This window comes from Cryptotermes secundus, unplaced genomic scaffold (genome assembly GCF_002891405.2).
Source record: "Cryptotermes secundus unplaced genomic scaffold, Csec_1.0 scaffold801, whole genome shotgun sequence".
NCBI classification, from domain to species: domain Eukaryota; kingdom Metazoa; phylum Arthropoda; class Insecta; order Blattodea; family Kalotermitidae; genus Cryptotermes; species Cryptotermes secundus.
Window position 1 is genome coordinate 99,692 of NW_019725851.1, and position 72,089 is coordinate 171,780.

At 37.7% G+C, this 72,089-nt stretch overlaps 3 protein-coding genes across 13 annotated transcripts in view; 2 read left to right on the forward strand and 1 right to left on the reverse strand.

Annotated features, from left to right (window-relative positions):
• Positions 1 to 3,631: 3,631 nt before the first annotated feature.
• LOC111863789 (actin-related protein 10) lies at positions 3,632 to 15,557 on the reverse strand. Of its 2 annotated transcripts, none has more exons than XM_033751214.1 (8): positions 15,030 to 15,557; positions 14,314 to 14,466; positions 14,119 to 14,227; positions 11,169 to 11,251; positions 8,788 to 8,864; positions 8,350 to 8,552; positions 6,320 to 6,521; positions 3,632 to 3,766 (listed from the first exon to the last, which is right to left on the reverse strand). In XM_033751214.1, the coding sequence occupies exons 1-8, from the start codon at positions 15,101 to 15,103 to the stop codon at positions 3,633 to 3,635; spliced, it is 1,035 nt and encodes a 344-aa protein (XP_033607105.1). In that variant the 5' UTR covers positions 15,104 to 15,557; the 3' UTR covers position 3,632. The 2 variants fall into 2 exon arrangements, with proteins under 2 accessions (XP_033607105.1, XP_023706248.1); XM_023850480.2 differs by having other exon boundaries at positions 11,076 to 11,251.
• A 2,971-nt stretch (positions 15,558 to 18,528) lies between these two features.
• LOC111863794 (protein Spindly) lies at positions 18,529 to 47,483 on the forward strand. 6 transcript variants are annotated; one of them, XM_023850494.1, is made up of 10 exons: positions 18,529 to 18,568; positions 24,970 to 25,056; positions 28,972 to 29,157; positions 31,384 to 31,530; positions 32,943 to 33,122; positions 34,304 to 34,513; positions 36,377 to 36,475; positions 38,683 to 38,795; positions 43,047 to 43,216; positions 46,819 to 47,483. In XM_023850494.1, the coding sequence occupies exons 2-10, from the start codon at positions 25,003 to 25,005 to the stop codon at positions 46,833 to 46,835; spliced, it is 1,176 nt and encodes a 391-aa protein (XP_023706262.1). In that variant the 5' UTR covers positions 18,529 to 18,568; positions 24,970 to 25,002; the 3' UTR covers positions 46,836 to 47,483. The 6 variants fall into 6 exon arrangements, with proteins under 6 accessions (XP_023706262.1, XP_023706263.1, XP_023706266.1 ...); XM_023850495.2 differs by lacking the exon at positions 18,529 to 18,568 and adding an exon at positions 19,587 to 19,696; XM_023850493.2 differs by lacking the exon at positions 18,529 to 18,568 and adding an exon at positions 19,588 to 19,723.
• A 6,233-nt stretch (positions 47,484 to 53,716) lies between these two features.
• Positions 53,717 to 72,089, forward strand: part of LOC111863790 (ectonucleoside triphosphate diphosphohydrolase 5) — a 34,834-nt gene continuing 16,461 nt past the window's right edge. The window contains exons 1-7 of one of the 5 annotated variants that reach the window (XM_023850484.2): positions 53,717 to 54,086; positions 55,883 to 55,986; positions 61,403 to 61,538; positions 65,796 to 65,963; positions 67,126 to 67,205; positions 70,985 to 71,128; positions 72,008 to 72,089. The exon at positions 72,008 to 72,089 is cut by the window's right edge and continues 30 nt beyond it. In XM_023850484.2, the coding sequence (XP_023706252.1) occupies positions 61,481 to 61,538; positions 65,796 to 65,963; positions 67,126 to 67,205; positions 70,985 to 71,128; positions 72,008 to 72,089 (532 nt within the window). In that variant the 5' untranslated portion in view covers positions 53,717 to 54,086; positions 55,883 to 55,986; positions 61,403 to 61,480. Of the gene's footprint in view, positions 54,087 to 54,179; positions 54,301 to 54,382; positions 54,652 to 55,882; positions 55,987 to 61,402; positions 61,539 to 65,795; positions 65,964 to 67,125; positions 67,206 to 70,984; positions 71,129 to 72,007 lie in introns of those variants that run through there. The other 4 variants (XM_023850485.2, XM_023850481.2, XM_023850482.2 and 1 more) reach the window with 4 other exon arrangements.

Sequence of the window (72,089 nt, forward strand, 5' to 3'; positions counted from 1 at the left end):
GAAAGAGACATACAGGGGTTGGACAAAATAATGGAAACACTATACGGATACTGTACACATTTCTTTATTAACATGGTGCTGGCCCACCTTTTGCCTTCAACATAGCCACAGTCCTTGGAATAGACTCATACCAGTTTTGAACAGTCTGAAGCAGAATTTTATACCTTTCTTGAAGAGCATCCTCAAGTTGCTATAGATATGTTGGCGGTGAGACTTCGTTCCTCACTCTAGTCTCCATAACTGACCAGATTGGTTGAATGATGTTCAAATCTGGTGATTGTGCTGGCCAGGGAAGATGCTGATGTTCACCTTCATGCTCTTCAAACCATGACAACAGCTCCAGCTGTGTGAAAAGGGACATCATTGTACAGAAGTAACATCTGGATCATGGGATGGATGCACCTGATTAGCCAACCTGTACATATATTCCCTTGCAGTAATTCAGCCATGAAGGGTAACAATGGGACCAACAGAATACTGTACTGCGATATTGCTGCCCAAACCATCGCAGAACCTCCCCCATGTTTCACCGCTGGAACCAGGCATTCTGGATTGTAGGCTCCCTTAGGTGTTCTCCACATGTAAACTATTCCTGATGTAGAGAACAGTGTGAAGGACGACTCCTGACAGTATCACACTCACGTTTCTAGTTGTCTGATGTCCGGGTTTTATGGTCTGACACCATAGTTTACGCACCTGAGCATTGCTTTCAGTAACAGAAGTTTAGCAGTTGCAGCCATGGATGTTGGATTGGTGAAGCTCACATCAGACAGTTTTTGTGGAAACAGGTTCTTCAAGACGAATATTCAGTTGTCACCTGTGCTACAGTAGTAATTTGATTTTTCGAAACGATCCTTCTCAATGTACGATGACCTCTTTCATCAATGTTGACTTTTGCCCACTGTTCCTCTTTGCTCCCATGAATTATGTATGCTGACATAACCTTAGAAACTGTCACTCTTGATTCACCTAATATTGTGGCAGTTTTTATCACAAATGCTCCAGCTAAACATACACCATTGTAATATTATCAACCCACCTACGTCAACAACACACAACCTATGCGTTTCAGAAACTGTGTTACATTAAGAGACAAGCGAGAAACTATTAACGTCATGGGGGGTGGGGAATGTGTTCCCTAGTAATGACCAGGGAACATGTTTACTGAGTCGTTGCCTAACCACAGTAACAGGATACAAAGACACATGGACAGAAGATGAACTCATATGCCTCCTTTTTAGCCTACTTTCCTTTCAGCTTGTCACTATAATGGCTGTGAGTCCCTGGTTCCAAAGGGGAATTACAAAAGGAACGAAATACTTATTAATTTAATTAAAGATCAGATAATTACAAAGCATAATTCTTTTACCCACTTGAACACAATGGATGATGATAATAAATTTCTAAATGGTATACAGGCAAATAGGAAGACTATTTAAGAGCAGGCTATGAAATTGAAACAGGTCAAATCCATGAAAGATAAGGAGGAATTAAGAATAAATTTTACCTCATAAGCAGACTCCCTATCTGAAATGTGTCAGGGAAACATAGGTCACTTCCCTACTAAAACAGAGCCACGCCATAGCTCAAGCGGCCCGGGTTCAATCCTGGGTCTGGTCAAATGGGATCTGTGGTGGACAAAGTGGCACTGGGGCAGGTTTTCTTCTAATACTTAGGTTTCCCCTGCCAATCTCCATTCCACCAAATTCTCCATCATAATCACCCAGGGCAGGCTACAATAGGCCAATCCGTAGCCGCCGTGCCGAGTGGACCCAGTTGGACTCCACCCCCCACTAACACCTTTCATTCTTGACTCCTATTGTAACGCACTCAACTGAAGGTTGTTTACAGGTCATTGCATAGAAACTGTGATTTTTCAATTGTTGCCTTGCGTGTATTTGGTCGTGAGGTGTTAACGGGTCCGTTACCTGGCAACACTCTGGCCATCCACATTACAATATTGATATTGTGATAGAACGCCTTACAGCCGAAATGTTGAAGCCAGAGGAGATGCCTATTGCTAGACAACAGCTCGGTAAACTCATTCCGGCGGCAACATACTCAAGCAACAATAAAGGAACTGTTACAGACACGAAGATTAACACCACATATACATGGTGCCAAATCCCAGAAGACTGCTTTCTTCATAGTCACCGCCGTGAAAGCCTCAAATGTTACAGACACTGTTCTCTATCCAGTCTGTGCTGATGTTATATAACGAGGACCAACGGAATTACATGGAGATTAGTAGAGTTGAGGTTCACCCGTTTGGAGGCAGGGTCGAATACCTCCACTGTGACCCAGCGAGACGTAGGAGGTGATGAAAAGGGAAGTCTGAAATCTGAGACAGTAAAATATGGTCACGAATCCCAAGGGACTCGAAACCGAAAAAGACTGCACTGGCAAGGGCCGGCAGCATATACAAAATACAGACCCATCCTCTCGTCAGAGAGGGTGCCCCATGAAAACAAGATTGTAACTGTGAAACAGCAATAAATATCATGGGGTTCAACATCAAGAATTACTGACTGACTGACCGTCAGTTGCAATGAGACTTTGACTCTGACTTTACATGGAGATTGCACATAGAAATGATCGAAGCCAAGGCCTTCAGAACATTCATTAGAGTATATTCCCCATTCAAAAGTAACCGATTGAGCGCTAACATTAAACTGACCCTCCACAAAGCTCATATTAGATCCGTAATGACTTATGCTAGTCCCGCCTGGGAATTCGCTGCAGACACTCATCTAGTGAAATTGCAGGAATATTTACATCTGAGTAACTCAGGCAGTAGAGTCCTTGAGTGGCCAACAGTCCAATTTCTGCTGCAGTATTGCAGCCAGGTTAAGTTGTTGCCATGGAACTATTCTGTAGTCATCAGTAAAAAGTAAAGCTATCCCTGTATCAGGCCGTGAAGGCCCATAGGGTTGTGAGATGTTGAGGGTCCCACACTATCTAGACAGTCAGCTCAAAGATGGCAGTAAGGTTGACAGCCTTACACGCTGGCCGTGCTTTACTCCCCAGGAAAATTATTTAATTAATTCCTGGTACTCTTTCTGTTAGAGGCTGAGTAAACCCCAGGGCCTAGTGCAGCTGGAAGGATTAGGTCAATTGAAAAAAATCCAATGACCTCATCGAGACTTGAACCTGCGACCTTCCGGCTTGTAGTAGTCAGTACTAAAATCTAAACTTCGGTATTCTAAGTACCACAACAATGGTGCCTATTTATGACCCACTTCAAATCTTCAGCTCCCATTTAAATATTCTGCTTCCTAACACGGTATACCTTCATGCCAAGGCTACAAAATCAGAGATATACTAAAGAGGTTATATTCAGTGACACACTTATTTACTCACACATTATATGAGAATAGCTTCTGTTGTATGTTACTTCTTTTATTTGTACTAATTTGAAATAGATTACAGAAATATAAGAACTCATGACATAAATAAATGTCACATTTAAATATAAGGAGCAGAACATCCACCATTCAAAGCTGCTACCAAGCAACATGACTAAGCATAGTCTGTGTGTGATAGTGGTTTGTGAAATGTAGTCATGAGATGTAAAAGTGTTGAATCAATCCAAAACCAATCTATCATCTATCATGTGACAATATTATGATTCTTCATAATGATATCTTGTCTTCTTCCCGGCAATTGTATGACAAGTCAGCCCAGTCTGGTAAACTACTGTGTTTCACATATGCTTCTTTGGTGAGAGAGCGTGTTGAGATCATATCTGTTCCTCCAAAGATAGCTCCTGTAATCAAAGAAATTAATTAATTACTGGTCTTAAATGTGGAGGGTGTCCGGAAATAGAGCAACCAGGAGCTTAATTATTAAGTACTCATCACCACTATTATTACAGGATTCAAATCAAGGATGATGTCTGGGGCATCACATGCAGCATGGGAAAGACATTACATTATGGTGTTCCTGTTGATGACACCACCTGCAAGGTCTTGGTGTAGATGGATGGATCATATGAAAATGAGCCCTGTTAAAATATGTTATGCTGAATTAATTTGGCTCAGGATAGAATCCACTGACAGACTCCTGTGAACATGAGAATGAACATTTTGAGTTTATGAAAGGCAGCAAATTTTTCTGACCACTTTGCCTGCAACAGATCTTAAGGAAGACTCAATTCCATGCTACAGTGTGAGCAGCTGATGTCCTCATGTCTTTTTCCTGTTTCCTGTTCAAGTGACATATGACAACATTTAGCAGGTAACATAACCTAGCATTAGAGGTGCACTGCTGTTTCTGTTGATCTCCATCCCTAAATCACACTCCCGTCCCACTTTCCAAGCTGTGATATAAGCAAACATAACACTGCTCTTCCTTTTGAATACTTTCACTAAGGGGCCAGAGCAACTGCTTTAACTTTAGCTGTTTACTGCAGTAAGTACTATAGAGAATGGAAATAAATATATCCTTTGTATTTACAGCACAGAAATACATAATATTAAATTGCAGCATCATGTTGCATTGTGTAGAGCTACTTTGTGTTCTGGTCTTTTGTCATATGTGTTCAATGTCGGTTAATATTTTCTCCTCTTATATTTATTGGTACTACATATTTCAGCATCACTTGTAGTGTCAATATAGAGAAGATGACAGGAGAATATTGACCAATGTTGCACAGACAGCAAAAAAGTGGAACACAAAGTCTGATCATGGAAATATATATATTACTGTATTCATGTCACCTTTAATAAGATACAATTTATATAATGGCAAGAGCTTTCACATGACTGAAATAATGTCCAAGGCAACTCTGGGGTCTGTCCAGTATCCTATTTAATGTTACAACAACCCTTTCTATAGGTCTGAAAATATGCAGAGCTTAACCTCATAAAAAAGGAATCTCTCATGTGCAAATGAGTGTCACTAATTTATGTGGTGTACATGTGTAACTACATTAACCTGCTTCAGCAGGTCTGGCGTCACACTGTTTACAGTATAAATCCCTTTATCACCAAGTTTAAACAAGAAGAGTGCTATCTTCTGGGGATATAATGCTGGTTTCTTTGCTCAGCTTATGCCTCAACCCTAAAAATGAAGGTGATATGTTCCTCTGAATTTTAATGGACTACATTGTGTTATATCTCAGAAGATAGTGCTCCTCATAACCCCCACTGTGAGAACCTCAAATCCCATAAGTTTATGCATATCTATTACAGATGATTTCCTCCAAATCTACGCATTCTCTTGCCTGTGAATGGCATCATATTCTTCTGAAAGTGAGAGAAATGGGAAGCCAGTATGGACGTTCTTTCATACACTATGCCTGTTTTCAGTTCTGTTGATCTACATGGGTTTTGACTTCGGTTAGTACAAGAATTCATCAACTTTCTCAATAGTCACTGAAGGAAGCAGTATCTATGGTAGTCTTCACATATAACTACATCTGGCTACGTATGGAAGACATGGACTGTGATATGTTCTGGCATGTGGAGTTAGTGTACAGATGGTTAAATTCCATCTGGTTTGACAAAGGTGGTATTTTCAGGACTGGATGCACCAGGATATCACATTTTGAAGAATGAATAAGCAATAAGTTTTAAATATAACTGGGCAAAACTTTCTTATAAACTTTCTGATTAAGACCCTCACTGGAAGTCGCTCTCTTAATCCTAAGAGCAGACCTTATGCAGACTGCTCAAAAAGGAAGTTATGCTAGAGGTGTTCTTTAACACCCAACCAGGGTGTTGTTTGCCAGAAGTGCAATCCAGAAAAATGTGTCAACAATATCATGTACAGGCAGTTATTTTCCATAAATAGGGCTAGACTGAAGGTGGCATGGAATAGAACCCACCATGACAAAGGTAAGCTCACAATGACTTGATTCTACCACATAAATTTGAGACGGGGTTTAAGTTGAGAATTTGGTGGACCAAGTGGTATTAAGAGGGACAAAATCTGAGCAGTAATATGTCACAGAAGAAAAAGGGTGATTTTTGGTTTTGTTATAATGAGAGATGACAGCCAAGCTGTTCTCCAAATGAAGAACATGAGTTTTCACTCTGGATAAAGACTATAAAAATATTAATAATGATTCTTGACAAAAGGATATCTCAGAGATTTCCAGTAAGCACTGCAGCCTACAGTTGGTACAGTTTTCAGCACAGAAAGTTAACCATCATGACATAAAGGAACAGGCATCTGGATTTGAACATATCATTAAGCTCATATGTTGGATCACAAACAGGGGATCCAGGGGTGAACTCACATAAGCGACCCAGAAAACTGTATTAAATAAGAAACTTAATTAAATGTGAATATGTAGCCTTGTGTTTAGAGTCCTTACCTCCAAGCCAGGCAACATAGTTCTCTTTGGCTGGTGGCTTGTGAAATTTGAAGGTTTTAAGTGCTAGTCTGGATGCATATTTCGGTTGCTGCAAGAGGTGCTTCAGTTCATCCAGAAGTCTTGCCTTAAATCCAGGGGCCATTGCTGTGCCTCCTATCACCAGGATGTTCTCTGCAAGGGGCTTTCTCATATCTATTGGACACTGAGAAGTTTTGAAACCAACATTACAAATCAGGTACCAATTTACATGAAATGACTAGTGTAATGCCTGTTGAAAATCCAACAGAAAGTCTCCTCGCTTGTTATATAGGCATATTACTGTTTACAAATTCAGTGCAGTTTAAATGTAACATTAAACTTCGAACAGCAATACAGAGGACAGACTGCATTATTGTACAGTGCACAGGTGAGGCTCCTGGGCAAACATACTGGCTCTTATATGTGTTGATATACAGCAGCAGAACTAGTGATCTAGATGAAAAGCAAAACAATAATATGTAGAATATGGCTCTTAACCTGTTCCAGTCTAAACATTCACATATTAAAATAGCCTTGATTAATTCTGCAAAACTTTCTTTTGTGGGAAAATTCTGATCTATATCCTTTTTCTTTTTAAGAAATTTCTGTTATCGACACAGTTTGACTATTTCCACTGACAAATGTGGAAAAGAAGACTGTATGACAGCCAGCAGATGGTAGCAATCCACATGACAGCAACAGTCATAGCAAACTGAATGGGTCAGTGTTCCCCCTACTACTCATTGCTTTGTGTATTGTCCGCACCATACCATCTCTTTTGCTGCTTGATTGCTTTGTACTCAATGACTCACCTTCCTCTATTTTCTCACCGTTAATTGTCATTATCATTGCTGCCTCCTGCAGCAGGTACTTATGAGGAATGGGAGCAGTTTGGGAGCCAGCAACTTAGGTTACATGGTAGATACTAAGGAAAGGTGTTGCGTTAATATGCCAGTCAGTCAAGTAGAACATAAGATCTCCTTTCAGGGCTTTATAGAACACCCTGTTTCAACAAGACAGGAAAGACACTAATTATGAATCACGCACCATTTCAAGACTAAAACTTTAACTTTATTCACTACTTATTCACTATGCGCAATATTTACATGGTATTGTAGGCAGTATCAGTCCCTTTGGGGCTGAAAATGGTTGAAACATGTTGTGATTTTAAAAAAACCAACTGAATGTTATATATTCTCTGTGTTGCATTAGATGGAACATCATAATTGATTAGTTTCTTTGTCTACCAATACAGGAAGAGCTAAACTTACATACATGCAGTCAGTCCTGAGGTTAGAGCAGGTTTTTTATTTTTTGAAATGCTACATTGTGCGATGTAAGAATCATGCCATCATGTAATTACCAGCTTTCTCTAGTTCTGGTTGGCTATAAATCCTTGGTGGATCCCCAGGATAAAAACTATAGTCAATCAAACAACTATTATCACTGCATTACAACACCAGAACCTTCTGAAACATACAAGGTGTGGCAATAAAGAACCCGGATTACTTTTATGACTCATTTCCGGCCACGTCATTGACGAAGAGGAGGGTAGGGCATTGACCCTTGGACTTCCCTCTACCGTCACACAAAGTTTCATTCACGTGCATCGGTTAGTCTGGCTGCGACCATTGTTAGAAGCGGATCGTGTTTCTGAGCTCCGTCGGAATAATGCTGAGTGCTAATGCAGAACAACNTGTGATTTTCTGTGTTGGTGTACAGGTAGAGGCCTTGCGACGAGCTGATCACCCGCCCAAGGAGTCCTACTGAATGTGTAAGATCTAGAAAAACCGAAGTGAACAGAGAAGTTCATGGAGGTAGGCCTAGGCCCACTGGGGCTGTAGTGCCAAGGGGAAAAATATATATATGTTTGTGTATACCGGGCAGTTGGAGGGGACAATCAGTTATACCTCAACACTGAGCCACTCAGCTGGTAAATTGTCTGTTTCTCTCCACTCTGCTAACTTTATGTGATATGTAGTTATATCTGAAGATAAGATAAAGTATATTGCCTTAATAATTGCATCAAGGATCATTGTAGAAACAGACATCTGGTCATTATCCTGTTCGAACAATACTTCATATACAGTCTCTCTCACTTTCCCGGGGATATGGACTATCTCACTGCCACCCTCTCGGTACACAACATCCGGAGGTTGGTCGACTGCTTCTAGTTGTGTAGCTCGGGTCAAGCTGGTTACAAAGCATGTTCGCACTGAAACAAAAATGGAATAGTAAATGTTGCCATTGATTACTGGGCAACAGTGGGCATATGTACTTGTAATAATGAAACTCACAAATTTTGTACTTTATAAAATTCTGTTAACTATTTTTTAAAGTCAAAAGTCAATGTGAATGATACAGTTCATTACACATTGAACAGAACAGCCACTTTTCATGCAACTGATCTCTTTTTATTTGCTGTAAAATAAGATTTTTAATACACCAACCTTTTATATCCTCTATTGTAGATTCAGGAAAGTCCTCTTTCTCGCTGTTAATATTCAGCAAAGAAGCCTTCAGTGAACTTGAACAAAGAGCAAGAAACATAAAAAAAAAACTGCAACTGTCACATAAGCCACGCATCTCATATCAACCTTGGTATGAAATTCTGTTCACGTGTCATTATTCTAAATCTCCTTTGGTATAATGCTAAATAGCTTACTGTCATTGACATTTGTTATGTATAATTTTTGTTCCTCAGATTTGTAAGGATACATAAGCTTGTGAAGCTGTTTAAGATGTTTTACTTTGTGATTAAATTTCTTGTATTATATGTCCACTACAAATGACTGCATCTTTTATAACGTCATGAAGATGAGACATGTTAGAAACCCCTACAGTAGCAGTTTACCTCGATTTCCAAAAGGTCAGCCACAGCACGCTGATCCACTTGTAACAAGCCATTATAAAAAAAAAAAAGTAGTAATAACCAAAATATTTTACTTTAAACATAATCTACCTTGTATTTTGGCAAAGACTATATATTAGGCTTGGCAGTAGGATACTGAACTGCTTACAAGTAGGGAATGGATTTCTACATCAAAAAAAAAAAAATGTTTTGCAGCTGTTTAAGCTCTCAAAAATCAATAGAACATTCAAGTTATGTGTGATTAGTGCTTCTGTATAGAGAGTTTTGTGTCACCTAAACACATGCATCTCCACATTTCGTACATATAAATATATATTTTGGGATACGTAAATAATATTGCATAACATACATCACAGAGAATGGATAAATGAATATTGCACACATCTGCACAGTCTGTTATCAGAATATCAAGACAAGTAACACATCATCTGGTAAGTAATCTTCTCTATTTTGACGTGGGAATCCCCCATTCAGGGTTCCAACAATTCATGTATAAGAAGAGCATAAGTGACACTTGTTGACAGATGAGGAATCAGCCATTTGTTTGTTGTCTAGTCAGTACTGAAATTGGAATGAAATCTAAACCACCGCTGTTTGGTGCTTGATGTTGGCTGCTACAGATATTTATGAAGACTGTTCATAATACTCCAGCCTTCTAATTTAACTGTGGTGAAACAGATGAATGAGTAGCAAGCTCATCAAATATAGCAAATGTAATATAAGACTGCCTTTACATGTTTCAGCCACTACTGGCCATCATTGAAAGGCACAGCCAACACTACAAAGGGATACTTTATACATATGATAAACATGGATATTCATAAAGGGGTCTCTGTCATTAGAAATCAAAGGAAAAAAAAAAAGTAAAATTGTCCCTGCACTTAACTAATTAAGCACTATGCTGTGGAGTTGTTTGGGGCCAGGGGGATAGGTGTATAGATCCATGTATTCTTGACCTCAGCCCTAGCTGGAGATGAGTGGTCAGCTTCATGCCCCAGCAGCTTTACCCAGGGAAAGGAGCTCCTGGTACCTATGGGGTGGGCCCAATAACTGGTCTAGAGCAGGCTAATATAAGTTGTTTTGTTAAAAATAATCTGACAGTATCAGTTAAAAAGGTATATAAACATAATGGAAGCCCTATTTTTCTACTGCTGGTATGGAAAATATCTTGTGTAGTTGGCTGTGCATCCATCTCTCTCTCTCTCCCTCTGTGTGTGTTTTTTTTCAATGAAGGGCCACGGTGGTATGTAGGACGTGCTGTGGTGAACTGATATTGTGTGATGCTGACAATATATTTTACAACTTTATCAGTTCAAGTGAGTTGAAATTTAAGAGAAATGAAACAAAATCAACAGCTAAGAAGCTGTGCAGTAAAACAAAAATTCTTCTCGTTTCAATAAGAATAAATAATTTAAAGTCACGTGCTATGTTTCATGTGCATTAGAGGGACAGCCCTGAAAGACTTGAGTGTTAGTAACATTGTATGTTATAAGAATGCAAGACAGGTATCACGTGATGTAGAATATATATCTTTGCAATACAAATCACTCTTCTGTTATAAGCGACACAGATTTACGATACACAACTTAAGGATCACTTTTGTGATTCACTGTAACAGTACTTCACTTTCTGTTTGAGTTAATGATGATTTTTGGTGATTACTTTAGGTAAAGATGGTACTTGAAAATATTCTCGACTCTTTTTAAAGCATATTTTGTTTTGTTTTTGTGACAGATAAAAATGAATCTACTTTTTACAACATAAAACTATTACCTACTTACAAGCATGGTAATTGTGTGATGTAAATTTAACTGGATTACTATCTTTTGATCAAAGAAATTTACACATAGATATATTATAAGTCACCTCTGAACAGCCTCTGCAGCCCGAGGCTGTGCCTGCCATGCATGCAGCACAGGTACACCTTCAAACACAGGTATCAAAATTGCCTCCACATACCCCACATCAAGGACGAGGGCAGTGTTGACACCAAGAGTGCAGAGTGACACCAAATGTGACGGAACAAACAATATTGATGAAACCTGTAAGTACACAAGGTCCACAACCTAAATAATTATCAAGACAATAGAAATTTTGGGTTTTGTGATTCTTCTGTTCACACTCAGGATGATTCTGATGCTTACCAAGCCTGCCATTCAGTGGGTACCTTTGACTCAGCCTTCAGTACATGTAACTGACCACTCATCTCTAGAATGTGTCTAAGACAAAAATGATTGGCATTCACATGACCCCTGTATGCTTTCAAAGTGTGGACAAGGATAAAGCTAGCTTCTTACCTTTGAGAAAAATAAGTCAGATACCCATTACTTTCACATCAAAATATTTATAATACAAATAAATTTTAGGGAGGAGGCATATTTTGAATCATAATTACTGGAATATTTAATCAAAATAATGGTTTGAAAGTTGTCAATGTCCATTTCAGATTCTGTTTGGTATTTGTAATAACCAGAGACAAAACAAAAGTGATTCAATCCTTGGTTTTCTTCCATGAGGCAAAAATATTATCAGTTTCTAGGTCTAATGTTAATATGTAGGTCATACCAAAAGTAATGAGCAACTTTTTTTGCACGCAACCTGGGAACAGCAGACAAAAGAGAGTATGGTGGTGGGTGGAGCCAGCTGTTGTGTTAACCTTGAGTGTCTTGTGACATCAATAGCTTGTATCACGTGACCAGCATCAGTCCTAACAAAATGGCCGACAACCATATGTCGTTTCACCAGCGTGCTGTCATCGAATTTCTTGTGAAAGAGGAAATCCCTGCTACAGAAATTCACCAGAGACTTCAGCGTGCTTATGGGAGTGTGTACATGGGTGCGAGCGGTGTTCGAAGATGGGTGAAACATATTAAAGATGGGAACACCAGAATCGAAGATGAGCCTCGGAGCGGTCGTCCTCGAACAGCCTCAACTGAATGCAACAAGAAAAGAGTGGATGAGATCATTCAAGATGACAGGCATGTGACTGTGGGCACAATAGCCCAAAAACTTGGAATAGGGCACAGTGCAGTACAGGAGATGATTGAAAGCTTGGGCTATAGGAAAGTTTGTGCTCGTTGGGTCCCGCGGTTATTGACCGAAGACCACAAAGGTCAGCAAAATGCCATCACCTCAGAACTGCTGCTGAGATATTGACACGAAGGCAATGATTTTTTACTCTGTATTGTGACAGGTGACGAAAGCTGGTTTCACCATTTCGAGCCTGAATTGAAACAGCAGAGTATGGAATGGCACCATTTGCATTCTCCATTAAAAAAGAAGGCAAAGACAGTGCCATCAGCTGCGAAGGTGATGGGCACAGTCTTCAGGGATGCAGAGGGGTTTATTCTGGCCGAATTCCTGGAACCTGGGCAAACCATCAATGCTGCTCGTTATGTCCAGACGCTGCACAAGCTCCGTTTTGCATTGTGCGATAAACGTCCGGGACAAAACATAATCATCCTGTATGATAACACTCGCCCCCCCCCACGCCGTTCGCCTCACATTGGAAACAATTGCAAAGATGGGGTGGGAAGTTCTTCCACACCCCTCCTATAACCCTGATCTGGCACCCTCAGTCTACCATCTTTTTGGATTTGTGAAGGATCAGCTGTGTGGACAACGTTTTGAGACAAGGGAAGCAATTCCAAAAGCAGTGCATCAGTGTCTTCGGATGGCTGGAACAGAATTTTACAGAAGGGGAATTTTCAAACTCCCAGAACGCTGGGAGAAATGTGTACAAAGAAGTGGCGATTATGTGGAAAAATAAAGAAAGGTCTGTAGATTGAGGTGGTGTATTTGGTTTGTCAATAATAAAACATGTTACTTTACAACAAATTGTTGCTCATGACTTTCAGTACGACCCTCATAACTAACAAATCTTGAACTTTGGTAACAATTTCCATGTCTCTTGGGGGGCTCAGAGAATTAATACTTCTGATCAAAGACACACTGAATGTAATGTTGTGAACATCCATTTCAAGTAACTGGATATTAGAACATGGGTGCCACCACAATTTCTTCCAAAGGGGCTGGTCAGGAAATGTATTTACAAACTTAAATTTAACCTTTTTAAAACTAACTGTGCTGACTGTCCAAGGGTATTGAGGATAAAATGTTTCTTTTAAATTCTAACTGTTGGTATTAGTATTTTGTAGATCATCTTTTTAATTTTGGCTTTTTATAAGATAGGGGATGGCAGATGCCTAGCTCGAGAGCAAATCTGGTCATGGTGACATAAAAAGGTAAAGTTGTAAAGTTGTGCCTGTGCTTAACTAATTAAGCACTATGCCATGAAGGCATATGGGGAGTGGATGGATAGATCCACATTTTCTTGACCTCAGCACTAGTTGGACGTGAGTGGTCAGCTTCACGCCCTGCCCGCCTTATACCCAGGGAAAGAGCACCTGGTACCCATTAAGTTGGGTAGACCCCAGAGCAAGTCTGGACATTGTGAAGTGAAAATTCTTACACCCACCAAGACTTGAACTCTGACCCCTCGGCTATCCAGCTCATAGCCAGTCGCTATACCGACGCTATCCTGGCTCCTAAATCTGGTCATGGTGGCAAACAGAAAAACAAAAATCTGCTTCCACCAGCATATCACTGATAATGAGTACACATTGAAGGTAACAAGGAAATGAATGGTGTGAATCAATCCAAAGTAAATCCAAAATGTACAATTTGCCACTCAGCCCAACTTGATGGGAAGCAGTGAATATCTTCCAAATGTGATGTGTTTTCAGGGAACAAGACTGCCCACATAACACATTTGGCTTCCTGTATCAGCAGGGTTATATGGATATATACATATGTGGTGAAAGGACAAGGAAAGATGTGTCTGCAATCTGCTTTTAAAGTATTATGTCTTAATTTGCATTATCTCATGAGTGTAAATAGTATAACCTACCTCAAAATGCCGAAAAAGCACTTTGGCTAAAGTCTCTCTGAATGCTGTTGGGCAAAGCAATGACTCAACAATGACTACTCTTCGATCTTTTGGACTAACAAGAAGATGCCTGAAATAAATGTATGCAACACCTTTAAAGTTGCTTAAAAATAAGATAAAAGAACACTACATTAACATCTCACACAATTTATATACCTAAAATATAAGACATGGATGAATTCAACAAGGAGGTCATATAATTCTTCTTCACTTGAATAATTCAATACTTTCTTCACTTGCTTTGTTTCTGGACACTTAATTTCTGTCCGAACAATACACCTTGGTCCTGATTCTCCAGCAAATCCAAACCTAGAAGAATTAAAGTTATTAATGTTCTGAAGGAGTGTCACAGTAATCTGTGTAAATGAGAGACACATGCATCCAAACGCAAGATGGAAAAGCAGTGTGTATACACACAGATGGTCATTTGCTACTTCAAACTTTATTTAACAGTAGCAGTGGTTATACAGCGTCAGTGGAGTTGATTGAAAAACTATGTAAGGTTCTGTGGAATGGGCAGGTGAAAAAGTTACTTTGGCATATTTTGTTAGTAACGTGGCGTTCAACTGAAGGAACTGAGGAAACTGACGAAACCTTCTATTGACCAGAGACATGGCCAAGAACTGAAAAATGCACCTCGTGAATCGCCAAAATAGTAACCATCGATAGTCACCACTCAGACAAACGATACTGGGGTTTATTTTTATTGCAAAGGATCTAACAATCTTCACCAGTTTAACTGGTGCAGCATTTCGCACTGCCACCTCCCCTACACGTCTGATCATATTGTTATTAACAGTCACAAAGTTAACTACACAAGAACATGCGACATAACCCTCCACAACATAAACCTTCAACCTCAAGTTACTTACTTTGTGTATGCTGCACCAATATCAATGACAACAGCCTGCTTTTCTGTTAAACCTATGCCTTCGTACAACGGCATCCTGAAAACGACTGCAGCAATAGCAGTCAATAGCAAAGTCACGCAGTGTCCAACCTCTAAGCAAATTTCTACGAGATTTGGTCAACTTCAATAACTGCAGGGGGGAAAATAAAGACCCAGAACAACGAAATATTATTTTCAGTATACTCTCAAAATATCTGCGTTAAACTGTACATACATTACAAGCACGTCTCAATGGTCTTAATACATTTAGCTCTAATGGCTCTAATAGCCCTAAACGGAGCATACACGGCGTACGCGGGCTACACAGCATACACGCTACGCCTACTCCTAAAACAGTTGCCAACCGCTTAACAATATAGTAGGCCAATCGGCGATTGTTGTCACATTAACGGAAACCGGTTAAATTAACGAACGAATTTTCGGTCGCATAATTTGTGTCTAACAATCTATGATTTTTGTGAATCGACTTATTGTGTGATGTTTAGCGCGGATCACTTGAATTTACTAATCCGTGACGATGCATCCACAGACGTGCTCATTGCCGTATAGCGTAGCGGTCTAAGGCATCTAAGGGGTCTAACGCACAGAAGTCTAATGCGTCTAATGGGTCTAAGGTGTGTAATGGATCTAAGGCACACACATAGATAGCACATCTAATTGTGTGTAACTCCCATGCTCTTGGCCGGCTGTGGAGCGTCATGCGTATTGTCCTGCCACCTAGGAACAGTTACTAATAAACACGACGACGACGTGCGCACACCGCCCAATTATTGAGCATTTATAGTACCAAAAACGTGATGAATTCAATTTTCTGAGATATAACGCCAAGCAAGAAACCAGCATGAAGCAGGTAGCAAGCAAAGATGGACGCGAATTTTTCCTCCCGAAACGTCGGTTGACTTACAACGGACTACACGGCGTTATGTCACACAAGATGAAACTCTTCATAACCACTGCTGTGAGAATATCAGATCACATAAACGACATAACTACAGAATCGATGGTTATACGGAGTTCTGTCTTCTGGAGGGCAAATGGAAGGACGTAGATCTAATACTGTAATAGTTCTCCTCCTACATCCCTTATACCTTTTGTGCGCCTTTATTGTAGCTGCCTCTTTCGCTGTACTAATAATTATCTCAGGTTGTTTTTATTATATAAGGAAGTGAGGTTTATTGTATTCGGTAGAGCTTTTCTCTTTTTCTCAAAGCCTTTAACGAGCCTCAACTCTGAGAAGGCAGGAAATAAATTCAAAGCTACACAAGCACATATCAAGTTTAACTGGTTTATTATTGTTATTAAACATTTATGTTGCCCCACTTTTTAATACAAACTCCGAAATCAGTAAATTTAGCTCATTAGTCGGCACACGCACATATCAAGTTTAACCGGTTTACTATTATTAAACATTTATGCCCTTTGTTACTCAATCTACTTTTTCTTGTAACTTGCTTAATTTTGTATTTATATTTCTTTGAAAAACAACACTTTTTGCTTGTAGTCTTACTATTTATAACTTTCAACTGACTGACACAAGTTTTGCTTCTGTATTCAAAGAGAACTGGTGTGGCTGGTGTGTGACTGACTTCGACAACTGACTTCTTTCCAAACCGTGACGTCTTTGGTCCTTCAGCTTCTTGGCTCTGTCACACCCTTAAATTCTAGTGATTGCTCACTTTTGGAAAATAGGAGTACCTTAATTAAATATTTCCTTAATCCGTTTAAGGATTACAGGGAATTTAGGCTTCAAAGACTTAACGTACATTCTGCCAGTAGCTTGATAAATGCTACGCTGGCTTAGGTCTCAGGACACTCCCATCTTTAAGTTACGATCTGCAGAAGCTGTCAAGTTTCGAATTCTCAGACTGCCGCAGTTACACTTTCGAGCTAAAATTCTCAGAAATATCCACAGGGTTTCTTTCTTGTTCTACTGCAAGTGTGAGAATACGCTAATTCTTACATGCAAGAATAGGCCTATGTCTCACTGACTTGTTCATTACATCCCACTGTGAAACAATTAAATTTCTAACTAATAAACTTAATTAAATTCAAATTGGTGCATGGCAGTGGTGCGGTTACAACACATGCATGAATCTTGTCCATTACTTGAACAACGCTGACTAGCGTTAGTGTCTTATGGGGAGAAAAATCTGTAGAATACAAAAAATTAAAATGCATATGAGATGTGGTTGTGTATGAGACCGTGTGAGACTATTGGGGACCATAGACTGTCCATCTTAGCGTACGTCTGTGGGGCCCTTAAGGAATCGGTGTCCAACCCAGCTATCCGGCGTTGCCTAATGTAGAATACGGGCACTTCAGCTGCAATTGAACGAATACCATTAAAGCTTACGCTCACAGAATATACGCATGACAAAGAAACCGGAATTGAGTCAAGAAAATATAGCTTACTTTTCTGATGATGTTAATCAAAGCTTCGTATTCTGTATTTCAGAATCCTGTTGCAATTGTTCACATTAGCGTTCATTTGTCTATAATCCGTCTAAATTGCAACACTTTTTATTTTGCACTTCAATACACTCTCTAACACTACATATTTTGGCCTCAAACGGCCATCTTCAGGTTTTTTTTTTACATATATTCAATTAAGATTGTGTCGAAACTGCTACACTGTTTCACTGTTCCAATTCCTTTAAAAAACCACACGATGTAGTCCTCTTTTTAATTAAAATGAGATAAAATTCTTTTATAATTTATTACTTATTGTTTTGCTTCACTCAGGGTTGAGGAGGAAACACAAACCAGGAGAAAATAACTAATGTGAGGCACAAGCTGCCAAGGAAAACTTCTTATATTTTATGGAAGGACGACACCCTGAGTAAAGAAAAACAATAAGTAACAAATTATACAAAGAATATTATCTCATTTTAATTAAAAAGAGGACTACATCCAGGGGCGTAGGGTACATGGATGTGGTGGAAGCATTGCTTCCCTATAGAAAAGCAACCAAGAACATTTCTGGCAATTTTTCAATTTCAAAAAAATATTTCATACTTCAAAATATTAATTAATCTGAGAACATATATTACATATAATGAGAATATTGCAAGTTTTAATGTGTTACATAGACAATTTATCAGGATAGATCAGTTATTTTCTTCCAAAATGCAGGGAAATTTAAACTGCAACACCCGCGGAAGCAGCAGGTCTTTCGCTTCCACCCTCCCCTGGGTTAACTGGCTGACTCAATGTCAGTGTTGTGTGTAAGTGAGCTATGCGCTATGGTATGCTACCAGCTTCGTGCTTCCAGCAATGTTGTCAGATGTAAGGCACAGTTTGCAGTAGAATAATCTGTGACCTTGCAGTTAAGCGTGCTTACTAGAAATTCGCAGAACCAGGATAGGTTGTCATCACTGGCTTTGATGAACATTGAAAAGTCCTTCCTAAACAAACTGCAGTCCAAACCCATTTTTCTAGATGAGGTTATTGATCTGTTTGCCAAGAAAAACAGAAGAATCGAGCTGAATTATAAACAATAAAGTAAGCATTAATTATATTCCAGGTTCACAGCCCTCTCATTTGATGGCTATAAAATTGTGTTGATAATTATGTGTTATTTTAATATATTACCTTAAATTTAGAATACATATTAAACTATTAGCTGTTTTCTTTTAAATAGAAGATAGAAACTATAGGATATGTAGAAAAAATTTATATACACGTATATAAAGTTGCTTCCCTGCTTTCGGTAGTCATGCTACGCCACTGTACATCGTGTGGTTTTTAAAACGAATTGGAACAGTGAAACAGTGTAGCAGTTTTGACACAATCTTAATTGAATATCTGTAAAAAAAAACCTGAAGATGGCCGTTTGAGGCCGAAACATGTAATATTAGAGAGTGTATTGAAGTGCAAAATAAAAAGAGTAGACGGATTATAGACAAATGGACGCCAAGCTTCGTATTTTATGCCATTTCTATGCCGAATTGTATTCAATCGTCCATTGCCTTTTCATAAACAAACAAAATTCTTCTTTGTGTTAAAGATCAGCCACTTTAATTCCTGTCAGTTGCAGAAGGGGAACTTCGATCTAGTTGTAATTTAAATAAATTAAGGCCAACACCACGTAACCAATGTTCGTGAGGGCATAAGGATAGGCTGAAGATGAATGTTGGAAAATACGCCGCTGATGGAAATGAGGAAGCGCATGCGATGTAATGGAAATTTATTCCGCTGCCTCAATATATCCATGTCTATTCCAAATTATTAGAACAAAGCAGAAATGGCCAATGCAAACTCAAACATTGATTTGTATGAGTCAGGCATTTAGAAGGGAACAAACAAAATATGCGGGAATATGAAAATACAAGCCTGAGAAAGGGTACAACATAAATTCCATTCATATTATTATAATATGAAATTGAAATAAAAATCTATTAGGTGAAACTAACATGTACAGGAGATATAACGCTTTCGATAAAATTTCGACAAGATTCTAGAGATCGTAAAGAAATTCTGGGATATCGCGGCAATGATAGGGATGTAAGTATTGTTTATTGCGTTGTTGGTCAAACTGAATCTACTTGAATGCGCTCGTGTTTTTAAACGCTTTGGAAGGTTTGGAACGTTTGGAAGTACATATAGGGGATTCTTTTACGGGATTGGTGTGTAGGTACTTTTCAAGCTGTGAAATCAGTAAGTGAAATAAAATAACATGGTACCTGCTGACTTTTAAGATTGTTCTTGAACGTTACATGAAACTTGTTAGTTTATATCTTTAATATTTCTTCACTTATACGGCATTGAAATAGCATGTGTGGAAAGATGGTTTGTTTCTGAACACATCACATCGAATGAATGTGGTATAGATAGGTTATGAATAAAATTATGATTATGTAAATGTAGTAATAACCTGTTTTGTCGTCTTCTGGGCTGTGGCACCGTGTAGTCTTGTAACCGGATACCGACGTTCCAGAGGAACGTGCTGCTGCCGTCTTCAGGGCCACAGTGAACCTTGAAGATGGAGATAGACTGTTCCTCTGAAACATTGGTTTCTGCTGACAAGACTACATGGTTTCACAACGCAGAAGACAACAATCTTATCAGTCACCACTGAAAATTTCAACTTCTTTTTGATTATCACCATTGTTCTAAGATTACTATCCTGGCATTTACCTGGAGGGACAGAAGAAGCCCATGAAAATTTTCAGTCAGGGCAGCTGTCTCCATGCTGAGACTTGAATTTGGAGGCCTCCCAGATACAAAGCTGTGCTAACCACTCAACCATGACATGAAGTTATGCATTCTTTGACAGACTGTAGTTGCAGCACTGAAGTTGAAACGGATATACCTTATTACTTTGAATATAAGATGTCCTCAAATTTAAGATACATCCAATTTTTGAATATGGGTTTTAGGAGAAAATTAGAAAGGTGCACATTCCTTGAATTTAAGACACATCTCAGTGGGAAATAATATCTAAAATGTGCGTCTTATATTCTAAGTAATACGGTTTTTGTTCATGTGCTCCATAAACATGGTTATGCACTTCTAATGAAATGCAAATTTGGTGGTAAGTTAGGTAATATCAAATTACAGTTGTGTTGGATCACTTGAATTGCTTGGCTCAGGTTCTCGTTGTAGCTCTAGTAGCAATTCTAGATGCCCTTTCCTCTTCTCCTTTCATTCCTCCTGCCATTTGTCTTCCTTCCCCTCTGGACCAGCTTGCTGCGTGATGTCTTCTTCATGCTGCTTTCTTGCTTGGTTTACCCTTTGACTGTGAAGATGGAGGTGACATGTTCTTTCAAAACACTGGTTGACTTGCAACAGCTTATTAGCCTTGCTTCTAATTATGTATTGTATTGTTAAGGGCCTAAACAACTGTATTTTGATCATGCAAATAAAGAGGGATTATTATTTTTTTTATTGCTAGTGGGGTGGGACTAAGTCCCTTGTACTACAGCCACTTCTGGCCTATTGTACTAGCCCCAGATGATAGGTGAGGCTGATTGTGGAGCAATTGGTGGAATGAAGATTGGCAGGGGAAACTGAAGTACTCAGAGAAAACCTGCCCCAGCGCCACTTTGTCCACCACAAATCCAACTTGACCAGACCCGGGATTGAACCCGGTCCACCGCAGTGGGAAGCCAGCAACTAACAGCTTGAGCTATGGCGCGGCCCTCTTAGGAAAGAGGGATTATGTATGAAGAAAGCAGTCTTCTGGGATTTGGCACCGTGTACTGCTTTCTTCATAGTCACTGCCGTGAAAGCCTCAAATCTTACAGGGATTATGTATGGTTACAAATATGTTTATTCTCTAATACAACCACTGGTTTTTGCTGTAAATATGGCAAAAGAGCAAGAGTAGGGGAGAGGAGTGAGTCTGTCAGGGGGATGTGGCACAGACTTTGTTGTCTGTATGTAGGTGCCCTGTAAGGAGGCACAGGCACAAATATGTTGTCACCAGTCTGTAAAATTGTTCCCACATTGCTCCGAACAATGGAACAACATGAGTGATCAAAGAAAACTGGAAACTGTTACCGTCAGGAGGAACATTGGTCCCTAAAAGATAATAGGTAGAAATGGGTGAAAGTAGTGTCAGCCAATGGAAATGATACGAGTTTCATGTACCTTATATTCATTTTTATCATGTCTAACCCTTGATGTTTGTCTGTTAAATAATAAAGTATTATAATGTACATGTGCATACTCTATTATATTCTAGTATGAGAATTATAAAGAACCTAGGAGGAGTAAAACTTCCAAAGGGAACCTCCACTAGGCAACAATGGAAAATGAAGACCAGACTATTCCAACTGTTGTGAATGGTGTAATTTGTGTAAATAACAAGCAAATGCCTGATGTGAAGTATAATTACTTTTTTGAGAATAGCATAAATACTCTTAAGTCTGTCCACTTATATAAGAAACAGTGATAACTATGCCCTAGCAAGTAAACATAGAGTAATTTTTATTGGTGACAGTCACTTTAGAGGTTATGGATGCAATTTGACTCCCCTACTTAGTAAAAATTATGAGACATACAGTGTAGTTAAACCTGGATCTAGTTCTTGTAAACTGAAGAACTCAGCCAAAGAGGAGATTAGTAAATTATCTAATGAAGACTTAATAGTAATTTGTAGTGGGACAAACGACTATGAATTGAATAAGTTCTCATTAGTTTCGAGAAATATCTCTAATTTCATACAATCTAATAAACACACAAATATAGCTGTGATGAACGTGCAATTTAGATATGATCTGCCTAATACAGCTTTTGTGAATAGCAGCATATCTATTTGAAACAAGAAAATTAAGAAACTAATAAAAGCTTTTCCCCACGCTAACGTGATAGAAATTGACAATAATAGAAAATTATTTACTAATCATAGGCTGCATTAAAATAAATTAGGGAAAACGCTGGCTACTTATTTGATAGCCTCCTTTATACAATCTTTTTTTGAACAGAAAGTTCAGGTTCCAATAAGTCTCGGTTGGCATAAAGAATTGCAAGATAAGGATACCCCATTATGTGAAGAAAACCTAGTTAAAGCTCCTATTAGGACCTCCAATCGCAACAAAAAAATTCCAGTAACAAAGTCCCAAGATTCTTTATGGGTAACTTTAGTGCTAATCAATTGGCTATGATGAACTCTACCAAAAAGAATAATGTCAGGCAATTCGACGGCATTGTCCATAGTAAGAATAATTACCCCTCCAATAAAATAGTGCATGATAATAAAAATCCAAATTAACAATTCTCCATCAAAATATATGAGGAATTATTAAGAAAGTTGATGAATTTTTAATTTCTTTATCTGCTAATGCGCCACAAATCATCTGCTTATCTGAACATCACCTGAGAATTGATGAAATAGGTATTCAGTATTCAGTATTGAGGGGGTGGGCTTCCCCATGCACTTAGACCAGTTATTGGTCCATTGTGCATCCCCCTTTTAATTTCTACTGTCTCCATACCCTACCGGTACTGGTGCTTACTATCAGCCCCTTTCTGCCAGCGAGGTTCCAACCTTCTACTGGCAGTGGTATCTAATAGTTAGTCCCTTTCTGTCAGAGAGGTCCCCCCTCCTCTGGCAGTGGTACCTAATACTTCCCCCATCTATCAGAGGCATTGGAAACTACTTTGGGCGGGAAACTTTTTGGCCAAATTTAGCTCAGAGGTCTCCTAGAGACATGAGGTTCTTATACGTGCCATAAATCTACGACACGGGACCTGAAGAAGAATCCTGAAGAATTTAAAAATAATATCGAATTAGTTCTTAACAAAATAATTATGTGGTTTAATAGTAACTTTCTAACATTAAATTGTGATAAATCACACCTTATACAATTCCTTATAAAAAGCACTGGGAAATAGAATTGCAAATAATATCTAATAATTCAATTATTACAAATATCAATTCTACTAAATTCTTAGGAATAAATGTTGATAGTACCTTATCTTGGAAGAACCATATTATGGATTTATCATCAATGTTAAATAAGGCTTGTTATGCAATAAGGACAATAAAGCTGTTTATGTCACTTGAATCAATGAGGATGATCTATTATTCCTATGTTCATTCTTTATTTTCATATGGTATTGTCACGTGTTGGGTGTATAACGTGACAAATAACTTCACGCCGTATTTGATTTAGCGAATTTTATTTCACATTCGCTCTTACAATCACACAATTTACAAGCTCAACATTACTGCCATTGGCAGTATCACAAATACTGTACTGCAATTAACTGGCGACTGACTCGTAACTAGATAACTCAAGAACTTGAGAACTAACTATGAATAGTCTTTGCTGCTCCTTATTTAGCCTCATTCCGGACAACACAGAAAACAGCCATGTAATAGGCACCACTGTTGTCTGGCGCCGTGTTGCTAGCAACGCTGTCGGGAGTTGTTTACTGCTGCCTAGCAACCGCGTCACCCCTTGGCCACGTCACCGCTGGTGGGGGGAGGGGTGTCCTGCATAGCGCAACACGTCACAGTATTATCTTTTTGGGGTAATGCCCCTCATAATGAGAGTGTCTTAAAAATTCAAAAAAGAATAATAAGAGTTATATCTGGTTCGGGTAGACTGGATTCATGCCGCAGATTGTTTAAAAAATTACAAATATTGCCACTTCAGTCTCAGTACATTTTCTCCTTACTTCTTTTTGTCGTTAAGAACAGAAATTATTTTATAGCTAATACCGATATTCATGATATCAACACACATTATAATCACAATTTATATTTACCTTCGACAAATCTATCAATAGTTCAAGAAGAAGTGCTTTTCTCCGGTAGCTAGATTTATAACCACTTACCCTCAAACATTAAATTGCTATCCAAAGATATTATAGAGTTCAAATTTTTATTAAAAAGCTATCTCACTGAACATGCTTTTTATAGTACTGATGAATATTATAAATCAACTTCTCAATGAACACTTTGTCTTGATTGTCTCTCCTATGGATAATATAATTACACAGCTTATGTATCCACTACAACTGTATCAGTGTTTGTATTATTGTATATGACTGCACTAATTTATAGTGGTCTTAGTGTTTTCATTTATCCTTGTATGGGTTAGGAATGTATATTTTATTATTTTATGTTCAAACATGGATATGGATGTATATTTTATTATTTTATGTTTAAACATGACAGATTCTATATCCAACAGGTTGGTTTGACCTTATATGGATTGACAGAATGCAGTAAGTAAATGAAAAAATGAAATGAAATATATATTTTCATTCATATCAATGTATACAAGTAACATTTAGTGGTGAATTTCACATCTAAACCAGATTTATCAACCCATGACTGAAAGAAAAGTTTCTGCACAGTAATTAACAAAGTTGTGGGAACAAAATGTGACAATCTGAGAACTATCCAAATTGGTATCACATTTTAATTAAGTTTCTATTGATTGTAACAGCTTGCATCTGCACTGGATTGTGTTTTGCCTGCAATGGAGAGCCATAATGGTTTACTGGAGGTGAATGAAATGCAACAGATAGTTGAGGTATTTATTCCAGTGTTGTCATCACTTACAAGAAGCTGGTATGAACATTACCATCTGTGTGAATTAGTTTGCTGATGTTGAAAATCTCTGATACTGAAAATCTCCCTATATTTTTGTCTTTATGGAAACCCATAGTGTTTATGTGTGTTTTTTATTTTGTTACAAAAATGACATTATTTTATGTCTGTGATATCTCCTATTGTATTTGTGTGAAGTGGATAACTCAAATGGGATCAGATTCCTGTGAAACTGGAGATAATGAAACTGTTTTATGGTTTCACATAATTCCAACATTTTGATGCTGTACTATGAGGTTTCCCTTTCATGTAAACGAAATATAATATGTTCTCCCCCAAAATCACATATTACTTCATGAAATGTGAAGGATTCTTGGCACTTTTCTTTATGAGGATTTGTAAAATTGATTGTATTTTACATAATGGGTTGTAGTGTGTTTAATCTTTTGGTGTGTCTTGTCATTTAGATGTAATATACTCAGGCTGTGATATTCCAATTGGCATGTAAAAGTAAAGATATCCATGTAACAGGCCATGGAGGCCCATAGGTTTGTGAGATGTTGAGGTTCCCACATTTTCTAGGCAGTCGGCTCATAGATGGTGGCAAGGTTGTCAGCCCTACGCCCCGGCCGCCCTTTACCCCCAAGAATATTCCCGGCACTCATTTCTGTTAGAGGCTGAGTCGACCCCATGGCCATAGTGCGGCTGGAAATGGCATAACTAATTTGCAAGATTCATTGTGTGCACCAGTAAACCCATATCATACCACATAAACACATGTACAATGACTGCAGAATAGTTTATACGTCTTATTGTAAAACTGGTTGCCACAGTGCACACAATAATTTCAGTCTTAGAGGGCCTTTGCTATTTTTGTTTATCTGCTTATATCTATTGGTTTCTTCATGAATGATTCTGAAGAACCTAGTATCAGGAAATATTTGAAGTGCATCTGTGGATGTGCCAGCTGTAGTAATTTCAGAACTTAACAAATTCAGTCATTCCTGTAAATTAATGTTCTTGCATTTATTCGGTTTTTTCTTCTGACTCTACTGTCAGCTGGAATATGTTGCCTAGAAATGCCCTCGCATGTTCTTGTATATTCTGTGATTTGTTCTGTTTAACAGTTTCTTTTTCATGTTGACTCACTGAAATTGTGTCATTTTCAATGAACTTGTGCTGTAGAAACTTATTTCCACTTGTTCCTACTTGTGGGGTATGTCCATGTTACTTGACTATTCTAATGTTTTCAGCCTGTGTGTGTGTATTTATTTTTATACACAACAGTCTACTTTTAGAACATCTTTATCAGTTCTTGGCACATGGTCTTGGTTGCATCAGAGTTTGAAACAGTAATTAAGTATTGTGGATAAGCATCCTGATATAAGAGGTCATGATATGATGAATGCAGTTCTTGTTCTTTCATGGAATACCTTTGTAATAATAATTTTTAATTATCACTCCTTTTTTCACTAAAATTACAGGGATAGACGATTGATCTGTCAAGAACTTGATGCTAATAGTGCAAGGGGTTTACTATATGCAGAATCTGAAATACTGTATTTACGCACGTATAGGCCGCACATTTTTTGCCAAAAATTCAAGAGGAAAACTGGGGTGCGGCTTATATTCAAAATATNTACCTTTGTAATAATAATTTTTAATTATCACTCCTTTTTTCACTAAAATTACAGGGATAGACGATTGATCTGTCAAGAACTTGATGCTAATAGTGCAAGGGGTTTACTATATGCAGAATCTTAAATATCACTATGGTAACATTACCACAGCTTTAATACAACCTTGTGGGAAGGTTGCTAAAGCTGGATTTGTACTGCTAACAGGAACCATGAACCCTGAATTTCCAAAAGGCTTTGGTCTTGCCAACTCCTATGGTTGCTGAGGGTTTGCTGTACCCAGAAAACTAGTTCAGTTGAATCTAAAGTAAACATGAAGAGTGAGATCTTCTGGGTTTTACATTGTATGGTATGGATGGATCCCAAAGTTCTGGAGAAACACATCACCTTCATCTTCAGAGCCATAGATTAAATGAAGGAGGAAACCAGCAGAAGTTGATGGTGAGCTGAGACTTTGAAGATGGAGGCTGTACAGTCTTCTGAAGTGTTAGGTTCTCTTGGAATTACATGGTGTTACAGCTCAGAAGATTGTACTGTACAGAGTACAATAATCCCTTAATGTTGCTCTGTAAGTCATTACAGCTCTTGTGATTACATGCAACAAGTGCACAGATACTTCAGATGAATGTGGAGAAAGTAAAGTATTGAGTGAGAAAGTTTTCCCTTGTATTTTCAATCCAGATCACCAGCATGCATTTGGAAGATATACATCTTAAATGCCATTGACAACTCTGTGCAATCATAGCAGATGGAACATCAGTATGTATGAATGCTGTGTGGAGGACTCTGTTGAACTCAAATGGTGCAGAGTGCACCTGAGGAAGAGAAGATGCCTATTTGAGAGCTTTTGTCTGAATTCTTCCAGAGACTAGAAGTGGGAATGATGCATGAAACATACCCACACAGAGGACAGCTCTCCAGTCTCTAGGGCAATCAACAGTGCCATAGCCAGCTATGGGGAGTTATATGTTGAAAAGGAGAAACAGACTCGACAGTCATCTTCAGACAGATTTCTAGAACAAGTAGTTAAGGAAATGAAGAAAGCCATAATATAAAATGAGAACACTGAAGAGGCAAAAACTGTAAAATGAATATGTACATTAATTATGTTATTAGAAAGTGTATCTGCATTTACTTTCCTTTATTATTTCCTTCATTAAATTGTATTTGATTTTTAATTTGTTAACGGTTTGTATATGGAGTCTTGGAGTGGCAGCTGTTTTAGTTAATATTATGGAAATATTAGGGGCATACAGTAGTGTAGTTGGTTGAGGCACTATGTTACAAGTTGGAAGGTTGCAGGTTCAATTCCCGATGTGTTGGATTTTTTCAGTTAACCTAATCCCTCCAGCTGCACCATGGCCCTGGGGTTGACTCAGCCTCTAACAGAAATGAGTACCAGGGATCTTCCTGGGGGGTAAAGGGCGGCCAGTGTATAAGGCTGACAACCTTACCGCCATCAGTAAGGCGATTGTCTAGAGAAAATATGGAAGCCTTGTCATCTCAAAACCTTATGGGCCTTCATGGCCTGTTACAGGGATAACTTTACCTTTTCTTTAATGGAAATATCAAATCAGTTTACTTCATGTCACTTAACAGCGTGTTACCCAGGAATTCATTCCTGACATTAAGTGATCATTGTCTGTAGACTAAAATAATGGATGCTTATTGCTTTTTGCTTCTGCTGAAAAGTGTACCATTATGAAAGTCTGATAGAAGCAGTAGAGTTTGGAATTGATTTAAGTACATGCTAATGCTGATGGCATTGACTTCTTGAATGGAAACATAAATACCAAGAAGTACGTGTAAGGTTTCTTAAAGTGCATGAAATACTTAGATTATAAATACATATAGATAAAAGGAACGATGGCCGCACCACAGCTCAAGTGGTTAGTCGCTGGCTTCCCACCGCAGTGGCCTAAGTTCGATCCCAGGTCTGGTCAAGTGGGATTTGTGGTGGACAAAGTGGCGCTGGGGCAGGCTTTCTCCGAGTACTCGGGTTTCCCCTGCCAATCTTCATTCCACAAAATTCTCCGTCATCATAATCACCCGGGGCAGGCTACAATAGGCCAATCATTGGCAGCCGTGCCGAGTGGACCCAGCTGGACTCCACCCCCCACTAAGCGAATAAAAAAAATGATATATTAAAATCTTGTGATTAAGATGTAGGGAAAATCATTATACTATTCTGTCCTTTGAAAATGTGACAAAGTTCAAGTTCATCATTTCAACAAGATGTCTGAAAGAGTTTATGTTTACAGATGTACAAACAGAAACTCCATGAGATTCAGTCTGAACTTGCTATAGCACTTATGATGCAAAAGGAACATTCTGCTGATGTAGAAGCTATACAGAAGAAATATGACATAGATCAAGCAGCTGCAGTGCTCCGAGAGAAAGATTTGGAAGGAAAGTTTTCACTTACTGTGAAAGAGCTGTCAGAGAAGGCAAGTAATAACAATAATATTACTTTGCTAGCTGCATTGTGAATCGTGAAAATATATTTTACTTTAACAAGCTTCTATCTACATGGAGAGGATAGTATGAGTTATGAATGAATGGTTATGCAACTAGTAATGTATTCATCTTCATAATTTTGACTGGTATAGGTTCCAGATACTTGAAAGTAGTCATAATTTACACCATTGCCATGTCTGTAATTTTTTACATACAAAATATATGTTTCATATATATCTCGGTATAAAATGTTATTCTGCCACAGTCAATAAGTTCGTGGAATGGCCGCGAAGCGTCGTACGGGAATTTACTGCCAATATGTTTCAGCAATGTTTTTGACAGCTATATCAACATTGGCAGACTTCCATAGCAGCCAACGGCAACTATTTTGAGGGCCGATGTGGATCTGCATAAGTGTATGTGAATACCTTGTAAGATGATGCGATAAAACCACATTCCACGAACTTGATGGCCGTACCATGTATGACTGTCTGCAGTGGTTATCAGTAAACTAACCGAAGCAGATGCCATCTTCAGAAGCTGATAGTTCCTGAAATGGTCAAGAAATTCCCAATCTTTTATGGAACCCTAAGATTCGTTACTAAATTCATAAGATCTTGACAATGGACCTCATCCTCAGCCAGTTAGAATCCATTTAATACCCTGTTTATTTTATCCACTTTAATGTTTTCTTCACATCTATACTGATATCTCTCAAGTGGTTTCTTTTATTCAGGTTCTCTGACTAAAATTTTGGGCCAGTCCATCCCTGTAATAATATTTGATGTTGAGTAAACATTTTGAAGTTTCTTACACAGGGTCATCGAAAAAGAATGCTGGGATTATAAAAACCTATCATTTAAAAACTGTTGAACATATCAAAATGATTCAGGTTTTAAAATATGGTGAAATAACATTATTTTTGGATATGCTCAGTCGATGGTGGGTAGCAAGCAACGTTGAGATGTTTTTGCTGGTTGACCAGTTGATATAACTTGTGCGGAAGGCCTAGACTGGAAGAGGCAGACCAATCTTCTGGCCCCCCAGAAGCCCAGATTTTACCCTGATGGACTTTTTTTGTGGGAATAAGTCTCTTGTACTGCGGCCACTTCTGGCCTATTGTACCAGCCCCAGATGATACGTGAGGGTGATTGTGGAGCAATTGGTGGAATGGAGATTGGCAGGGGAAACCGAAGTACTCAGAGAAAACCTGCCCCAGCACCACTTTGTCCATCACAAATCCCACTGGACCAGACCCCGGGATTGAACCCGGGCCGCCACGATGGGAAGCCGGCGATTAACCGCTTGAGCTATGGCACAGCCAAATTACAACAGTAACTCCAGATATGATTCAGCGGAATTGGCACGAGATTGAATACGGTCTCGATATCTGCCGAGCGACAATTGGAGCATAAATCGAAACATACTAAGGTAAGACAAACTTCAGACATTTCTTAGCAATTTAATGCTTGAATCTATCAATATGTTTAACAGTTTTTGAGTGAGAGTTTTTTATAATCCCAGCATTCTTTTTTTGATAACCTCGTATAATGTTCTTTATCCTCATATTAACTTTTTTGTGTTGTGTTCAAATAGTCTCTTGGCATCATCTGTAGCAACGATTATAGCTATGAGGTGTACAGTCCTGTACTGAAATTGTGGCTGAATGTTTAGCACTCGTGCTTTATGTTTGGATTGCTGAGGATTCAAATCTTGATTCAGAGGCTGGCTTTATTGATTCAGGTATTCTGTGGTTTCCCTCCATCCTTCCAGATGGGTGAGTGGTTAGTGTCTTCAATAAGGACATGACCTTTTCATTCTGCATCCTGTCTGATTTATATTATTTACTTCTCATCCCGTCACGTGATGCATGTAATTGAAGTAACTGAAGAAGCAATTTTAAGCACATCAATCACTAATAAATAAATGAGTTATCATGCAGTCCTGTTAAAAGAAACGTTATTAATGATACATGATCAGGAGCTGTGACAGAGCAGTTGGTATTCCAATAGGTTATGGGCTGGCTGGCCAAAGGGTTGGAGTTTGAGTTGCAGTAGGGGCAAGATTTTTCTCCTTTCCATGTCGTCCAGGCTGGCTCTGGGGCCCACCCAGCCTCCTATTCAATGAATATCCCTCCCTTAAAATTAGATGAACAACATAAAAGTGTAAATGTGGAAGGAAGAAAAATTGCTGATGATGATATATTGTGTTAATAGATTATCTTGTTGGAGAAAGAGAAGAAATCTGAAGAGGACACTCATAAGATTGAAATTAAGGAAATGGAATGTAAAGTGAAGCAGATGGAGCAACATCTGGAAGAAGTGCTTGATGCAAGGAATAGTGATGAGCTGAGAGAATTGCAGGTGACTGTCAGAAAGCCACCATTGTTTGTAATAAGTACACCTAAATTATTTAAGGAAATACCATTTTAGATGTTTTACAACTTCTGAAGCTCAATTAGATTTGTTCCTAAGAATGGGGCCCCCTATTTTAAGATACATCCTATGAAAATTCCATGTGCATAATTTTTAAGAAAATTCCACTTGCACAATATGATCTGCATTCAGTAATTTGCATGTTTAGTCAAGCTGTTTGTAGGTTTCATACATTGTTAGGATTATTTAGATGGCAGTGTATGCATCTGGTACTCTATTACTTGATTGGCACGGCAAAAATAGAATCTTTTAACTGAAAAAAAAACAATAATAAAATTATAAATTTATGAGAAGCATGTGCATACACTTCATAATCTGCCCTTGTATAACACATTTCTGTTTTGCAAAGTATGACTGAACTGGGCACACAGTTTGGGTGGAAGAAACATTGAATGGGGAATAGAAGGTGACCACATGGAAGATCAACAAGGAGAGGAGAGTAAATTAAAATTACTATTGGGAAAATAAGCTGAGAGGATGTTAACTGATTTAAGATATTTCTTTATTGTCTGTAAGCATACTCTAGTGCCAGCATTATTTATATATAGGCCTATAATAGAAGATGGTTTGTGACAGTATGTGTTATGTCATTCTCATTCCATTTTCATAAAAACGTGCAGTTTTTATATACTTGTACAGGTGCCAACTCTGTGTTTGAAACTGCGCCACCTGAAGGATAAGGATGTAACTTGATTAATGCTTTGAACATATGAAAGGCATAAAGGAAAGGAAGAAAGGGGGTGAAGAATGAAGTTGCTAAGGAAAAGATTATCCAACGTATTTCCGTGCGGCTTTTCTACTGATTGAAATCATCTGACAAGTGGTCACTATGAAGAGGATATAATTTCCAAATCTCTGTTTCATGCATAGTCCTTCAGAGCTCTCCGATTAATACATGCTCCTCTTCAATCTTTTATACATTACCAAGAATTCATATTTAATACTAATGTGACTCCTGATGTTTAGGTGGTGGAAACGTGTAAATGTAGGCTATATTGACAACATTTTGGAGTTCCTCATTGTGTCCCTCTTCAGTGTGAACATGGAGACAGTAGGAATCTCCCAAATGTGGACAATACATCTACATGTTACTGTTACCAAGAATCAGAATTTACATGGCCATTGATCTGCAATAAAAGCTTGAAACTGCTATTCCCTCTTCATTTAAACTTACCCTTTTCATCTAGGTCTTGGTTAATTTATTCAAGGTTGCAGTTATATAAAAATTCTGTTGTATATCAGCTCATTTATATAGATTCATATACTTAATGCCAACAAACATGTCTGTTCTATACCTTTTATAAAGAAATGACATTATTTAATTTGTTTCATTATTGCAGTTGGAAAATGAAGCATTACAGGAGAAAGCAGTAGAACTCCATATACAATGTCAACAAATAAAAGATGAGAATATCCAACTAACAACGAAGATAGCAGAACTAACCAGTGACCTGAGTGAAGCTAATGCATGTTTAGCAGTGAAACAAGAGGATTTGGCATCTTGTAAGAACTGCCTTATGGTATGTCTGAATTCTGACCTTGAAATGTAATGCTAATACACTCAGGAGGACAAAATAGCTTCAACTCTGGATGAAAGTTTACTGTCAGAAATTGAACTCAGTTTCCAGAAGAGTTATAATATCACAGTATCATTTTGAAAATCCTCCCTTCTGCAACTAGGTTATTCCATCCCCCAATGGGCTGAGGTTACATCATCTTCAGGTAATGATGCAGACCATTGCATCACCATTATAATATTACCAGATTCTGTTTTAAACATACTACCAGTATTCATACACCAGTGGAAAATGGAAACATCCATACACAGGTTATTTCTTCCATAAGATTGTCTGCATAAGGTGTAACATATCCTGGTTCATAGAGTACATGAGTGTGCTTAGGGTTTTCAGGGGTTTGCTTCAAATAAAATCTAAACATAAAATAAACTCAATTTTGAAAAGTCTTCATCATGCATCTACTGGTACAGATTTTTATAAATAAAAACTGGCAGAAGCTAAATGAGCACAATATTCCCTCCAGCTTTTTTTTTCTGTGGACAAACAAGATGTGGGTATACATCTTTGTTATTGTCATCAGTATTTCTGTGAGTCTTGGTAAATGTTCATGACTAAAGTGAAACAAGGAAAACCTTCCCTCTAATTTTTATTTTCTATGAACAAACAAAATACAGATGTAATTTTTGACATGCTCACACAACTTTCATGACTCTTGAATAATATATGCATTTGAATTTCAAAAACCAAATTTAAATTGTCATTTTTTGCCTGGGTCATGGATTTGAATGTTCTAAGAATGCTATCTTAGCCAAAAATGGTCAAGAACCACTGTTTTAAGGTATAGCAAGTTGTGAAGTCTTATCTACTTGCACAATGTTCTTCAAATTTAAACAAACTGAAGAGAGTAGTAGCACCACACCACAGTATTCATGAGCATTTTCTAGGATGGCTATATCAACAACATTGATAATACTTGAAGCATCCAAAAAAGAATGATCAACACCCATTATGGACAATATCAGAGGATGTGACAGGACTCTTGTTTTAAAATTAGACTGTAATGTCGTGAACAACGGGGAGTTCAGAGACTATATCCTAAATACCATTCCCATTACTTCAGTCTACATGAATCAGAAATATCTGTTGAGCAATTTTGGAATGTAGCCCATGCATATTTATTGCAGAGTGCTCAAGCAGAACTGGCGATAACTAAAACTGAGCTAGAGGTCCTCAAGTCTAATCCACAGCCTAAAGGCCAGAAGGGTAACTCACTGTTTGCTGAAGTTGAGGATAAACGGTTGGACATGAAAAAAAGACTGGATGCCGTTCTTCACAAGTACCGTCATTTGAAAAAAATGTACATGGATAAATGTGCTGAAGACAATAGGATCAGTGTAAGTCCATAAAGCTCTCTTTTACCTTTCTGATTTTTATAACATCGACTGCCTCTGTGGTCTAGTGGTCAGGGTTCCTGGCTACAGATTCAGAGATCCGGGTTCGATTCCCAATACTACCAGACTTCTGAGAAGTAGTGGGTCTGGAATGGGGTCCACTCAGCCCTGTGAGGATAATTGAGCTATATCAAGAAAATAGTGGCTCTCGTCTAGAAAACCGAAATTAACGGTTCTGGGGATTCGTTGCACTGACCATGCAACAGCGCCTATCCGCTAAAGTTGGCACTAACTTTGCTGCAAAGTGGCAGTCGCTCAGTAGGTATAGTTCGCTCGTGGACTAAAACCATGGAATTTATTGTTGTTTGTTTGATTGTTATAACATGAAAATGAAATACCAATATCTCTGCAGAACAGTGTCATGATATAGATACATATATATATGTTGGAGTTCTGATGTAATATGATCTACCATCTTTCATAACAGACTACTCAACTGAATCATGTTAAAGATTTTATATTAGCCTTAGTTATTCAGTCATTCTTATTTCTGTATCTAATGTTCAACTAAAAACCAGTGACTTGGGTGTATTAATTTAAATCTTTTGATGTAATATATTCTGTTAAAAATGTTAATAAAGATCACATTCAGGAATTTTCATAAGTAGAGGCAAATGGAACATTCACTGATTATTTTATCACTTCATAGTCACATTTAATCTTTTTCAGTTCTTGAGAGACAGTTCTTACTCAACATAATATATTTTTTTTACAAACTATCCTCAGAATATATTTGTAAAGCTTTTTTTTTTTATTTACTTGAATTCCAGCGTCGTAGAAATCTCCCGCCTGCTCTCTCAGACATGGAGAACAGTTCTTGACATTTCTGGACATTGTTGATGAGTCCATTGATGTAAGTTTTTGAGGTTTTCACGGCGATGACTATGAAGAAAGTCATCTTCTGGGATCTGGCGCCCATTGGTCCCCTCTCCCTAACCACCCCTCCTACCTAGTTCCTATATAAAGTAGTGCTTTTCACTTCCTAATCATTACAGCTACTGCTCTCTGTATTCACAACGCAATTCACCTGCCCTGAAGATGGAGGCGATACGTTCCTCCGAAACGTCGGCTGAAACAAAGAATACATGGTGTCAGATCCCAGAAGATGACTTTCTTCAAGTCCATTGATGGTTAAATGTCTGTCAGCACGAATGTTTTCATTTTTTTTATGGTTTCATCAGTGACAACGGATGGCCTTCCACTCCTTGTTTCTTCATGAACATCACTTCTTCCCACTTCAAATTCATTACATTCTTTTGCCAAGTTTTGCCTGTAAATAACATCTTCGCCATAAACAGAAACAAGTTGGTCATGAATTTCAGCTGCAGTTTCTCGTTCATGTGAAAAAATCGAATTACTGCATGAACCTCACATTTGCTGGGATTTTGATTTGACACGGCCATTTTAAACATACTGTGAGCACATTACTGTGACTGTGGCTGGTGAACTCTGCCCTGTCATATGGTTCCTATCTCACATGGCAGCACTGCCATTTCTGAAAGAAAAATTCCCTTGAATTTTTACTGGACTTGTATCTTTACTTTCCAGATATTCATCTTATAAAGAAGCTGAAACTGTCTGCTGAAGAAACCGAGCTACCGATAAAATGTTATTAACATATGGGGATTCAACTAGTGATACATTTCATAGAACAGTAGAAATTATGAAGTGCTTATAACTCTTGGAGGTGCAGATTAGTAGGGCCATATGATGTAGCTAATTTATAAATTCCACTGTCCTGAAAGTGTAAACAGACAGGTCATTCTGATTTCTGTTAATCATTTTGTAACATTTTTATGCTTACAGGCAGAGTTTGTATTCCTGAGACGAAAATGTGATCAAATACTGTTAGAAATCCAAATTCAGGAGAAACAACTGACTGACTCATATAAGACTCGCATCAAGGTAATTTCATATTTCACTTTCAGTTTCGTGTAGCAAATACAAATCAAGGGATCATTATCATTCAAGTACAGTAGACCTTTGATATAAAGCAGGTTTCAAGGGACACCTTCTCTACCTATGTTATAAGTAAAAGATAAAGTTGTCCCAATGCTAAACGAATTAAGCACTACACCATGAAGGTGTATGGAGGAGTGGATGTATAGAGCCACCCTTTCTTGACCTCAGCACTAGCTGGAGGTGAGTGGTCAGCTTCATGCCCCATCCACTTTACCCCAGGTAAAGAGCCTCCAGTACCCACTGGATAGGAGGTTGTGTGGACCCCAGAGCTAATCTGGATGACTTGGAGAAAAGAAAATTCTTGACCATGAAATATAAATTTCACTTATAACTTATATATCTCATTTTGTAATCCCTGTTATTATGGATACAGTATTTATGCAGTGACTAAAATACGTACATTAAATTTAAGGTACATTTCAGCCTGTGGTCAAGCATGTAAAAGGTGTACTGAAATTTCTCAAGGTCAGAGAAAACAGAAACAGCCTATTCATGGTGGACTATGGACTTTACCCTCTGTAAACAGTAAAGTTATCCCTGTACTTAGCTAATTAAGGATTTTAAGCACTATGCCATGAAGGTGTATGGGGGAGGGTTGTATAAATCCACGTTTTCTTGACCTCAGCACTAGTTGGAGGTGAGTGGTCAGCTTCCCTCCCTCATGGCTTCCAACCATGATAGCCTGGGTTTGATGCAACATCAGGTCATGTGGGATCTGTGGTGGACAAAGTTACACTGTGACAGGTTTTCTCTAAGTGTTTTGGCTCCTCCTGCCAGTTCTTCCACTGACTGCTTTATGTTCATTAATCAATCTGTCATCAGTGCTATATGACCTTGTTATTGACAATGCTGTTAAATAACAGACTTAAACTTACTTGTATTAAATACTGTGTCTGATTGCTGAGTCAAGATGGCATCCATCCTTGGTAACAACGTGATCATTTTCAAATAACTTAGGCATTATTTCTCAAGTTGTTGCCAAGAGGCATTATTTCTCAAGTTGTTGCCAAGAGATGCCACGAGTATATTGATATCTTCAACTATCAAGCAGCTGTCTTATGGATTCCACAACTTATCTCTTTTAAAGGTAAAAGGTAAAGCTATCCCTGTAACAGGCCATGATGGCTCATAGGGTTGTGAGACATTGAGGTTCCCACATTTTCTCTAGACAATCAGCTCATGGATGGCAGCAATGTTGACAGCCTTACATGCCAGCCACCCTTTACCCCCCAGGAAGATTCCTGGTACTCATTTCTGTTAGAGGCTGAGTCGACCCTAGGGCCACAATGCGGCTGGAATGATTAGGTCAACAGAAAAAATCCACCTCATTGGGATTCGAACCTGTAACCTTCCGGCTGGTAGCATAGTGCCTCAGTCAGCTATCCTACTGCGTGTCCCTAAGTAAAGTTGTCCCTGTGCTTAACTAATTAAGCACTACTCTATGAAGGCGTATGGGGGAGCAGATGTATAGATCCACATTTTCTTGACCTCGGCACTAGTTGGAGGTGAGTGGTTGGCTTTATGCCCCCGTTGCTTTACCCCCGGTACCCACTGGATAGGAGCTGGGGTGGGCCCCAGAGCCGGTCTGGATGATGTAAAGAGGAGAAAAATTTTTGAACTCTGACCTCTCAGTCATCATGTTCGTAGCCAGTTGCTATACCGACTACACTATCCCAGCTCACAAATAAAGACTGGAATTAGCAAACATGAGAAAATTGGGATGATGGCTGGCATAAGGAAAGAAACAGATCATTTAAATTCCAACAGAAGGGGTTAAAAAGCTGAATGTGTTATTCAGTCTCCTGATACAATCACAAATATTAGCATTATCAGTATATCAATTCAACAATTTTTGTGAAATTTTGTATGAACAGACCATCCCATCCTGCTACCTCTGAGCTTCATCATCAGTGACGGCAGGATGTTTGTCACGAGAACTTGTACAGCAGAAGCAGTACTAGCACCATTCAGTATAGAAACATTAAGTTTTGTGTGGTGATTATTCCTCATTAGGAACAATTCTCAGGAGCATGGAAAATACCAGAAGGCCTAACGTGACCCTATGAAATAGAGACCAGTTGCTTTAGAATAATTGTAATTGGGAGTCTTTTACTTCTCTCTTTCCCCCCCCCCCCCACCAAAAAAAAAAGAATCTGGAGGAACAGGTGCAGAAATTACAAAGACAACAGAAACCACCATACATCATCAACAACACGGATAATGCCACGATGAAGTTTGTCGAAACATACATCGAGTCCACCAGGTAAGAATGCTAAATTTTTAATGAAAAATTCTGTATAGTTCTGTCATAAACATCATGATCATACTTGGCTTGACATCCACCACCAGCAAGCAACAATATAGCAATTGTTTTCATTCTCCTGAACAGTTATTTCTTCTATTTAGCTTCATGTCCTACCACTAAGGAACTCCAGTGTTGTGCAAACCTCTGAAACAGAGCTGAATATATATGATTTTTGGTTATCGCAGCAATGGTTATAGAGTGTTCTGCCATCTGGAATATAACACTGTACTCCATTGAAAGTCATCCGATGTCTTGCAGGAACATGTCACTTCTATCTTCAGGGTTGGAGAGTGAGTAATGCATGCTGCCTGCTTCATGCTAGTTTCTGGCTTGGCTCAATCTTTAACCCTGAAGATATGGGCAACACGTTCCTTCAGAATATCAGCTGACTTTCTTTAAACTACGAGGGATATTTGGAAACTAAAAATGCAAGGGAATTTTTCTTTCAGAAATGGCAGTGTTGCCATGTGAGATAGAAACCATATGACAGGGCAAAGTTCACAGGCATGGCAATGTTGTGCTCACAGTATGTTTAAAATGGCCACATTGATTCAGAATCCCGCCAAATGTGAGGTTCATGCAGTAATTCGATTTCTTCACACGAAAGGAGAAAGTGCTGAAATTCATGGCTAACGGTAAAGATGTTATGAACAGGCAGAACGTGGCAAAATGGTGTTGTGTATTTGAAGCTGGAAGAAGTGATGTTCATGAAGAAATAAGGAGTGGAAGGTCATCCATTGTCACTGATGAAATCATAAAAAAAAATTGATGAAAACATTTGTGCTGACAGCTGTTTAACCATCGATGAACTTCATCAACAATGTCCAGAAGTGTCAAGAACTGTTCTCCATTAAATTGTTACAAAAATATCAGGCTATTGGAAAGTGTGCATGTGTTGGGTGCCGAAAATGTTGACAATCACAAGAAGAACCGAGTGGCTGTGGTGCAGGCATTCCTTGTGTGTTACGAGGATCAAGGTGACGACTTTCTGGACTGTATTGTGATGGAGATGAAACTTGGGTATCTAATCACACACCTGAGAATAAGCGACAATCAGTGCAGTGATGCTACACACTCACCATTCATTCATGCATCTGTAATCTGTCAAGATGACAGGTCCACAGTCTCTTCCAAAACAGTTCCTCCACTTGATGTGATCTAGAGCTTTCTCCTTCAAATGAAAATATCCTCTTCTGTCCTCAAGGTCATCCAGCATCTTCTTACGTCTTCTGGTCACTTCTATCTGCCCCTCTATCTTTCCTTCAATAACTTCTTTAAGAAGGCAGTTACCGCGTAAGATATGACCAATCCAATTAGCCTTCCGTTTTCTTATTTCGTGTAGGATATTCCTCTGCTCACTGACTCTAATTAACACTTCTTCATTTCTCACATAAGCACACTCACCAACAACACACACTGCTCGCGCCACACAGGAGTTGTTGCAGTCCTTCAAGTGTGAAGTACTGGCCCATCCATCACATAGCGCTGACCTTGCACCAAGCAACTACCACTTGTTTTCTAAATTGAAGGATAGTCTGGCTAGAAAGACTTATTTGGATGATGATGAGGTTCAGGATGCAGTGATGACATAGCTCACAGAGTAAGTGGGAGATCTCTACGACACTAGATTAAAAAACTCGTTCCCAGGCTCACTAAGTGCATTGCAATCCATGGTGACTATGTTGAAAAGTAAATAAAGGTGTGTTATAAAAGTGCTACAAGTGAATAAAAAAAACTTTATAAATATTTTCTGGACTTTGTATCTTTACTTTCCAAATAACCTTTGTACAATGCATTATATTCCGGAAGACTAAGTTCCTCAAGGCTGAATATGCTTTCTTGATCTGTGAGCTGGAAAATTTCTGGTTTATTTCAATTGTTGAAATTACAACAGGAAATCTGAATGGTACAAAGTGCAATACAGATTTCTGTTCCACAAATTCAAAGATTATTTTATAATATATATGTTATAAATATTATGAATGCAGTCATAAATAGATATTTATAATGGTTTGGTATTATGACAGTGTGTAAGCCATTTAACTTTGTGCTCGAATGTCCTGCATCATAGAATAGAAATTTCAGGGGTATAGACTGATATGATTTTTGCACAAAATTTAAGAGAAATGAGGTACTGTCTCATCATTTAGATCTTGAGAGCAACACATACCTCTGAAATGTAATATTGATAAGACTTCAAATGTTAATCCCAAACATCAGTAGTGAGGATACTAATAAATGTTATTTACGGACATGTAATCTGAAATTGTACACAGCAATTAGTATGGTGGTTAATGTTGTTGCTTGGTTTTGTTTACATATACCATATTACTTCAAATATAAGATGCCCTCAAATTCAAGATGCATTGAATTTTTAAATGAGGGTTTTAGAAAAAATCAGAAAGGTATGAATTTATTTAGAACACATCAATTAAAATAATAAAATATTTAGAACACATTTAAAGTGAAATGTAATGGAATATACAGCAGAATGTAATGGAAATTTAAAATTTTCATTACATGCACATTCATTTCTATCTTTTTTTATCTAATAAGAAAGTCCATTGATCCTTCAGTTGCACTTTCTTTTTCTGAAGATGATGCACCCTAGCCACTTTGTTCATTGTCATCCCAAAGAATGTCATCCTTTATGCCATCTTCCACATTAGACAAACAGCACTTCAAAAACGATTTTGGAATAATATTCACTGGCATTTCTTTCTAAGCTTTTGATATCCACTCCACTATTACTGACCCTGTTGCTCTTTTTATTTTGTCACTAAGCGTCAACATATGATTGTCTTTATTCAGCCAAGCATCGTAGTATTTATAGACAAGGTGCCTGAATGGTTTTTAAAAATACTTATTCCTTTGGTGTTGTACAATAACAAAACACAGAAATTCAGTCAGTTTAGTTTAAAATTCCAAAGGAAGTTTTTGACTAATTTTCTTCCTTCATTATAACAATAAACTTTCTCTCCCCATAAACTTTTCACACCATCCATGAGTAGCCTTGAAAGGTATATTACTGTTTCTATCTAATTCTTTTGTTTTTGACATTATGGCTTCCCTAGTTATAGGTAATTCTTTATTTCATAAATCTGTGAAATACTCTAAAACAGAGTCATCAATCTAAGGATTTCTCCTTTTCCTTGGTCCAGAAAAAGACTTCCTACATGTATTTGTCAGACATGAAAACAGTTTTGTTTTTATACTTTGCCAGTGACATACACATGCCTCACCTTCTGTATACTTTCTACCAGTTGCATGAATACCTATCTTTTCAGGCCACAGAATAACTTTTCTTTTGAATATGACATCATATGTAAAACGCTTCTCCATGGGTAAAAAATGATAGAAAACTGAGCACAGCTGAATAATAAGAATGTCAGGCAATGACTGAACTGAAAGTTGTGGGTTGACTCACAGTTAAAGGTTGGGGGGGGGGGGGGGGGGGGGGGTGTTGGATGTTGTTTTTTAGGTTTTTGTGTGNTGTTTACAGTAGGTTCTTTCCAGGCCACCCTGTGGACAGTTTGCAAACTGGTGAATACTTCCTTGAATTTAAGATACGCCTCAATTTTTCAAAGGGAAAAAATGTGCATCTTATATTTGAAGTAATATGATAATTAATTTTGATTGCTGCCCCTCTAAATGTTACATATCTGTGAATAACAGTAACATAAGGAATTCTCATAAGGGTTTTCTTTATGTAAACTGCAAGGATTTATGTGAAATTCAATCTTTGTCTCATTCCTGTAGAACATATATTGAATAAAAAATACAGTAATACAAGGGACAATTCTAACCCTGTTACATTGTTAGAATAATAAATTGAGTCCACATATTTTGCCTTTCAAAGCCTCAGAAATCAAATGTGCAGCATTTCGATAGATGGCAGTATGATACACAGAGGAACCTCCAGTTAATTTTCCTCACTTTAAGGTTTTTACACCTTTAATGTTCAATTATCATGGTCCAAAGTTAATAATCTCAGAATTAAATTACCTCCATTTAAGATCTTCCTCAGTTTAGTGTTCACATCCTCTGCTCACAAAAGAAAACCATAAATGGAGGTTTCATTGTATTTATGTAGCTGAATAGATTGACATGAAGGTATGAAGTTTGGTGCATTCAGTTGAAAACTAGCTTTTTGTAAAGTATTGGTTTTAATTTTTTCTCCCATAAATTTAATTTTCATGCCATATACAGAAAAGAGTGTAAAAAAGTGAAGGAAGAACTGGAGGCCCAGTCTGTTTGTGCTCTATTTAGCAACGAGACTTTGTTCAGAACACAACATGAGCTTCAAAGGAAGGAGGCAGAGCTCATGCAGGCCAAAGTTCAGATCACTGAACTGCAGAAACAGATAAAGGAGAAGAAAGGTAGGACCTAGGACAGCAGTTCTAGCTGCATACTGTTTTGGTGTACACATTTCAAAATATAGTATAATGAGCCAAATTATGTAAATGGACACTAATGTACTTAGTCTACTGTCATAACTGAATGATTGGCAGTACTGTGGCTTCATATTAAGGAGTGCCCAAGTTCAGTTCGCATTCCAGAGGCTGGCTATTGTGCCAAGGATTGTTTGTGGTTTTTCTCAGTCCCTACAGGCAAGCGTTGGGATTATACCTTTGTAACGTTGCATTGTTACACTGTACCTATCCCTTTCTTTCTGCTGTTCCCCCTTCTTTTCCTAACCTATCTTGCACCCCTTCCTTTACCTGGCCTCTCATGATTGTCATCTGGGGAGAGGAAATTTCCAAGTTTGTGATTTTGGTCCCTTTCCCTTATTTGCAGAAATTATCAATATTATTAATACAGTATTCTTATTATTAATGGATTCACATTATTATTTTGTTATTTTGAATTTTTTGCTTATTTCTTCATTTAATCAGTCTCATTCAGCCAATATTCATATTCATATTTAATGTGTCTTCCAAGGATCTATGTACATAGATTAGGAATCTATCTTTGTTTATACTAGATAAATTAATAATAAGATATTTAATCATACAATATAAATCCTACTGGATACCACAAAGTATAAAACATACATATGCATCTATGATAGGTCACATATAATGCATCACTCACTATGCAAGGTAACACTATAATAAAATAATTGATCATACAATGCAAATCTGACTGTACATCCATTTCACAATAAAAATCATTTATGTACAAAATATAAAACATGCACATACATCTGCTGTACAATAGGCCACATATAATACTATATATATATATATCACTCTTATCATCATAATACATGGCTTAATGACAAAACCTTACTATTTTAATCATATTTCTAGTCATGTTTCAATTAAAAAATTCCTCAATGGTATAAAATAAATTCTGTAATAAGAATATTATCAACTTACATTTAAAACTCTTTGTGTCGTTAAAAAATAGGCATAATTTTAGTTGGCAGATGGTTGAAGATCTTTACTCCCATATAACATATTCCTTTTTGGAACAGTGTTAAGTAGTTTGGGGGTAGTACTGATCATAAATAGAACTGATATTAAATTTATGTAAATGGGAGTTAAATTTAAATAATTCCCTATTTGTTATGATAAACATAGAGATTGATAAAATATACTGTGCTTGTAAGGGGAGGATACCCAATTCTCTGAATAAACTATGACATGAGGCTCTCTTTGCTGATTTTGTTATAATTCCGATTATCCTTTTTTGTATCCTGAATATTCTTATGCTGTATGAGTAATTTGCCCCAGAATATTATCCCATAATTTAATATGAATGCACATACAAATAATATACTATTTTAATGCCTCCAATGATAATATGGATTTGACTGATTGGATTGAAAAACAAGATCTGTTTAACTTTGACTGAACGGATTGAAAAACAAGCTCTGTTTAACTTAACAACTAATGTATCTATATGATCTTTCCATGTTAAGAAATTATCTACTTTTAGTCCCAAAAACGATACATTAGAATTGCTTAAAATTTGGTTGTTTAGATAACTGACCTGAATATCCAGAATTTTGATATGTTTTACTTGAAAATGTAAGAAACAGGTTCTTTCATAATTTACTGTTAACTGATCTGTTGAGAACCATTCATTAGTTATATCATATTATTTATTTTGATTTTGAAGTTTGTAGGATCCTTGTCTGATACAATAATGCTACTGGCATCCGCAAACAAGATGGGTTTAGATAGGTCACATATAAATTCTGGCAAGTTGTTACTGTATAATAAAAATAGTACTGGACCCAATACAGAGTCCTGAGGCACACCATATTGTATTTCTTTCCATTCGGAACAGCACTTATTTCCATTGTTATATAAAATTACTCCCTGATATCTTCCTCTTAAGTAAGTTTTTGTGCAATTCCTGTAATTCCATAAAAGTCCATTTTTGATAGCAATACGTCATGACTTACGCAGTCGAAAGCCTTCTTCAGGTCACAAAAGATTCCGCTCACTATGCATTTGTTATTTAAGGCCACATAAATATTGTCTAATAAATTATAAGTAGCTAATGTTGTCAAGAGATTTTCCCCAAAACCAAATTGTTACTTTACTAATATATTGTATTAATTTAAGTGAGAAAGAAGCCATTTATATATAACTTTTTCAAGTATTTTTGAAAAAGTTGGAAGTAAAGATATCGGCCTATAGTCTGATATGTCAGTTTTATCTCCTCTTTTATATACGGGTGTTATTTCTGAGTATTTTAGACAAGAAGGAAATGTTCATGTAGACAGAGATTTGTTGCATATATATGCTAATGTTGATAAAAATGGGGCACTTGCTTCTATAAACTTGGCTGTAATTCCATCATATCCATGAGCTAATTTAGGTTTCATTAACCTTATTATTTCTTCTATTTCATTAGATTTGTTTCTTTTAATAGCATTTTTTGAAAGGGTTGCCAAAAGGAAGTATATAAATAATCCGTAGGTCTCTTGTCTATTGCCATATCCTTGTTTATCCCCTCTTTTATGATATTAGCCACATCTAAAACGAAATTTTTAAATGAGTTTACAGTGTCTTGATAATTCTGGATATTTTTGACTGTTATCTTTAAATAAGTTATATTAGTGAATACATGATCTTTTCCAGTTGCCCTCCCTTGAGTGCCATGAAATTTCCCTGGCTTTTGTGTTTATGCAATGCTTTCTCTGGTCCCAGCATCATGATTCACTAGGCCCATATTTCTTTCTGGTTACTCCCCTTTGTTCTGTTATTATGTGATTTTGCAGAGGTTTTCTGTTTATGACAGGAGTGAGACTGACTTGTTTGTTAACATCAGGTTTGTTTAACAAATATTTGTGTTACAAGTTTGTTAGCTTGACTTAAATTTTCTATATTACTGTATCTACATTACCCACTTTAACCTCTAGATTAGCCACATCCTTGACACCCAGTGGGGGTCATGTCATCCTTTATTTCCCAGGAAAAAGGAATTTTAAATCACCCTGGTTCTATATCATTGGTGGCTAGACTGAAATCGGCAGTTGCAGCATGAATGTTTAAAAATGTGAGGCTTGGCCAGTTAGACTGCACACACATAGCATTACAATAGCACAATGTACAGCCTATAAAAGGTATGACTGCTTCCTTCCACATTCTTCCCAGTCATCTTCACATTAATTATTGCTTAAGGAGCATGTAATAAATCACACAACTTAGGCAAGTATGTTTCATAAATAATATGTGTTATCAGAAATTAACCAATTCCAGGTTTATTTATGAGAAGGTAATAGTTGCTTAGCTGTCACCCATCACCTATCCAACAGAAACTTCTAATGAAATCCATGAATTAGTTTTTGACACAAAACACACAGACTGATGTTTTTGTCTTCCCCATTGTGAGTTAGTTACATTCATTTGGTATAAAGAAAGCATGTTAATGCCCTAATTGGTGGTGTTATATTTTACTTTTAGTTCCTACTGCTTGTTAAGTATTTAGTATGGAGTCCTAACCATTTTTTCTTGATTTACAGACAAATTGGAGGATTAAATTCAGCATTGATCCAGAGAGTTCAGTTCTAATTATGGCTATGATCAATTGTTCTTGTAGTATGTTTTGTATATTAAGTATGAGGCTGTAGCTCAGTTAGCAATTCTACAACATCTGATATGGGAACACAGTCCAAACAGTTTTCACAGTTTTTTTTCTTTAGCTGGAGAGGGGCTGGGTTGAGTTAAAATCAGGGGTGAAAGCAGATAAGTAATATAATAACTGCTGTGCCTTTCACAGTTCAGAGGGCTTAAGGTGTTTCCAGAGTGGTTTGTAGGATAAGAGAATTCTAAAAATCAAATGTAAAACTGTAAATGTATGAAGTCATATGTTTTATATCATGGTATATGTCATAATTTTAATTTCATTGTATATTTTCTTTCATTTTTTACATACTGTAGAGTATATTTGGGAAGTAGCACGAAATGTAAAGTGTTTATATGGGCAATGTCAATTTTCCAGGTGTCAAACAGGAAGTGATTTAGCCAAATCTGCTGTTATTAATTATTTTGAAGTTTCACAGTGGAATGTTCAAATCTAGATATCTGACTTTAATGTTCACATTTTCTGCCACATAAAATCATTTATATTGTGATTTATAAATTTGTTACATAAGAAAGAGGTTGATATTAGAAACCAAAATTGTGACTGTCTGTTGTCATTTTGCAGATATGATTTTTTGGCATAGTTTTAAGAGGAAATGTTCAAAGGTCATTTTTATGCATTTATTAAAATTTGCAATTGTGTTTTAGAAATCAGTTTTACAATATAATATTAATAGAGTTACAACTTTATTTTTCATAACCACATATTGAGCAACAAATGTTTCTCCTTTGTGGTCTTGCCCAAAGGTGTGCCTGAAGAGAACTTAAGTTTTACCTGACTCTGATGATAATTTTTCTCCCATCTTTCAGTAGAGATCAAAACATATTTGTGGAGGTGAAATTCTAATCCCACTTGCATGAACATTCCAATTTACACTGAAAATGCTAAAAGATCATATTCTTCTTTCCCTAGAATTTCATGTTATTTTTGTAAATATATAAAATTATATATTCCACAGATTATTATACTGTTGCTTTGGTGTGTCACTGTTTGAATTTTAAACTGCTTTCAAGATATAAGAGAACTGAAGAAGTACAAGATTTTGAGTTAATGTTTTAGATAATACGCTTTTTATGGTTAGAATGTTTTGAATTTCATATTCAGTATGAATATGACCCACAAATTTGAGAGAGTTCATATCTCCTGTATGCTAATTTGTATATAAAAATATGTAAGACATTTTTTTTTTTTTGAGGGTTGGAGTTTGGTGGACTGAAAATCAGGGGTAAGAGGAGATTAATAATATAGCACTAACATAGGGACTGCTGTGTCCCTCATACTTCAGAGGATTTGAGTGCTTTCAGTGTAGGTGTGTAGGATGAGAAAATTGTAAAAATCAAAACATACAGCAACATCTTGCATAGTCCGGCTTCGATCAATCCGGATTCACCATAGTCCGGTTTGAAAATTTCAAAACAGACTAAATTTTAATTGAGCAAAATAAAAATAAATTCTAAAAAATTAGTACACAAAATTATTTTTAATACATAAATGATCGTTTTTTTTTCTTTATACAGTCAAGTCTCTTTGTGCGATTTATTTTTATGTGGTTTTAAAGTTATGTGATATGATACACATTTCAATTTTTTCTGGGGTTCCCCGTTGTGTATGTATGTACCTATGCTTGGGTTGTTCATTCTTGAGCTCTAACAGCTATCGCTGGAGGTGGGGAGAGCGCTACTTTAACAGAATTTTGGAAGAGCTACAACATCAGAAATGTTATCGAAAATATAGGCGAAACATGGCATGAATTAACGGCAATTAATATGAAGGCAGAATGGAAACATATCATACCACATTGCGTAAATGATTTCATTGGTTTTGAAACTCATTTTTCTGAAGTCACTAATAAATAGTGGAAATTGGACAGCAACTTGGTTTCAATGAGTTAGATTCTGTCAACGTAATCGAGTGCATCAAATCAAACACTGATGAACTAGATAATGACACACTTATTATCATAGATGAAGAATGGAAGGACAACTTAGACAACAACGACTGTGTTGAAGTGCCTGCACAAGAATTAACAGCTGAACAACTTTCATTTCATGCATCCTGTTGTGTTACAATATACAACCTCTTTATTAACCGTCACAACACAACAAGTATCAAGGTCAATGCCCAGCTACAACTCTGCTACATGTTGTTGTTTACATTCCCTACAGTACGAACAATACTTTGTAAGATGGGGCACCGACTAAACCATATTAACATCTACATCACGAGCCTCCTATACAATCTCATTCATTCATCAGTAATCTGTCAGACAACAGGTCCACAGTCTCTTCCAAAACAGTTCCTCCAGTTAATGCGATCCAGAGCTTTCTCCTTCAAATAAAAATATCCTCTTTTGTCCCCAAAGTCATCCAGCATCTTCTTACGTCTTGTTCCCCGTCTTCTGGTTCGCACACATGGTGTGTCTGTTTTTGGAAAGAGACTATCCAGGAAAAGTGATAATGTGGCAGTTTTTCCATTTGCTTTCCACATCGCAGTACAACAGCCATTCAAACCACTCTGTTCACGCCTGTTGCTATACGAACTTGAACCATTTTGAGCATCATTTGCTCTGTGCTTCAAGTCGCTGCTTCCGGCATCAGTTTTTGGTTTTTGGTCTCTCTTCATCTGATGCCTACCCTTTGACCTGTCCAGCAAGGGAGGCCCTGCCAGTAGCTATGCTACTGCTGGTGTAGCTCTTATATACGAAAAGAAAAAATATAGAATATTCCAGTTTGTCCATGGGAACGTACAAAATTACAAACCGACGACTGATTCAATGTTATAAAACATCAATTAAAATTTTATTCTTGTTTTACAGTATAACTTCTGTTTTATATAATCTGATTATTTGTATTTTTTATGTCAAGTGTTTTATATGATTAATAGTATTGTATCCAGTTTAATAGTACTGCAGTTCAGTGGAGCATACATGTTTAACCATGTATTTGCCTGATGATAGCTATTGATAGCCGTAACATGTAGCAGAGCTGTAGCTGGGCATTGACCTTGATCCTTGTTGTGTTGTGATGATTAATAAAGCGGTTGTAGCTGAACAACTATCAAAAATTTTGAAATGGTTGAAACCTTGTCAGAGCATATTATGGAAGTTGATTCCAATATTGAATGTAGCCAGAGAAGAAAAATCTGGAGACATCAATATTGCAATTTTTAGAGAATAAAAAATGAATTGCAAAAAACATGATTTTTTTTTAATTATTTCTAATAAAGACATTTGAATTTATCAATCACGTTTTATTGAAAAACGGAGAATTTGTTTTGGAACTAATTATCATTTTTTGTATGTATTTAGTTCCTTGATTAGTCCGGTTTCAAACAGTCCAGGATATTGGCGGAACCGATTCCCCGGACTATGCGAGGTATTGCTGTATTTCTACTGCGTTGAATTTCAGGTTCTTACATTGGTGGCTACGAGTTCTTGCTTCTGGGATATAATGTTGTGTAGTCTGGTGAAAGTTAAGTAGTGTCTTGGAAGAACACTTTGTGTTCATCATCAAAGAATAAGCCAAGTAAGAAACCAGCATGTGGCAGGCAGCAACTCAGGAAATTAATTCGTTGCAGTAAAATGTTATGAAAAGCAGTAACGTGGAAGTTATCAGGCACCAAGAGCCCAATATTTAGGGAAATCAGTATGTTCTCTGCAGCATGTTACACAAAGAAATTCCAAAGATTATAATCTCTCCTGGCAAGAAAAGTACAGATTATGCAGAGATTCCATAAATGGCAGTGCTTACAATTGTAAATATATACTGTTTCTAACACACAGCGAAGTTCTTACCTTTGTTGACTGGTGTTACCACTGGCTGCAAGGTGTATATGAATTTTGCTGATGAATCAATATGTCTGTTGGCTAATAATGTTCAGACTTGAGTAGTTAACAAATCAAAGATCACCAGAGGTGTTGAAAATGCTGTCCCTCTACATGTAGACATTCCTTGCACCAGCAGAAGAGGTTCTTGTTCTTTATTATTTCTGATTTACCCTTCAAAGCTCTTCTTCAGGAATATTTGCAATTAGCAATTATGGATATTTTCTTTTAGCTCTTCCATTTGGGGATAACTGTTGTCAATTTTGTCCTCCAAACAACCCCAGAAAAAAACATGACAAGGATTAAGATCAGGTGAACATGCTGGCCAAATACCAGTGCTGATAATCTACCCCTCAAGACATTGGACAAAGCCTGCAGTGCAGTGCGCTGTGGGCAGTAGCTGAGTCTTGCTGAAACCAGCCATAGAGTCTTTCTTCTTCTGTTAACTCTGGAAAGAACTGCCCAAGAATGACCTATACATATCTTTCATGATTGTTTCATTAAAAATCACAGGTCCAACAAGTTTCACTGGATGGAACAGGACTTCCTAGGTTAGATGTGCATTCTCTGAACTCCAGTAGCAATTATTTTTCATATTTATGTATCCTTGCAAGTGAAACCACACTTCATCAGAAAATAATGTCAATTGCAGATTGGTCTCACCTGCAACAATAGACCGTAGAAACCAACTGGAAAAATGAACCCTGCTAGTTGGATCATGCAGCTGCAAGGCATGGATTACTGTTAGTTTTCTAGCGTCTAAGCTTCAGCCATTGTGTTGCTCTTCTTGCACTAGACGTTTACTCCAGTCTCTTGAGCTAGATGTTTCAGTGATTTTCTAGGTGTATGTTAAAGTCAACTCCTGTATCATCTACCCTTTCCACAGTAAGCACTTGGTGCTTCAGTTTTTGTTTCTTTTCTATTTTTTTCAATTCAATTCAATTTATTTTGTTCATCAGATCTACATTTGGCGATGGTGCCACCAGATATAGAACACGTCAAAACCCTAGTTACAATAAAATTGATCCAGAGGACGTCATTAAGATATTACAACATCCACAACCATTGTTGCAATAACTGTTGATACAATGCTATAACTAAACACAGCATGCATATAACATTCGCACTGCAACTCATTATCATAACAAAATACATATCAACATTGTCAATAACTGAGCAAAATCATATCCAAAGAGTTATGGGCATCTTACAATAAAAGTTTAAAAATGACTAGTGTAGTTTTATTTATCTGTAATTAGCACAATCATCCCTTGTTTTCCATTCATAATACTCACCTAAAGAGTAAGAGTGCCACTGATCTAAGTTTATTTACCAAATTGTGAATTGTGTGTCTGCTGGGAAATTTGTGTCAAAATTTTTGCTAACACTTTCTAGCATATCCTAATTTCACATAGGTGTCATGCAGAAATACATGTGGCTCTAAAGCATACTGCATCATAATGAAACACACCACTCACTAATTGTAACTAAGAACAAATGGCTAACGGAGCTGATAATTGCTGTCCACTGCTGACAATTCATAAACAAATTCCCACACATGAATAGCACTGCAAGGTTAATAACTTCCCTTAATTCCAAACATTATCAGCCATCGGGCATACTGATTCACCGGCAAACTTTCTATGTGCCTTACAGCTGGCAGTGCACTGGTTGCCCTGAAGTGTGGAGTTCTGAACTGGTCAACAAAGATAAGAACATATCTGTATTTTTGAGGGTATGTCATGATCAGATTAGTGATGTAGATCATTACATTGTTATTAGGAAGTGATAAGATTCTGTTTTCAAAATGTAGGGACCAGATTTGCCATACCAGAGATCCTAATGAATATAAAGGACTTTGCTTATTTTTTTATTGCTAGTGGGGTGGGACTAAGCCCCTTGTACTGCGGCCACTTCTGGCCTATTGTACCAGCCCCAGATGATAGGTGAGGGTGATTGTGGAGTAATTGGTGGAATGAAGATTGGCAGGGGAAACCGAAGTACTTGGAGAAAACCTGCCCCAGCGCCACTTTGTCCACCATAAATCCCACTTGACCAGACCCGGGATCGAACCCGGGCCGCCGCGATGGGAAGCCAGAGACTAACTGCTTGAGCTTTGGCGCTGCCTAAGGACTTTGCTTAGGTAAGGTTATGTACTCAAGGCATGACATACCCTAAAAGATGTTTCAGACAGACCACAAAATAGCAAAACCAATACTAGCTTACAAATAACGTAATTTTTGTATTGTTTTGGGTGCATTACTTTCATATCAGGTTTGTAACTCAACATACACTTGACATGTGCTTCATGGGTATTTTTGTAATATTTCACATGCAAGGGATTGAAATGCTGTAGATGGCCTGCGAAGTGGTGGTCTTGGTAGAATCATAATCGGCAGAGGAAAACTAAAATGCTTGGAAAAGTACCTGGCTCACTCTGTTCACACAGAAATTGAACCCAGCCTTCTGCATTGAGGAGCAAGTACTGAACCACCTAAGCTATGACAGCCTCGTAGGGCATCATACGTTCAATATTTAATCCGCTCTTCGTTTCTTCATGAATATAATTATTTGCTATTCTCACATATTTGTTAGATTTCTAAGGCAATCTGTACCCTGTTTATTTAACTGCATTGGTTATACACAGCATAATTAACAGGGAGTGATGGTGAAGGACAAGGCCGTGGCCCATTTAAGGTCCTCGAGCATGTCATTGCAGGAAGCAAGAACGGATACGAAAATGTAAGAATGGCTACTCTCTGGCTAAGAATAAATTCGGCGCTAGCAAGTCAACAACAATATTCAGTAAATTATTTTTTACTATACACGCGTCACAATTATGCAATAAGTAAGAGTCAAAAGCAATCATTTGCTATCCAAACACACGGCAAAGCAGTGTTTACTCCCTCTATCCCATTTCCACAACTTCCTTTTCGCTATCGCATGATGTGATCATGCTCTTACATAATCCGTGGTATGTACGTGACGTTTGAACGAACGGTGGCTCAAAGCGCTGAAAGAGAGTGCAACGATTAGGCCTTATCTGCTTGTAATTTTATCAATGTTCACTTCGTATTTGCCCTATTCACATTATCTTGCCGTTACATGTCATGCCTTGTGAAGTCATGTTATACGTTACTGTCAATTTTCACAAATGAAACTTCAAGGTCGTTGACGTAATTGAACATGAGAATGATTTGCATTTCTGGACTGTGGAAGGTACTGATGGTAGTGCCCGTTTCCAGAAACTCAGTCTTTAAAGGAAACTGAAGCAGCCTGGCGACTGAATCAAGCAAATCATGGCTTCTGTTCGACAAAGAAAGGTAAAACAACATTACTACATAATACTTTGCCCCAATTTGGAATTCAGTTCTGACACACTACTACTACGAATGTGAAGTAGTAGCCGGTAGGGTGCATTCGGGTGCGTTGATGGCTAAGAAGGTGATTCGACGTTATACTTGCAAATGAAAGGTGCACCATACAGAGCGTTTGAAATTTTTACACCTAATATTTATATTAATGATTTACAATCCAGTGAGTTCTGAAATCCAATGTTATTTTCTAATTTATACATGCTTAGCTTTTTTTTTTTGTACCTTTTCATGGCAAACTCCGCGTGTACTGGTAGATAAAAGAGCCCGACAAAGACAATTCAGGCAGGAAAGAGATGGTTTAAGGATAGTGAGAGCAATTTTTGTTACGGGCAAGGTGCAACCAGTGCTCCTAAGATGACCATTTTAATTGATTAATGTATCACAATATTAGGCAACATAACCTCACGTTTTGTAATTGTTGGATGTGTCAAAATAGTGTCATCTTGAAGCGAACTTATATTGGATATTTGAAAATATTTCCTTATTTCTTGACAACAGTTTTATGCATATCGTAAGTATTTTATACGTTTTAAAACCAAGAATAGGCTGATGCATTCAGTTTGCTGTATTATGGCAAACACTTGCAGATAGTCTGCTTCACTTTCCTGGTAGATGCCTGCATGGTTAAGTCTGAATGATACCAGGTGCAAAGCATTTTACAGCTCATAGTCGGCAGGCCAATCTCCTTTTATAGTCTCAAATCCTTTACAGTCATCATCATCTCTTAGGATGGATCTGTCCATTGTCACATATCCTAGTCCTTGTCACCTATACAATATACATATTTCTGTACATTGCCCTGTATGTACAGAATACATTGATGTTTAGGTTGTAACATATACAGTATATATGTAGCTGGTTGAAGGTTGACAGAACTTTTATTTTCTGAAATTGTGGGCACTGGGAAGATAAAAACTTCATGGACAGTTGGTGGCAAAACTGCACACACTGTCTGGCAGGTGGACATGTGCCCAGGTTCTGTTCATTTGCCTAATACAAGATGACATCAGACCTTGTCACTCCTAGTGTAGAACAGCACTATATTATCAAATTCCTAGTGAATGAGAAAGTGAAATCAGCAGAAATTCTTTATAGGTTAGATGCACAGTATAGGAAGGGACCCTGTCACTTTCAGGTGTATGTGATTGGTACAGTAAGTTTCCTGAAGCCTGTAAAGAAGTTAAACACAGCTCTCAACTAGCAAGTTCATGCCAAGTGTAATTTGGAATTCAGAATGAATCACCCATGTTTATTTCTTCCACATGATGTAACAATTAATGCACAGTACGCAACGATCTGCATCAAGAAATTTGAAAGGAGAGAACTACCTTCCTTACAGCCCTGACTTCGCTGCCTAATGATTTTCATTTGTTTGGAGTGATGAACACAAAATGCAGTGTTCTGAACTGGTTATGCAGTCAGGATAAAACCTTTTATGCTGCTGGCATCAGTAGCTTGCCAGGACAGTGGATAAACTGTGTTAGCATAAAGGAAGAATTTCTTGACAAGGAATGTGTGATGATTATGGCAGATATAGTTTTTTTTTTAGTCCAGGTCAACCTTCAGCCACCCTCTATCTCTCCAGGATTTGTACAGCAGATGATGCTTTATCTTACTTAGCTTATGCTATAATGGCAGTTAATTACTTGAAGGGTCCTAAGCATGACCAGTATGGTGTTTGGTCCATTTCTGATGGGAGTACACCTATGAGGTAGATTCTACTACCATATTCCTTATTTCAGAATGTTTCACTTCTGTTGGAGATTTTGGATAAAAAGGAAAAATGTGGATTTAATTCAGGCTCTTCAGAATCCAAGATTTTCTGCACATATATCCACAACATAAGGTCTCTTCTTTTAATTCATTATTTAATAACAATCTATCACTTAGTAATGTTATTTAGTATCAAGGGTACCATTAGTAGCAGGTGATTCCTAGATAAGAATGAATAGGAGGAGAAGATGAGTAATTACAGAAAATCTGCCCCAGTGTCTGCCACACATCTACAATTTACTGAGCAGGAGTTTAACTGGAGTCTGAGAAAGCCCATTATTCAACTGCATGAAAATGTTTATGGTGTTGTATCCTAATGTTTTCAGCTTCTAAAGTTTTCATTTTGTTGACTGAATTTAACAGTAACAGTTGCCATAAATTATATTAACATATTTTGTTATGTGCTGCAAAGGCTTTGGGTTTAAATAGGAGAGTACAGATGGGGTGTCATGGTGGATAGCTGATACATACATACATATATTTCACATTTCACATTTCACAAGTCCAAAATACAACAGACATGAAACTAGTCACAAGCAGAACACAAACAAACAAAGCAGAAAGACAATACAGAGCTAAACAACACTGTAACTAATTATTTACTGTATGCCTAAGAAATTCATCAACTGTATAAAATGAATTATTCATGAGATATGAAAATAAATTATTTTTAAAACTGATTCTGCCCTTTCTAAGACTTTGAATGGTCTTTGGCAACCTATTAAATAACCTAATACCAGTAAACATAGTGCCCTTCTGGAAAACAGAAAGATTTGAAGTTGGAATATAAATTTGATTTTTGCTTTTAGTGTTCAGGCCATTATCCTCTGAAGCTGAACAGAAATTATTTTGATTATCACAAACAACAACAAAGAAAAAAATATATTCACATGACAGTGGTAAAATATCTAATTTCTAAAAAAGACTTCTACCCGAGTCTCTGGGTCCCACTTCCAATATAATCCTTTGTGGGGTTTTCTGTGTCTGTCTCTTGTCGTTACTTCAATGACAACCCACTTCTTCGGAACAGTTTGTTGGTCCTGAAAAGGACCGTGGTTGCTGAGATGCTTGACCGGTGAGGTAGCGCGGCACGCTCTTGTAGGGAGAGAGGTTAGTTGAGGTGATTTGACTGGCCACAGCGTGGCCGTTGCTGGAGGTTGCTGCCTATGCCTCTGAAGACCGAGCGCTGGCGACGAAGCCTGCTGGATGATGTTGCTTGAGTGTGGCTTGATTGTAGACTGAAGTCAGACTGATGCTGCTGGTTTGCGGCTGCTCCTTTTTATACACTGCTCGGTGGGCGGAGCGAAACTTGAAATTGAGGAGGAAGAATTTGCAGGGCACTGATTGGCTAGCGCGCGTGATGATGTAGATGCGGGGCTAGCAGCGAGCGCAGTATAAATGCGAACGTTTGGAGCAATTTGATTGGTTAGCGCGCGTGATGGTGAAAAGTGATGTGAAGAGTGTGCGTTGCAGAAAATGCGTGATAATGTGGGATGTTTTCTTTTGTAATTTAAAAATTCTACAAAAATAGTCAAATTGTCCCAGAGGACTATTCCATACTTAATGATAGAATGAAAGTAAGAAAAATACACAATTTGCAGGGTTTTTAAATTCATAAAATAAGATAAACTCCTAATTACAGAAATAGCAGAACTTGAGTTTAGGAAGGATGTATTCCACATGACTCTTCCAATTCAATTTATTATCAGTTTGTATACCCAAAAATTTTATTACAGGGACTTCATTCATTACCATGTTTCCGAAGGATACTGCCAGCAGAGCGTTGGCATATCATTTAGGAGCAAAATTGATAATATTAATTTTGTTAATATTTAAGACCAACTTGTTTGCTATAAACCAATTTACAATTAGAAACAAGGTATCTGCAACTTTGTGCTTAAGTGCACAATAATTTTTACAGTGACCAAAATACCAGTGTCATCTGAAAAGAGAAAAACATTGGCAAATTTATTGATGCACAATGGCAAGTCGTTAATATAAATAATAAACAGAAGGGGTCCTGAGACCGATCCCTGAGGAACTCCTTGCTTAACTCTTTTCCATTTGGAGAAATACTCATGATCGTCAATTGTGAGATGCACTCTCTGTTTTCTGTCTGATAGATAGGATTTAAACTAATTTAAATTACAATCTGGAACACCATAATACTCTACTTTGGATATCAATATCTCATGATTAACACAATGAAATGCCTTGGCAAGATCACAAAATTCCCAGCAGTTAGAAGTTTATCATACCAGATGTGAGAACTGCCCACATTCAAGCAAACAGTCGTTGCTATGTAAGGTCAACAACAATATGTGACTATGGGAAGCACCCACGGTGGATCGTGTGCTAGCCAATCACAAGCTAGAAACCATTTGCTGCCTAGTAACGGCTGAGTAAACAGACGGTGCTAGCCAAAGCCTGCAACAATACGGACAGGGACATGTTTTCTGTAGGTATGTCTCTAGGTTATATAAGAAGATTGACTGACTGACTGACTGACTGACTGATCGTCAGTTGCAGTGTGACTTTGACTTTGGAAGTTGACAGTTCTAGTTCGGAGTCGCGTTTCAATACAACGTTCAAGGTGTTACAGAGTTCACTTTTGTTATTATTCTTCAATCCTTCATACTCAAGTTCATCTGTGTATACTGTGCAACTATAATAAATATTATAGAACAGTTCAACAAGTGGTTGTCTCTTCATATAACGACATCCCACACAGGCTTGAAGTATGCTAGTGGTAAGTGAAAAAGCAGGATGATCAGTTGATAAGTCTTTCCTAAAACCAAATTGCTCCTGCACCAATATATTATTCACTTGTACATGCCGATTTAATCTATGATACATAGTTTTTTCTAAAACTTTACTAAATACAGTCAACATTTTTTTATTGCTAGTGGGGTGGGACTAAGTCCGTTGTACTGTGGCCACTTCTGGCCTATTGTGCCAGCCCCATATGATAGGTGAGGGTGATTGTGGAGCAATTGGTGGAATGAAGATTGGCAGGGGAAACCGAAGTACTCGGAGAAAACCTGCCCCAGCACCACTTTGTCCACCACAAATCCCACTTGACCAGACTCGGGATTGAACCAGGGCTGCCATGGTGGGAAGCCAGCGACTAACCGCTTGAGCTATGGTTCGCCTTCCCATTTTGTGTATCTACATAAGGGAATGTAATTTCTAGTGCCAGTAACTGATTTTTCAAAACATACCTCCAAATTAAGTCCTAGACACACTATTGCATGATGTATATTAATTATGCTAGTGGTTTGTAGTGAGTCCCACTTCAGGGGACCAGAAACTCATCTCAGTACCAAAAACTATCCCAATGCTTTTTGTATGCCTTGGATTAGGCCTTCGCCAGACTTTCTTGATTTTCTTTGCTTTTTTTGCACTGTTGTGGGTGGTAGGTTGCAGCTTAGAGCAGTGATGAAATAGGGCAATACATAGTCACACAAGGTTTGTTTCCACTTTCTCTCAGTTCCGTATACTAATTCACTGCAAGGACTGTCATGACTCAGGTCTTCTAGCAATATGTTATGAAGAAAATATAGAAACATATATTATATAAACTGTATTATTCTTAAATCAGTTACATATGTTTCTGTCATATAACAATAGAACATTCCACATTTCATTTCATTTCTTCTTCACCATAACAAGTTCGTAAAATTCTTATTCCAGTTTGAAGCACTAGTATTATGTATTGTATATCAAAAATTAACAGACTTTAAGTGTGATATCATCGTTACTTTGGTTTGTAATGTGTCATATGTATAATTCATTTGTTATTTTAGGAGAAACAGCAGCTAATCTCTTTGCCTTATGTAACGATTTCATCCTAGAACATTATTTAGAGATTTGAAGTCTTTAGAGCCATGAGTACTGTTCTCTGGGATTTGATGCTGTAGAGTCTGATAGAAGCTTACCAGTGGTTCGGAGGAATATGTTGCCTCCATCTTCAGGGTTGTAGACAGACAGTGAGCAGAATTTCCTTGCTCAGCTTATTCTTTGATGTTTAAGCTAGAGACAGTATATTCCTCTGAAGTGCCAGTAAACTTCAACCAGACCACATCCCTTCCCAGAAGACAGTGCTCTTCAAAGCTATTATAAATGGCTGTAAGTGTTTAAATGCTAAAACACTAAAGATTCAGTGTTAAATTATCTATTTACTGATTAATGAATTCTGACATGATGGTGACTTGTTAAGAGGTTTCACTTTATGATATTTTATTTTAAGTTTTATGTATTCAGTGTGATTAAACCATCAAAAAATTATGAGTAAGGGAGAGAAATGAAACATGCAAAACTCTTATGGTGTTTTAGTGTAACATACTTAGAGGTAAAGATAAACATTCCATGAAGGCATACAAGTGGTGGATATAGGCAAAGCTCCATGTATTCATATCCTTGACATTTTGAAATGAGTAGTCACCTTCATTCTCCAGCAATTATACTCCAGGGACAGAGCCTCCTGTATGCATTTGATAGACTCGAAGCCTTCATGTGGTGGTAAAGAGAATAATTTTGCTCTTTCTGAGAAGCTGTTATCACCCAGCTCAGAGCTGTTCATGTTACTAGCTCAATCATCAGCAGCCACTTGTTGATTGAAATTTTTTATTGCCTAACAATGCCTTTATGTAAATGCCCTGATATGCTGAGTAATTGTTCCCTGCCTATTTCCACAATTACAATTTTTTTTGTTTGTTAGAGGATTTTCGTATTGTAAAAAATTTGCAATGTGGAAAATGTTACCAGTACTGTTCCACATAAAACAGTAGTAATGGAAACAATTCACACACTGATTCACCACAAAGTTCAAAGAGACTATTTCCACATCCTACCTATATGGATATATGGAAAATGATTGAATGACTGAATGAACACACACATGCATGCATACATGTGTGCACATGAATATGATTGCATTTTGAGAAAAGAGAAGTTGGATGACATTGGCATTTAATTTGAAATGGGCCTAAGAATACTGTTGTGCCATGTAAATCATAATTTATCATTAGAAAGCTCAGCTTGCACAGAAAGAGAACTGTTAAATATGCAGCAATGTAAGTTAACAGCCACTAAAAGTGTCATGCCCCAGATTGTGAAGTGACAGTCTGATGTTACAGGTGATTTTGGTGGGCAAGGCATTTCTTTATCCATGACTTACATTTTCTGAGCAGTGGTTCAAATGAAGCAGTTGTGTTAGTAGTTTAACACTAGAGTGCAGCAAGGAGCCATGAAGTTTATGAAGTCAAGACAACAGCTTTGCATTGTGGTGCCTGCCTTGAAGCAAGAGGTTGACATTTCAGTACTTTTCTGTACAATAAATTACAGTTTATGGGAATAGCAAGAAGCAGTTCCTTTGTAATTGTTCACTTGCCTTCGGAGTGTTAAGAGTGGCTCAGTCTGGTGATAGTAACAAGGCCTGTTTAAACCAAAGCCAAAACATTCTTATATTTTGAATATTTTTATTTCAGCTAACTGGAGATCATGGACCACCTAGCCATTCCAATAAGACAAAAAAGAATCCATCACATAGCAGAAATTCAATAAAGATGCAAAACTGCTTTTGCATGTTAATAGCTTTTGTTGTTGTTTCAACTATTGTGACAGGTAAGTGACTCAGTGGAAACAAGAACAGAAGTCAATGCTGGAACCATATCCTCAATAGGTGTGCAAGTAGTTCTGTGAGTGAGTGATTGCAAGAATTATCTTGTGACTGATGACAAATATAGTGATGAGTCAGTAGAAGTACTTCATAGATGTTTCCAGTATATGGTATGATTTCATTTTCAGAACATTTCATGCACTTCACAGAATGATGAGAGATCTTTAACTGTTGTTGCAATATGCAAACGTTTCCCATACTGCAGGTGTGGATATTTGTATACAGGGTGTTTCATGACTTTAGGGCATAACTGCAGGAGGTGATTTCCTAGGTCTTTCTGATCAAAAAGTTCATATAAACATGTGTCCAATTTTGGACGGTTATGGAGTTATGACCGTTTTTTCATTCCCATACACGCCCTCGTGTGAACCGTGTCTATCATCTGGCGGGTCGCTATTTTTAGCCAGCTACAGACAGAGAGTTCTCGTAATCTCGACACTTGAGAGGTACCTAAGGCGTGGTGGTTAGTATGTCCGGCCACGGCTAGTGTGGCGGCTACTGGTGTTCAGAACAGTTCTCGGTGCATCTGTTCATTCACGATGCCATTTACATTTTCATTTGAGGAGTATGCAGATGTGATTTATGTGTACGGGTTTTGTGACGGTAACTCAGTTCTTGCTGTAGCTGAATATCAGCAACGGTTTCCGAATCGTAGAATACTGAACCGGAGTGTGTTTACCGGAGTTTACCAGGCATTGCGAGATATCGGTAGACTTCCCGGTGTTCGTATTGCGGCCGAGCGTGGTGTTAATGAAGGTGTCAGTGAAGAAGGCATTGTTCGTATGGTACACCGCAGTCCACGTACGAGTACGCAAAGAATTGCAAGACATCTTCGTGTTCCCCACACGAGAGTGTGGAAAACACTGCGTGCAGAGGGCATGTATCCATACCACGTGCAGCGTGTGCAACATCTCCGACCTGAAGATTTTGCTGAGAGGCTGAACTTTTGCAAGTGGCTCAATGGCAGTCGCCATTTGCATTGTTACATTACGTTTACAGACGAAGCGGAATTTAATCGTGATGGTGTGAATAATACACACATTCTCATTTGTGGGGAGATGAGAATCCCCACACCACTGTTGAAAGCAACTTTCAACAACGTTTTAGTGTCAATGTGTGGTGTGCAGTTCTGGATGATCAGCTGATAGGTCCTTTCATCTTGGAAGATTATCTTACTGGAGAGGCGTACCTCAGATTTCTACATGAGGAATTGCCCCAACTTTTGGAGGATGTGCCTTTGGATAAACGAAGTCGTATGTATTTCCAACACGACGGGGCTCCTCCTCATTCTTTACGTGGAGTTACAAATTTCCTGAACTATCGTTTCCCTGGGCGATGGATCAGACGTTGCGGTCCCCACCATTGGCCAGCAAGGTCTCCAGGCTTAAGCCCACTGGATTATTGTGTGTGGGGATGGATGAAAGAACTGGTTTACAATGTGAAGGTGACAGCGTGAGATTGTTTGCTCGGTCGCATTCTGGACACCACTGACCACATAAGAAACAGCCAGCAGAAGCTGCTACGTGCTACTCGCGTGGTTCACAACCGAGTGGCAGCCTGTGGTGACATTTTCGAAAATCTGCTTTAAGCACCAATAAATTCAAATTAAAGTTAATTTCATGAAGTTAACTTTACATTGATACTTTAAATGTATCATGTATTATGCTGGTTTATTATTTTGTTCTGTTTATTGTCAGTAATCGTTACCTTCTATTCTGAGTTTAAAACAGTAATAACTCCATAACCATCCAAAATCGGACACATGTTTATATGAACTTTTTTGATCACAAAGACCTAGGAAATCACCTCCTGCAGTTATGCCCTAAAGTCGTGAAACACCCTGTATGTCCATCTTTAAATTTCTTTCTTTCTTTCCCAGATAAAATTTAAAATATGCTGTTTAATCTTTCTTTCTTCATTCCTGTTCCATGTCATTCATTCATTTCTATATTGCATTCCCTTGCTTGTTTGTTTTCTTCTTTCTTTTGTTTGATTTGCTCATTCTCTCTGCTTCCCTCTTTACCTCTGATTTATAATTTATTTGAATCTCTATTTTTCTAGAAAGTTAGGGAGCATCACACTCTCTGTTTGTTATTGATTGAATTATTGGAACACCTGTGCTGTCCCTAGAGCAATTGTTGACAAAAATAATGAAGAAAGTAGACCAATAAACCAAAAATATATTTGAGAGCACTTACTTGTCTACTTCCAGTTTTGACCAACAAAGGATCAGATCTGTTAAATTAAATTTTGAGCTCATAAGCACTATGTAAAGTGTGATGTTTGTAGTGCTTATTTTAGCACAAAGACAGTAAGTAATTTGGATAAAATTATAAATTATATATTGTGACATGTAGACCCATTGCTAGGCAGTGACTGCAAAATAATCAGCTATACAGTAGCTGTTGCTATGTAAAGGCTCTGTAAACAAAGCCATTGCTAGATAAAGGCTGCAAAAGACATGCACGCAACAGTAAAATAGGTGTTGGAAAGGATGTTCTCTGTGTGGTCTGTGCTGAGGATATATGTAGGTCATTTTGGAAATAATGCACACAGTTTTTGTTTACGTCCTCTTTACAGTCCTTCAGTATAGTCCCCCTTCTTCTCAATTACCGAGTCCCAACGTGTGGGACTCGGTCATTGTTTATCTGTCGAAGGTTCGGGTACTGCAGCAGAAAGCTCTTCAGAGATGGAAAATGTGGCCTTGCATAGGTTGTTTCATCTTTGGGAATAAGTCGAAGTCTGGTGGACTCACGTCCGGGCTGTAGGGAGCATGAAGCAACACCTCCCAACTGTATTGGCGCAGCTTTTCTGTTACGACATTCCTGATTTGCAGTTGAGCGTTGTCATGGAGAATGATTGGCCCAGCCTCGAGCAACTGAGGTTGGTTTTGTGCATTTTTCTGCCCAGATATTGCATTAAGTCACAATAATAAACTGCTGTGACACTTTTCCCGCACAGAACTATCCGTCATGATGATTCCTTGGTGATCATAAGCAAAGATCATCATTTGTTTGACCTTTGATTGAGATCGTCAAGATTTTTTTGGTTATGGGGAAGATGGACCTCTCCACTCATTGGACTGTGATTTCAGCCGTGGATTTCTGTCAGGTTTTTTCCACGTAAAGTTTCGATCTTAATGTACGACCTTTGGTCTTCAACAGTCACAATACCCGAGAACCGTGCAGGCTCCATTTCTAACTCACGTTATTTAAGAACAGAGTACATTATAAATGAAACAAAATAACGCACTTCTTTCTCAAGCCCTGAACTGTAACTGACGTGAGGCTCACTGTTGTTGTATCATGTAATCTGCAGTGTTTTCTACCTGTGCATTATTTATGAAATGACTCACGTATGATGAGGCTAGCTGCCATTACAGTGGAGTCTAGCGTCTTGAGACGGCAGTGAGAAGAGTAAGAGGTTGGTGTGAGATGGTCGCCAGCCTGGGAATTAGTTAGCAGGGTGGAGTTATTTGGTTGATGGGTGAGTGAGTGAGTGAATTAGAGGTCTGCTATGGTTCAGTCCTTGTGAGATGTTGCTCTTAGAAGCTGGTAGCTGAGGCACGAGGAGAATTAGGGAACCCAAAAGAAAGGGAACATCTGCCGTTGGAAGCCGTTAACCAGAAGACTTGTAGGCTGAGAAGACCTAAATGTGTCTGATAGTGAATTGCAGAGTGTGAATTATGAGCACTATGGTTACCTGTAGTTCTGAATAAATCCCGTTGCCAATCCGAACTCCATCTATGGTCAATCCATCACATGACAGTATGTTAGTTGTTAATACACTGAATATGCATGGGATTAAAAGGCATTAAGTAACAGGAAAGAAGACATTTATGTAATTAGGGTCATCAGTTATTATTACCAATCAAGAAAAATAAGGTGAGAGTAACATGTAGCATGCACGGAGAAACAGAAATTAATTTGAAAACCTCATGATAAGAGGCCTCTTGGCTGTCCAAGGTGTAGATTAGAGAACAAAATTGAAAAGGAACATAAAGAAATACATTCTGAAAGTGTGGTCTGAATTAGAATGGGGCAGAATGGGTTGCAGTGGCAGGTCTTAGTGAATATCCATATGTAACTTATCACCTCAAATTTTATAGAAGGCATTAATTTTTATCTTGTCAGTTGTTAGTTCTGTAGGTTCTGTATTATTATATATTAGGTATAGAATGATCATCAAAATATTGTTTTTAGGTTCATACTTTGATGTACTACCATGGAGTCCATATAAGCATGCAACAAATACCTTGGATAAAGTGGCTTTCACACTGGGATTACAGAAGCATTCATATGCAGTTATCATAGATGCTGGGAGCACAGGTTCTCGTGTGCTTGCTTTCACATTCCATGAATCTGTAATAGGTAAGAGTGTAACTTATAATAATATTAGCAGTGAAGCATTCACAGGTGAATGGAACATGTAGATTAACGTATGTAAGATTTGAGGCTTTCACGGCGGTGACTATGANGATTAACCCTTGAACATGCAGCCAACTGCATCATATGTCATAGGATGATAAACATACTCACAGCATGCAGATGGTTTATTTTTGGCTTTATTATTGAGAAACATTTCATCACATTTGGTACAGCTTACAAAAGGATTGATAGCCTCTCTATGATGATGACAGGTTTCTGTTAGAAGTACTTTGAGTGGCTTGCTTTCCCTTGTAATTCTAAGAAGCCCTCTGTGGCAGTGCTTTGAACAGACCACAACACTGCTTCCACATGTCAAAAATTTTGTATATGATTTATGTGGCTTAGAGCAGAGATCATCAGCTCTTTGTCAATAACAAAAATTGGTTAGGTTTTGTGATAGCATAGTTCCTAAATGCTCCAAACTATTCACTTATAGGACACTTGCATTGCACTTCATCTAATGTGACCTCAATATATTGTTTCAAAATGCACATACACAGTATTTTCTTATGGGCAGAAATTTTCTGCTTGAAGGGATTTGCTTTAAGTGACATCTTTCCAGTCCAGATTAACCCTGGATAATGAGGACTCCTCTGTTTTATACTGTTGTCAACAATTGTCATTTATTATAAGTGCACAGAGTAAGTCCACATAAACTATAATAGAAATGTATAGTTCTTTTGTTCAACTAGGGGTTTCTGGATCAGTTTCATCCCATACAATCCCCAAAGCAAGAGCTCTCATAATTACTGATTAAAATTTAGAGCAAAGCAAGATTTGTATACATGAAGAAGTGTTGTCATGCACAGTAGGTATATTATAAGTAAACTGTTGGTGTGTGCATAGTAATTAACACCTTTTGCAGCTAGCTCTGTGCTAATTGAACCAGTAATGTCAGCCATGCTAAAGTGGCCAGCATCCATTATGTCTGGTTGTTCAAAACTTCTCTTCTTTTATATTTGTATAATTTCTGGTCAACAGATATCAGCACAAGAATCTTCCTGACATTTTATTTTATCATCGTGGTTATGTATGTCAGTGATGTAAGTGTTGCTTGTTGTCTCAATTATCAGTTTCCATTCAAGAAATTTATTTTCTTCCACAGATAAGAACTTGAAATTAGACCATGAGCTGTTTATCGAAGTAAAACCAGGTCTTTCTTCTTTTTCTGACAACCCAACAAAGGTAATTTATATATACCCTCTGATGTTGAACAGCCAAGAATAGTCCTGAGTCATAGAGCTGACACTCATATAGTTTAATATTGACCATATGTATTTGATTACATATGTCTACTGAAGAGAACCTTATATGATAAGATAACCAGTTGAGTCCAAGTGTAGTTTGATATAGAGAATGAGGAGCTAAAGAGATAATGATAAAATAGAAGATTTGATATAAAGTCTTAATGCAGCGATTTTCAGTTGGTGTGCCGTGGCACACTGGTGTGACACAGAGGATCTGCAGGTGTGCCACGAGAGTTTGGGGAAGAACAAAAAGAAGCAAGAAAAAACAGTTGAATAAAAAACTGTTGATAAATTTTAGAAGTACTGTATATTTTTTTGTAAAAGGCCGATAAAAATGAAAACAGTAACAGTTTAATAACAAAAAGTTATTAGAGTAAAATTCTGAGAACTTCTGTCCCAAATGTTCTGGATCCCAAAATAACTATCCAATGTTCTTTTACCATCTCATGTTTCATCCTTGTCAAGCCACCAGTGTCAGTCTTCAGTCAGATGTTCAGATTGGGAGTATTATTCCATGTGAGTTTTCGCTAATGCATTTTTGTATGTTATTTCTGAATTTAGTTGATTTTTATTTCTATTTTTTAGGGTTTCTTGGACATGGGCAGATTCATAATTAAAAAACATAAGTTAGATAATAATGAAGTGTGGCTGGCACTAGTTATGGCAGTATCACACATAGTACAGTTAGTGTTCTAAAATCGTCATGTTGCAATATAATGAAGATTATTTGTCCTTTGGATTCGTTTCTTCAGGAGAAGAGCAGCCACATCATAAATGTGTTGTTTGTGATGAGAAAATAGCAATCAAGCCATGGTGCCAAGTATGCTGAAGAGACATCTTCCCACAAAACACTCACATTTGTGCTAGAAACCAGTCAAATGTTTTAAAAGGCTTATAGCTGATTAAACACTCTAGGCTAAACAGTGGACCAAGATCGCAACTATTTCTGATCGAGCTCAAGAAGCAAGCTATGCCCTTGCCAAAATTGTGGCAATAAAGATGAAATCACATACAATTACTGAGTCAATAATTTTACCAGCATGCTGTAAAATTGTAAATATTTTGTTCGGCAAGGAATATGAAAAAGATTTTGAACATCCCCATGTCAGATAGCACTGTTAGTTGGCATATGCAAGACATGTCTCAAGACATTGAGTCACATTAGAGAAGCCGATATTTTGCCACCCAGTAGAATTGGTTGACTGACAACACTGGTAAAGCTCAACTCCTCTGACTCCAGTTCTCTTTAACATGTCCTGATGTGGACAAAATTGAAAGAATATGGCCAGAATCCCACAAAACTCTGTGAAATAGTCAAAGAACAAATAAGTGTTGGCGTGTTTCACATCTACCCTACAATCATTCTTCATACAACGATTCAAAATTAGGTTATCCCATTTAATATATTTACTGCTTGATATTTAAATGCTAGGCACATTAACTCCTGGGCCTGGCTAAATGAACAGTCAGTTTCTTCTTGTATGGAATAGGTCTTAAATACCCTTCACTCCTTCATATTCATGAAAATTTGTACAGTGGTCCTTGGAGGTTTTGTTTCAATTGGATGACATCTTTTGAAGAAACGACTAAATTTTTTTTTCAACTGGCCAAGNTTGTTCGGCAAGGAATATGAAAAAGATTTTGAACATCCCCATGTCAGATAGCACTGTTAGTTGGCATATGCAAGACATGTCTCAAGACATTGAGTCACATTAGAGAAGCCGATATTTTGCCACCCAGTAGAATTGGTTGACTGACAACACTGGTAAAGCTCAACTCCTCTGACTCCAGTTCTCTTTAACATGTCCTGATGTGGACAAAATTGAAAGAATATGGCCAGAATCCCACAAAACTCTGTGAAATAGTCAAAGAACAAATAAGTGTTGGCGTGTTTCACATCTACCCTACAATCATTCTTCATACAACGATTCAAAATTAGGTTATCCCATTTAATATATTTACTGCTTGATATTTAAATGCTAGGCACATTAACTCCTGGGCCTGGCTAAATGAACAGTCAGTTTCTTCTTGTATGGATTGATTGATCAGTAACTGTCAGATGACAGGTCCACAGTCTCTTCCAAAACAGTTCCTCCACTTAATGTGATCTTCTGTTTTTGGAAAGAGACTGTCCAGGAAAAGTGATAATGTGGTAGTTTTTCCATTTGCTTTCCACATCGCAGTACAACAGCCGTTCAAACCACTCTGGTCACGCCTGTTGCTATACGAACTTGAACCATCTCGAGCATCATTTGTTCTGTGCTTCAAGTCGCTGCTGATGACGCTGCTTCCGGCATCAGTTTTTGGTTTTTGGTGTCTCTCTTCGTCTGATGCCTACCCTTTGACCTGTCCAGCAAGGGAGGCCCTGCCAGTAGCTANCTCACACAGACTCTCTGCAGCCCCTTGTTGGACCTTGGCTGCTTTTTCAGTATCCCTGTCCTGTACACAGTCAGTAGGACTCCCTGGACAGATGATCAGCCTGTCTCAAGGCTGCTACCTACACACAGAACAACACAAACACAGAGTAAATGCACACAGACATACATACCTCGAGTGGATTCAAACGCATGATCCCACTGTTCGAGTGAATGAAGATAGTTCATGCCATAGATCATGCAACCACTGTGATCGGCCCTGTATTAGACACCATATTGAACTTAGAAATTATTGCTATACCATTTCATATCCTTTTCAGACACCATTGATCAGAAATTTAAAACATTATCAATTTTCAAGTTAGCGGAGGTAAACAGTGTGTATTGAAGCCATCCTGCAGCCTTTAGTCACATTCAGTTCCTAAGTACTGTGGACGCTTGATATAATGCAAGTTTAGAGGGACAGCTTTAGTGCCCAAGTTATATGTGAAATTGGTATTTATGGTATATAATTGTATTGTGGGACATGATTGTCATGGTGTATTCAAATCTGTAGTATAACGAGGCCAGTATATCGAAGATCCACTGTTTTAATTATTCACATAAGTTTAATGGATTACGTAGTCACAGACTCTATAGTATTCATATCTCAATAATTTATTGCTTTCATTTAATATCTTATGAAAAAGATGTACTGGTGTGAATTGTTATTGCATATCACTAGAAGAAACACCCTTTCTATTAATCATTATGTATATCAGGCTTCAAAATTCAAAATATATAGTCAAAAAAAATCTAATATGCATGTGAATGGTACAAAACATGTATAATAGAACTGTAATGTGGCCTTTTCTAATTTATTGTTGGTTTACCTAAAGACTGTTTCAGTTGCTCAAGAGTAAGTAACATTGAAAGATAAGATAGTAGTGAACAGTGAATTGGAAGGGATATGGAAAGAACTGCTTATGGCCTATTTTGAGGTACTATTTCAGCATTTACTGGAAAGGACTCGGGAGACACTCAGGATAGCCACTCTTGGTCAGTATTTTAACTCGAGACTTCCCGCATACTGTATGAAGCACTCGATCTTGACATGATATGTATGTGGTCATGTTTATATAAAAAGTATGCTTCATGGCATACCATACAAACATGACATTCACACTATAAACAGTCCACAAATGAATATCCTGAATCTTCTTTCTACAAAGCCAAATAATTTTGTTTGTTTCCTTTTTTTTTGCTTATAGGGCATGTGAATATTTTTGTCTTAGTGTGTAGTCCTCAGACTAAACATGTGTAATTAGAATTTTGTCATACTTTTAAGCGATGACATTTTTAGGGGGCAGAAACAATAGCAGGGCTGCTGGAAAAAGCTAAGGAGGTGATACCACCATCAGAATTAAAAAACACGCCACTCGCCATGAAGGCCACAGCGGGGCTGCGACTTCTGCCTGTCAAGAAGGCTGAAGGTTTACTGGAAGAAGTGAGTCATGTGTAGAACAATGTACATAGTATGCAGGTGAAATAGAGCACACTTTTGCACAAGTTTCTTCAAGAAAAATATATCTGAAATTAAATTAACTACCATTAATATTCAGAATTACAAGGTTTTGGACTTTGTCCATCATCTGGTATCCTAAAAATAACGGAGAACACAGCGTTTTGGAAACAGGATGTGTTTCTGTCCAAAGCGGGGGGGGGGGGGACATACTCTGTTGGGTCTGGGAGAAAGAGCTAACCTTAATCACTGGTCAACTATGTCAGCATAACTACATATATATAAAAACCTGAGACCAGGGTTTGTCAATGGGAGATAACAGGAAAAATGTGCAATAAAAATTGTGATAAAGCTTGCAGTAGTGTATATCTCATAAAATAAAATTGCACTAATAAATAAGAAAGCAGAGCATTCTTGTTTATCATTAGTAAATACAATTGTGAGTTTTCATTTGCATTTAGCACATTTGTAAGTAAATATTTAAAGACACCTGCTGAACATGTGCATGCATGGCGCTTGTTGGAATGGCTTGCACCAATCAAGTTTCATGAACACACAATTTCAGAGGGTGTACAGGCGCATGTGAGAGACAGAGGTGATATATATATATATATTTTTATACTTTAATTCAAGTGGAATATTTGTCAGTAAATTGACATACCTTTCTTGATTGAAGTATGTTTGTTTGTTGTAGCCTGTTTTGAAGTGCAGCTGGCATTAGAAAAGAAATTGCAAATAGTGATGTATGATACTGTTCAGACATTTATGGTATGTTGCTAAGTAATGTCATCTGATTCTCCTTATCCTGCTGTATTTGCACAAGTTGATTGTATGTACAGTCTTGAACACTTATTTTAATTTTAGGTTAGGAAATTGTTCAAAGCATCTCCATTCCTGACAAATGACAACTCTGTGTCTATCATGGATGGATCAGATGAAGGCCTCT

Coding starts and splice junctions, on each gene's coding strand:
- LOC111863789 (XM_023850480.2), bottom strand. CDS start 15,103: ATGCCGTTGTACGAAGGCATAGGTTTAACAGAAAAGCAGGCTGTTGTC. Junction 11,252..14,118: donor TGCTTTTTCGGCATTTTGAG/GTAGGTTATACT, acceptor GTGTACTTACAG/GTTTCATCAATATTGTTTGT. Junction 3,767..6,319: donor CTATGTTGCCTGGCTTGGAG/GTAAGGACTCTA, acceptor CTTTGATTACAG/GAGCTATCTTTGGAGGAACA.
- LOC111863794 (XM_023850494.1), top strand. CDS start 25,003: ATGGAGAGCCATAATGGTTTACTGGAGGTGAATGAAATGCAACAGATA. Junction 25,057..28,971: donor AAATGCAACAGATAGTTGAG/GTATTTATTCCA, acceptor TTATGTTTACAG/ATGTACAAACAGAAACTCCA. Junction 33,123..34,303: donor CTTGTAAGAACTGCCTTATG/GTATGTCTGAAT, acceptor TATTTATTGCAG/AGTGCTCAAGCAGAACTGGC.